This window comes from Melanostigma gelatinosum (genome assembly GCF_949748355.1).
Source record: "Melanostigma gelatinosum genome assembly, chromosome: 24".
Classification (NCBI taxonomy): domain Eukaryota; kingdom Metazoa; phylum Chordata; class Actinopteri; order Perciformes; family Zoarcidae; genus Melanostigma; species Melanostigma gelatinosum.
The window spans coordinates 386,999-458,694 of NC_136657.1; the positions used below are offsets into that span (position 1 = coordinate 386,999).

Consider the following 71,696-nt stretch of genomic DNA (forward strand, 5'->3'; position numbering starts at 1 on the left):
ACGTCATACACTGAAGTGTAATGATCTTACAGCCCTATGGAGCTAACACAGAGAATACATGGCGTGTCCTCACTAACTATAATGATTCTGTCATCATCTCCAACAATGGAAGCAATGAGACATCAAGATCATAAGAAAAGTCACATCTTTGACCTCCGTCTGGTCCATAAGCTTTCAGCTACAAATATCCCTGTTAATGGCATAAAATGACTTCTGAAACTATTAATTGTGTCTAGACTCATTCTGCTTTCAGTAAATCCTCAATTTAACATCAAAGCTTTTTAAAAAGGGCTTCAAATGAATAACCATGCAAGATGAGCCATGAATCCCAATAAACACGGAACAATCTGCTCTCTCATCCTCTAACTGACTGCAGCTCAGTTGGTGCAACATGTTGAACAAATCAATCAGAGCCCACTCCCGACCGCGGTTAAGTAACCAAAGAGGGGATCACCTGAAGGTGCGCTCGGCGGTCAGGGTCACCCTGCTCTCCCTGGGCTCCTGGGTGTCCTTCAGTCCGTCAGATTCCGTGGTCACCGTCCACGTCCCGGCAGATGTACCACAGGATCACGTAGAGGATGAGCAGGATGGCGAAGATGAAGAGAGCCACCAGGATCGCCTTGGACACGGGAGAGATGAGGGACTGCATGTCAGGGCTGAGGGGATCCTCCGTTCTGCACGCGCTGCCGGTGTCGGGGAGGCTGCGGGCACGCGCGCACACGGCGGCGAAGTCTGTCTGACGTCTGCAGAGGAGTTGGGGTCTTCCGCAATTTAACTGAATGAAAGATAAAGACCGACGACGAGTCAATGAAAACGGTCTTCTCCACGTTAGGATGAGAACAACAATATTATAAAAGCTGTCATCAACTCCAGGATATGGGCTTTGGGGTTTATTGGCAACATGTTTTTAAAATAGTTCTATTCTCATCAAACATGTCAATTTTCGAACAAAATAAAAGAAAGAAAAATAGATTTTAATAAAAAAAGACAGAACAGCTGTTAAATATGTGAAATGCAGGACGTATTCATGTGAAACTAATTGAATTATCAAGTAATATATAAGCACCTCTATGGAGCTAAATCCAGGTCAAAAGTTTCGTTCACTTGAAAAAAAATGTGAACCTGAAAGTGTTGTGAAAATAAAGCTATCTTTCACACTTAGAGCAGGTTTAAGAATGAAACAGAAGCTCTCAGAGGCGTATAGTAATATCAAAGCAATAGATTTATTTATCAACAGAGTTATTCAGCCACCACAATTAAACATGCATGGGCTCTAATGATTTCCCTCTCAGAGGTCCACCATAAGACACGCTTGAACACCTCAGCGTGACCCTTAATATAGGGGGTCCGCCCCCTTGATACACATTGGCCAAAGTCAAAGATGCAGGCGTGGCACGTTTTTACGTTATGACACCTGGTTGGAAGCCGTGAATGTCCATTCACCTTGGCCCCTCCCAATAGGCGTTGGTTTCCATCAGTGTGTAGTGAGATTTTGAGGCGAGAGGTTGTGTAAAGAGGGGAGTCTGCTGGGGCGATGTCCCTGTATCTCACTATCTATTGTTCCTCCCTTATCTATTTAAAGATGGCGGCCTATTCCTTGTGGCGCAGTTAAATCAGTAACCTTTCACCTGCTTCTCTCTGGCCTTGCTGTGTTGTGAGCACTGTATAAGTGATTAATAGAGCTGCATAAGCTAATGGTTATTAAAACTGCAAATAAGCTAGTGTTTAATTAAGCTGCATATAAACTAGTTGCCAATTAAAGCTATCTTATCCCTACTAATTGCAAACAGTAGAAGGTGTAACCTATTACACCTTAAAAGGAATATTTTCTCAACAAATGTCCAAAAATACAGCAATGTATTCAAAATAAAAATAAGTGAATGAAAAGTTTTTTTGGGTTGAATATAATTTTGATTCAGTTCTGGAATTTTTTCGAATACATTTTTTTTTTCAGTTTTCACGTTCATATATATTTTGATATTTGAGTTCTTATATTTTTCAGTTTCAGATTTTATATTTTCAGATTCAAATCTTTTTTTTTTGGGTTTCAAATCTTTTTTTCACGTTCAGGTTTTTTTTTCAGTTCAGGTCGTTTTTTTCAGTTCAGACTTTTGACCCAGATCTAACGTGGGGGGCGTGGTATCAACTGAGAGGGGCGTGTCATCATGAGTGACAGCATAACAACGAGGGCTGAGGAGTTCCTCAACCACGTTGCCTTCAGGTAACGTGGGCACCGCGAGAATTATGATTCAACACTTTCTATACACCATATTCACGTGATTGAAAGTTTAAAAAATGACGCTAGTGCCAAAATTCTGTTTAGCAAGCTGTTTTAGCCTCTACTTGGGACGAATCACAGTAAAAGAGCAATAAACTATGCCATATTGGGCCGTTCAACTACCACACTTAATATCTGACATTTCGCACTTCCACACATCACTGTGAACGCAGCGATGGCGTCCGCTCCACCTGGACCGCCTGCTGGCGCCAGCGCGCAGGTAAGAAATCGAATACATTTTTTTACAGATACTAGAAATTATCCTAAATATTACAATGATGATTGTAAGATAGCGTCATACATAAAGGGAGAAGATTTATTTAAGTGGGGATTTCGCCAAAGCTAGAAATGAAGCAACTAGCTGAATGCTGTTAGCTTGTGTTTGTGAATTGTTCCCTCCTTACACTGACCAGCTCAAGTCCTTCAATGTGTGTTGTCTTTCGTAACAGAATGTCGACTATAATTCGACAGTGGCTGCAGCTGCACAGTGCCAGTGAGCAAAATGCGACCAGTTCTGGAGTGATTCTTCCACCCATTGCATGTCCCCTATGTGAGGAGGATATGGCACGCCTTAGGGCCGCTATTGATGTTGCTAGACCATCTGAGTCCTACGGCGAGACATTTATTTAGCTGTATTGAACTGTGTACTAACTCATGTATCATAAATGCAAACGTTGTGTTTCAAGGGTTTTACCCCTTTAACAAGTATACAATGAATGTGTTTTAAATTTGTATTTGTTGTGACTGGCAACAGTGAAGCCACATGTAAAAAGAAAAAGAAGAATAAATCGTATAAAATCTTTTTTTTAATTCCAAACCTTAACATTTTGTTCTCTTTTATAAACAGTCAACACAATTTTTGTGTGTACGGAACTCATTTTTCAAAACAAGTATTTTTAAATATTACAATTAAATACATTTCTTTTCTCAGAACATGAGAGTATTAAAACAGCAGTTTTTGCTAAACATGAACGGAGGCAAAAAAAAAAAAAATGGAGGGTAGAGAGAGACAATTGTCTACACATTGTGAAATTCCTGCCCGAGATGAAAAGCCTCCATCATAACCTTTTTGAACTCGACATATGACCTCATATGTCGTACGGGTAGTGCAATTGTCTTTGTACATGCTGAGACGATAGGGTAACAGATGCTGTGATGCCCAAAGTCTGCACTGCAGTCGTGGTTAAATCTGAGCATCACAGCAAAATCCTTCTTCTCGGATGGGAGAAGTGGGATGTGACCTTGGCCCGTGATCCACTGCAGAAACCTTGCAGGTGTGATGGACCGTGGGCCGTCTTCGTCCTCTTCATGATCTTCAGCTATGAAGCAAAGAGAAGAAAAAAATAAAGTTATGCGACAGTTTAAAATGTAGTTTTCCTTTTTTACTGCAATGCAGGTCTTTAGATTTAAAGAAGTGAAATAAACAGAGGTACTCTCGGTCACAGAAGAACAGCTGATCCAAAACAAATGTAATCAAATGTGTGTGATTTCCTGAGGTTTAGAGATATTCGACTATTTCGGCCAACCACAATGGTTATAAATGGCATTCTGTGTTAACATTAAGTCTTTTTACATAGAATGGAGATATAGATTGGCCTTTGTAAAAGTTCTCATTAAGAACTAGAGGTTTAGGAAAAACAATTCTCATTTGTATGTATAATGTCTATGCAGTTGTGGAGTGTAACTAATTTCATTTACTAACTTCACTTAAGTACTATTTAAAAGTACTTTTACTTTACTTCAGTATTTGCATTCCATGCTACTTTATACTTCTACTCAACTATTTCAGAGGGAAATCTTGTACGTTTTACTCCACAACATTCATTGAGAGCTTTAGTTACTGGTTACTTTGCAGATTTAGATTATCAATACACATTACTAAAATGAACTAAACTAACTCTTGAACATGGAGGGCCAAAATCTGCAAAGGGAAACTCACTTTGCACGTTTGGCATTGTGCTTTTGGCATACTTTTGAATTCAATGGCATCTGGAGGTAATGGATTTACATCAAACTCATGTTGCAGAGGCACAATAAACAGGGCGTTTCTCCCTGACCCTGTAACACTGCGAATTAGGGTCCCAGTGTATCCATGAGAATCAGGAGGAATCATTATCAGTCTCCTTTTACCCTGCCCACCTGTAAATGCAACATTGTTTAGATCAGTTGTGTTTGTTTGGGTTACTTATTTGAATGGCAATGTATTACAATGGAATTTATATAACAAGTTTTCTCTACCTGCAGCCTTGTAGAGTAGCCATCCTCCTGTCAGCCCCTGCATCTTAGGATACTCATCTTGTAGTCGTCTGAAGAACTAAAAGAACAATAACATAGGGACTAAGTGATGTCTACATGCTTGAAGAAAAGCCAAACACGAGGATGAAGTTGCATGTTTCAAATATAAACAATTGTGCAATTTGTAACTAGTACGTTTTCTTTATGAAATACCTCTTCATGGCCCATATCCCTGTACATGTTGAGATGTCTTTTTCCAAGTCCTGCCTGGGCAAGGTCAAACTCTTCAGAGGAGGTTGGGGTTGTCTCTGCATTAATGTTCAACAGGTATGCATAGAAACTAAAAGGCCTCCAGGTCTTTGTGGATGCTGTGCCACAGGTCTTTAGACTCGGCATCATTCGCTTTCCACGGTTAACTTTTCTTGTGAAAAACCCAGGGAAAGATCTACATGATTTAAAAAAAACAATTTGATTAAAATATGATGAATATACATATGAACTTGTCAAACTACCATTAAATTAACATGAAAAATGAAATTCCATAAAAACTAAAACCTGGCCATGTCCTGTTCTACAGAAGATGATGGCTCTTGCTGCGTTCTTCCTTGCTCTTGCTGTCCCTGAGAGAGGTTCTGTGCGAGCACATTTATAAGGCTCTGTGCAGCTGCAGCCACTGTCGAATTATAGTCGACATTCTGTTACGAAAGACAACACACATTGAAGGACTTGAGCTGGTCAGTGTAAGGAGGGAACAATTCACAAACACAAGCTAACAGCATTCAGCTAGTTGCTTAATTTATAGCTTTGGCGAAATCCCCACTTAAATAAATCGTCTCCCTTTATGTATGACGCTATCTTACAATCATCATTGTAATATTTAGGATAATTTCTAGTATCTGTAAAAAAATGTATTCGATTTCTTCCCTGCGCGCTGGCGCCAGCAGGCGGTCCAGGTGGAGTGGACGCCATCACAAGGATACTACGCTGCGTTCACAGTGGTGTGTGGAAGTGCGAAACGTCAGACATTAAGTGTGGTAGTTGAACGGCCCAATATGGCATAGTTTATTGCTCTTTTACTGTGATTCGTCCCAAGTAGAGGCTAAAACAGCTTGCTAAACAGAATTTTGGCACTAGCGTCATTTTTTTAACTTTCAATCACGTGAATATGGTGAATAGAAAGTGTTTAATCATAATTCTCGCGGTGCCCACGTTACCTGAAGGCAACGTGGTTGAGGAACTCCTCAGCCCTCGTTGTTATGCTGTCACTCATGATGACACGCCCCTCTCAGTTGATACCACGCCCCCCACGTTAGATCTGGGTCAAAAGTCTGAACTGAAAAAAACGACCTGAACTGAAAAAAAAACCTGAACTGAAAAAAAAACCTGAACGTGAAAAAAAGATTTGAAACCCAAAAAAAAAAGATTTGAATCTGAAAATATAAAATCTGAAACTGAAAAATATAAGAACTCAAATATCAAAATATATATGAATGTGAAAACTGAAAAAAAAAATGTATTCGAAAAAATTCCAGAACTGAATCAAAATTATATTCAACCCAAAAAAACTTTTCATTCACTTATTTTTATTTTGAATACATTGCTGTATTTTTGGACTTTCAGGTTCACATTTTTTTTTCAAGTGAACGGAACTTTTGACCTGGATTTAGCTCCATACACCTCCCACCTTTTTTTTCTGTCATTCCTTTTCTGAAAAATCAGTGCCCCCCAAAATCACACTTGAAACCAAAGAATTCAATTATTTTTTATGATTACATGTTGGAAAAGTGAGCTGAGATGTATATATATATACCAGGTTAAAGGCCAATTCTGTCAAGAGGCATTTTCATCAGCTGAGACCAACACGCCCATTGCAATGGATGCTGGGTAAATATAGAAGTTAACAGTTAGCTGCTCCTGAAGGACATGGGATGTACTCAGTTAAGTGTTTTAGTTACATACTTTATTATTGTTTAGCTCATTTTTATTGATTTGGAAAAGTGCTATATGAATTTCAAAGAAATAAAGAATGAACAGATAAACTGGAAAAAGATGACACGCACATTACTGAATATTACATGATAATGATGAATCATAACACAAGAGGTGTAAAGTGACCACAGGGAGGCTGACAGAAGTCATTACTGATGGGAGTCATACCACTAATTATTCTGTTTTCGTCAGGTTCGTTAAGAAAAGTATTTTGCAATATATCTTTCGTAAGGTCTCCTTCAGAGCTCCACACCCATCTGCTCTTTAAAAGGCAGGAGTCTGGTGTGCAGGTACAGCTCGTCTACAGTGCTGTGCTGCTGCGAGAGGACAGATACAGTGAAAATGAAGTCTGGTTTGAGGCTCGCTGTCCTTCTACTTCTGGTTACTGGAACAGTGACTGCAAAAGGTAAGATACTGAACAAAATAACCATCAGTTAGGAGAGCTAAGCTGTGGTTTTCCAGACTGACACTTGTACTGGTTAATGGTCTTATCACGAGTGGGACGAGGTGGGCCAGAACCTGGGTTCTGGGTCAGAACCTCTCGTCCATGTTTCCGATAATCCTTTGACCGGATCTTCATTCCCTGAGAGAAGATAAGAACAAAGGAGGTGAAATCAAATCGGAATAAAACACAAGACATGAGGAGACATGTGGATGATAAGTGTTCGTTGGTGTTCAACTATGCTTGTTTGATCTTTAAAGCACATGTCAGGAGTTTGGAGTTTGACTCAAAGTGCATCATTGGATGACTTCTCCGCTGAAGACACATCATCTCACAAACAGTGCACACTTTGTTTTAGAGAAGAAGGCCGGAATCGACCGCTCGGCTACAAGGCGCTCCAATATTTCCAATATTTGAAGCTCAGTAATGACCAAAAGCAGCTGGTCACTGTAGCTTCTAACAAAGGTCACTAAAACATGGGGGAATTCTGTTGGAGACTGTTTTCCTGTCGCTCCGACTGGTGCTACTCATGATAACCTGATGTGTTCCTCATCTTACAGGATCGGACCTCTCCGAAGCCCCCAATGATAATGGTGAGTGGCCTGTTCAGAATCATACAAGTAGATCTTAATGAAACACTCAGTGGACAGAGGAAGTCGGGCCTGTCCATGTTAATGTGGGGAATATATGCATGATCTAAAACAGTGGTTCTCAACTGGTCTGGCTGCGGGACCCACCATCACCCCTTCATGACAAGCTGGGACCCATATGTATAAATATATAATTTGGGTATATCTATATTCAAGACGTCTAGTAGTAGTAACGTCTCTGTGTAGTAAACAACTGTCAAATCAATTAAAGAAAGTACACATCAATTATATTTTAACAAATATTATTCTCATTTTTCAAATGTAACTGGATGGATTATAAATAATACATCGAAATACATAAATAAATGTTCTTCTCATTTCAAGTAAAATAACAGCTTGATTAAAAAATTAATTACGTAACGAAATTCAATTCAGAAAAATTATTTTCACTGAATTGCCCTACAGCTTTGAACTCAGTTCATTCAGGGTGAAGTGAAAAAGCCACAATATTATATTTTTCTCATCTTCCAAAAAGAGAAATTAGTGTGAGTCTGTCCAGTCAGAGTCTAATGTCTCTGGTCTCTCTGGACTTTTTTCTCTTTTGGAGATCGTCCTATGATTTGACTTTCACATCTCACACTTCAACAGTCCTGCTCTGCTCTCTGTGTCCTCGTCTCTCCCCGTGTGTCACGGTGTGTGAACATCTCACTGAGTCAGGAAACTTGTCAGAATACTCGATTGGCTGAGCTGCATCACGTGATGTGATTCACAACGCATTGGTCGGTGTTTTTCCTGCACCGCTGAACAAGTGCCATAAATGCTGGAATAATTTCTGCTGCATAAAAAATGCCCTTCAAAATAAAATCACAACTTTTTTTTTTGTCAGGCAAAGGCCCACTGAAAAGAGGGTCCGCGACCCACTGAAAACGGGTCCCTGACCCACCAGTTGAGAATCACTGATCTAAAAGGCCCAACCGTGAGGTTGAGTCAGGTCTCTGTAATGAGGCGGAGGACTGGTGGCTTTCTGAGGCTGATACTGACAGATGAGCACATCAGACACCTCAGCATTGCACCATTTCTGCTGCCGCCCAAGTATTACACCTGTGGTGTAATACTGTGGTGTAATCCCAGCACCACTCCCTCACACAAAGCGTCCCAGGCTTTTATTACTGCCAACTAAAATATTCACTTTTTTATTTCCTGACAAAAAAAATGAGGGGGCAATAGTAACAACAATTACTTTTACACCTATGTATTCTAGACATTTACCACAGGTGACTTTGAAAAAATCTACAATAGTAGTTCGATTTGATCAAACATCTAATGGAACGACATTACATATAACAGTGGATGTTCATAGGTTTTGCTTTGGCATCATTACCTTTAGTAGTACATTACATTTACTTACTACTAAACATTAGTAGTATATATACAGTATATACACAGGGGCGGACTGAGGAGACTTCGTAAAGACACGGCGACATCTAGTGGATTCTTTGAACCGAACATACCTCCACTGGCCCAGTCAGGTTGAGTCCAGCTCAACAGGGACTCCACCACATTAGACCTGTTGCTGCTTCAGGCTTTACTTGTGTTTCAGTGGTGCGTCTAACACATCAGTAATGATGAAATCACCACAGACTCATTGCCACACAGACGGCCTGGGTCGGAGTTTATAATCCGGCCATGTGTCACAATTTTTGTGTCCCTGATGCAAGATATCTAAATCTTTAAATATCTGCTCATAAGGCAAATACAGAAATGAGTTGTTCATGTATGAATGCTTTATACATCAGCAATAATACATTCACAAGAAGACATTTCATGATCTTTCATATAAACTGTAGCCAGGATGGACATGATAAACTACACAACAAATGCAACAGTCAGCAAACAGGAACTTGTATTCTCAGTTGTTCTACTAATTGATGCACTTGATGTTTCTGTGCTCACAGATCTCCACCGTGAAGCAGCTGCTCAGCGACCGAAGCGTTTTAGTGGTGAGTGTTCAAAGGCCAGACGCACTGCTCACATCTTCTCTATTGTGGGGAATACATAGCTCACATATTGTCAACGTAGTAATTGTTTATCAGCACAGAAAAGAAAGCCAAAGTTACTTCATCACTGTATTTGTTCAATGTTGAATATTTGTTCTGCGCCTTTTATCCCAGACCAACATCACGTGCTTAAGCACACTCACCCTGAGTTTTCCAATAACAATGACATCATGACTAAATGTTGGCGGCTGTCACTGAAGCAGGGAGAGGATCTCTGAATGGTTGTTAATCTGGTGTTTGGTCGTGACTCTTCATGTCTTTCTCAATCAGGACTGAGTGGCTTTTTCAATCGCAAAGGTGAGCAGCGTCAGTGCAAGCTAACACTTAGCAGGATGTTCATATGGATAGCTGTAATATTTCATCAGGCCATATATGCTGGGGTTGCATTTGCTTTACCTTGTTCTCCAAACAAGGAGAACTAGTGAGGACAGTGAGTCCTTCTATTCATGCCTCTCTATCTTACAGGAGCAGCTGCTAAACCCACACCTGCTGTAGCAGGTGAAACAGCGTAACACCAATAATACGTATGAGTAAATACACTTTTTATTTTCATTTTTCTTCAATTTGACATTTTGCATTTTTTTTTAGATGGCTTCGGATTCGACCTGGCTGACGCTCTTCATCCAGGTACTGACTCTGTGATATTAAACTTTTAAAAGAGTTTCTCAGGTTCGACTAATATTGACCTAAGTAAACATAGCAATAATAAATACCAAATATTGATTATAATCAACCCTTATTGTTTCCCGTTTTTGCTTTAATTACTGCTTTTTCAATAGTAATTTCAACATTTTGCTATGACGGTTGTTTTTTAGTAGTTTATTCTTGTGTTGGAGGATGAGTGTTTGGCCACTTGGGGGCAGCAGAACAAGCTGTTCACACAGCACTGACACATCAACATATATCACGTTTGACCTCAATATTTACTAGAGGAACATCAAAACTGAGTAAACGTCAACATGTATGGAATAATCAAGAAGACGATTATCTGTGAATGTAAAATGTTCTTCGTTCCAGATGACTCTGGATTCAAGCTGGAAGATGCTCTGCGTCCAGGTAAAGGTCTCCGTCTGGTTTACGCTTTATATTTCCTTCCTGTTAAATTTGACATGACATATTGTACATTATGTGCTTTTACTTTACGTTTGAACTATTTTATAGTTTTTCAATTATTATTTGTATTAATAATACAAATAATATTTGAATATTTATTTGTATTAAAAATGAATTGTTTCATTTTGTTGACATATTTGAGTCAAAGGTATTTACTTTGGATATCTCTTTGCATAACTCCAAAAATCTGAAAATGCTGTCAACAGCCATGAAGAGAAATCAATTTTAATGTAAATATAAAATGTTGTAAATAGATCACATCAACCATGATCACATGTGTATATGGATGCAGCTCTACAGGCATCTGGCAAAATGCTTCCTGACCACTAATGTTTCGTCCGATGTTCTTGTTCCACAGCTGAGCAACCTGCTGACAGTGGAGGAAGTGAGTCCAAACCTCCTGTTACATGCCTGTTTATCTACACATTATTACATCATTATTAAAATCATATTTTATTTTGGTAACACTGTTTATGACGCCCGTGTACATATTATATACCACTGTATAATTATCATAAATGTTCATAATTCTTCACACCAATAACCATGCGCATAATGAAGCATTTATAAAAATGACTCATAAGGTCCAGGATCATAATTCTTTATAAATGCTGTTCACTCAAATTTAAAATTCAAAAAGTAAATGTACACTGTTGTAGAATTCATATTTTTTCACTTTAGATGAACACGTTATAGTAAATTATAACAATGATTATATGCATTATGAGAACATTATTACAACAATGGGCACTACGACCTTTGCAGTCAGTGCGTGACCAGCAGTTATGAAGAAGTATTGTGTATTTGACCATACTTGAGCTGTGTTATAGACATGTAATAAACCAGTATGCATTAAATGACATCTTTCTGAACTCTTCCTCAGTCTGCCAGCGATTTGTTGTTGAAAAACTGAACGAGATCCTTGAGAATCAAAAGCTGCTGCTGAAGCAGAGGGCTCCCTCTTCTCGCTTCTATAACGCGCGTTAAGCGTGAGACTCAGGACGACCTGTGCGAGTGCCATTCTCTTCCCCTCTGTGAACTGGAACCTTTCACGGGCTTCAACGGTCCACAGACTCACTCACTGAACCTCGCTTGTGTTTTCAGATGTGACTTGTTGGATGATCACACCTCCCTCAATACGCCTGCACCTCTTCATGCTTTTTACTGATCATTACACAACTGATGCCATTTATATGTTATATCATGAATGCCAACACTAACCTACTGCATTGTAAACGCACAACTGATGACTCAGCGTGCAGCGAGCTGTGAGACGGAGGTCTCCAGAACATCCGGGCACCGTGACGAGCTCGGTGGAGGATCAATAAAGAGGATCGTGAATGGCGGACTTGTGTGTTTGTTCATTTGTATAAGCGTGATATTATTTGGTTAACATGTGCCAATCATCGCTTCAAATGAGTGATTTGTAGACTGTAGATGGTGATGCAGACAGACTTGATGAATGAGGCCATTACACAAATACAAATACTGTATACATCACACGATTCAGAGGTTTTCAGATGATTTGTTGGAATAAATAAGTAGGATCAGCCAAAGTATTACAATCGGATGACTGAAAGAGAAAAATAATTCAAACGAACGTACGAAGTACAATGAATAAAGCAAAGGTAGGTCTACTGTACATGTGGGACATATATCATTTTCAATGGTTTCTTTCTGATTTTACTTAATTCACAGAAGGTACAATAACCATAACTGGACTATTCAGCCAACAACTGGACTGATATGACGCAGGAGACTGTGGGACATAAAGCATGCATGAGTGTGAGTTAAATGGTTTGGAATAACTTCCCTCCTATTTTCTGACCGTCACATGAACAAACACCTAAGTGCTCAAGACTGCAGTGTGAGTATTGGGACTGGTGCATTCATCAAGCATTTATTTTATTGTGCTTATTGAAGCTGTTTTGCCAAAAACAAGGAGCAAGTAATAACCTCTCCTTAGGAATAAAAAGGTGAAATATACCTTTCGAATAAAAAGTTAAGACAGCCACATACCCTGAAGTCCTGCTCATCACATCATGAGTAAATATTCATTTATTAGATATTTTCTCGATTCAAATATATGAGTTTTCATTTGAAATATCTCTTAAAAGAGCATAAAAAAGTGATAATGCCAGTAAAGTGCTGAACGCTGCAGATATTCATGAAAATGACATCAGACTGTGAAAGCAACTGTCCTGAGCCACTTTTCTGAAGAAAATCTTTGAAACTATGTTTACTTTCACAAAATCCACTTTTGGCCTCCTCTCTGCCTGAAACGTCGTTTAATTAGGACAGTAAAAATGTCACATTTTCAGCATGGGCGGAGTCAACGATGTCCTCAACACATACATTAAGATATTTTATGAAGCAAAAACTCTGAACTGAATTTGTATCTTCAAATGGCAAATTTTTCAATGTTTTCTCATTGTCTGGGTTTATTGAGAAAATACCTTTTATTACACTTCAAATATCCATTTATTAGATATTTTCTCAATTCAAATGTATGAGTTTTAATTTTAAATATCTCTTAATTAGGACAGTAAAAATGTCTAATTTTGAATATGGGTGGAGTCAACGATGTCCTCAACACATGTATGTCAGTAATTGTCTGGACTTATTGAGAAAATAGTTTTTATAGCACCTCAAATATTCATTTATTAGACGTTTCCTCAGTTAAAATGTCTGACTTTTACTATGAAATATATGCTTGGTACAGTATTAGTCATTGTGTGGAATTATTGAGAAAAAACATTTTTATAGCACCTGAGTTCTGACTTGACCGCAGTGGCGTGAAATGAACGCATTTGAGCGGAACCGAACTATTTCAGTAAAAAGTTGGAAGCCTTAAATAGTTTTTTTTTTTTATCTGTATCTATGTTTGTCTCATTAAATAAAGTCACATGTGTTTTTAAAAAATAAATATGAGCCGCCCTTCTGATGAGGTGGCCACACCCGGTCTGGAGAAGTTGACTCACACCGACAGACTGTAACAGGACACCGGGGGAGGGCTGCTGTTCAGTCCGGGACACAGTCCACAAATACCCGCTGAAGCGACGCACGGAGACCAAGTTCACAGCAATAAGCTAAGTTTGCTGATTACAGGAAAGTAACGTTACAGCCGCCATGGAGTTGTGTTTGAGGATTGCGTTACTCCTTCTACTCGTTACTGGAACGTTAACGGAAGAAGGTAAGAGCACTATTGGGATTATTACCAGCAACGGTAGCGCGTGTAATTATGCTTATGGCGTTATGTATTTTAGGGGTTTGTCTTCTAAAGTGACGCACGGAAACTCTTTTAATAGTATTCCTGCTGTTGGAGTGTGTTTCTAGCAGGACATTTGACATATTAGCCGGACAGAGGCTACAAAGTTGAACCTTTTTTACTTATTTATATAAGTTGCCACAAAAACAGCAGCCATGTGGTTATCAGTGGCACACCAAGATTACAAAAAGTATTTTTCATACTTTATTTATTCAGTTAACTGTGCGAATGTATTAACTGTAAATCTGCATGTTTACAAATGATTTTATTAGGATGAGATGATGAGATGAGGTCGTTCCAGGCGTTTGGTTTTCGACTTGACTGCTTTCTCATTTTACAGCTGAACGGTACACTGGAACATGGTTATTAATGGTTTGGACAAGGCTCCTCGTCCTTCTTCAGGGAAATCTTAATGTTACAGAATACAATTTTGTGTTTTTTTTCCAAATTTGTGGCAGTGGGTTTGGGCAGGCCTTTTCCTGTTTCAACATGACAACACCGGGCCGTAAATAAATAGTTCCCCTGATCTGACACTGACTGTGGGCCAGGCCCAGGTGGCAACCTCCGGTTCTGAAAAGTGAAGCCAATGTGGAAGTGTGTTAAAGCTGCATTCTCTCTAGTGTCCACCAGGGGGGACTCCTCTGGTCGTATAGAAGTCTATGAGAAAATGACTCTACTTCTCTCTTGATTTATTACCTCAGTAAACATTGTAAACATGAGTTTATGGTCTCAATCTCTAGTTTCAAGTCTTCTTCAACACAGCATGATGTTCATTTCGTACATTATGGTCCATTTAGAGTCAAACAGACCATAAAGCAGGGGATGCTTTAGGGCGGGGCCACCTTGTGATTGACAGCCCGCTTACACCGCATTGTCTGGGTGTTGTCCATGCTTTTGTCTTACAACTTTAACCCTTTCACTGTGTTTTCCATTCATAGAAGTTAATTGTAACATTTTGGTTTGGCTGTACTTAGCTCCACCCTCTTCTGGTTGCAAAAAAACAAGATGCCGACGGACAAAATGGTCCACTGCTTGTATACAGTCTATGTTTAGGCCTTGTTACGAGACATCAGTGTCCACGAATACGCTTGTGTCTAAAGAGCTGAATAGTGTTGATTAAGTCATTACCGTGAAGTAAGGATACATGTAGAAAAGTAAAACTGACAAAATAGCAGTGGGTCCACTGTAACTCATCTTACAGACTGAAACCACAGCAAAGCTTCTTCCAGATGAAGAACAAATGCTCAGAGCCTCTGCTTCCTGTTGAGGCAAGGACGAGGGCTGCTAGAGAACCACAGGCACGCACATGACAAGCAGTTGGCACGTTGGTCTGGTTGAAGGAGGTTCGACCCAGATTTTGTAGCTCAATCAAGATGGATGCTGATGTGTTGCAGAGATTCCACATCTGTAAAATCGGTGTAAGATTTATTTTTGGTAATTTGTTCTGGAATAGCACGTGGAACATGATAAACATAATGGTAGAAAGAAAAAGGAATATATTACATGTAAATGACTTCAACTGACCTGAAATAGTCTGCAGGCAAACTGGTGTTAGTCACAAAAAAATAATAAATACATATATTAAATATGAACTAGAAAATGCATTTCCTGCTGAAAATGCGTTGGAATGCTGAAAGCTGAAATGAATCTCAAAAACATTGCTGAAAATAGATATCCAATTTTAAAAAAATTGCAAAAAGCTGAATGATTCAAAAAGTTGAAAGATTACAAATGTGAAGTTATGTCACCCCTCTCCTGAAAGAGCTGAACATTTTGATATTCGAACGGTTTCTGTAGCTTAAAAGAATTCCAGCAGTAGTGATATTTGTTGCAGTAGTAGTAGAAGTATTATTCGCAGTATAAGTATGAGTAGCATTTGAATAAGTACTAGTTGTAGCAGTAGTGATATTTGTAGTAGTAGTAGAAGTTGTCGTCGAAGTATTTGTAATTAGAAGAAGTAGTAGAAGTAGTAGTATCAGCAGTCGTACTAATAGCTGTAGTAGTATTAGTACTGGTTATTAGTACTGGTAGTAGCAGGAATAGCAGTATTAGCAGTTGTGGTATCAGTAATAATAGTAGTGGTAGTGGTAGTAATAGCAGTAGTGGTAGTAATACTATTTATGGTAGCAGTAATAGCAGTAGCAGTAGTAGTAATAGTAGCAACAGCAAAAGTTGTAGTAGTAGTGGTAATAGTAGAAATATTAGCAGCAGTAGTAGTTGTCGCAGTATTAGTAAGAGCATTCATTATTTCAACAAAAAAGCCTAATTTTGAGCGAAACGTTTAAATACAGTTAATCCATGAGGCTTTTATTTTGAAAGGGTGGGACTGGGTGGGGGAGGGAGGGGGAGAGGAGACATAATCATCATGTTTGATACATAAACAGAGGTTATTAAATGACAGGCTTCATCACAAGCAGTTCAGTTAGAATTCACTCTCTGGGGCTTTTATTTTGAAATGGGGTGTGTGTGTGTGGGGGGGGGGGGGTAGAGGAGGGGGGAAAGACCTCTAAAGATCCCTAAGACCTGAATGACTGTATGAGACACAGAGAGAGAGAGGGAGAGGAGTGTATGTGCGCGTGTGTCTGTGAGTCTGTGTGTTTATCAACATCACTAATTGGCTCAATCGCAAACACCTGTGTGCCTGAAGCCATTTCATGGAGATAAAACAGGAAAACACCTCTTAAACAAATCATCAAAACTCCCATAACCGTAGCTCCTATTGCTCCGATATTAATAATTGAGGGGAAGAATGAGTTGAAGAACAGATCCTGTAAAAATTGTGTCTGTAGTGTAAAAAATGTGGCTTAACTGGCGATCTAGAAATGGGGTACCGTGTTCTGTGGAAGATGTTTTTGAAGCAAAATTTAATATTGGTCTCTATGGAGCAGAAAGTTGGTTTTCCTCTCAATTAACGGCTTCTGTGTCAAATGTGGAAATCTGTGGGATTCCACAGTAATTTTTCTCCGACAAGGACAATATTAGCTACTTCTACATCCAGAAATTATGCATGAAGAGTGAAGATTGTGGACACAGTGGCAAAATACAAATGTTTTTTCCACAAGAATCTCAAGCTGCTCTTCACTCTAGCGGTGACATCACGCACTCTAAGCTGCGCAATACACACCCATTATGAAGTCAGAAAATGGCTGAAAAATCATAAAAGTTAAATTGCTGCAGTTCAAAAAGTTTAAAAGATATCAAAAAGCTGAATCATGTTGGCAATAGTTGAGCGTTCTGTTCTGTGGGGAACGTTCTATGTTGTGTTCTTTGGTTGTATTTTGCTGTTTTGTTGGAAGCAATTACTTCCTTTGTTGTCTTTTTAGCCTAAAGTACGTAGAGACCACAATGAGTGAATTCATTCCATTCAATTTCACTTTTTCTTGCACAGCTGCTTCACCGTAGAAACACTTCATTTTAGCTGCTGCGAGCTGCTTCAAGAAGCGCTGATCACGTGTACATATCTGATGTTGGTGTAACTGCGTTTGAATGATCGTGTGAAGCTTGTATCAGGACACATGGAGTATGAGTGTGCATCAGAGATAAGCCATTGAAATACATCTTACATTGAATTACATCTTACCTCAGTGACAGAAGTTTCAATGTCTCTGTGGGTGCTTTTGTGTCTGTTACCTCTCCACTGTCTTGTGGTGTACCGCAGGGCTCGGTTCTGGGGCCTCTGTTATTTTCACTTTATCTGTTACCTTTGGGACCGATCATAAAAAGCTATAATGTGTCCTATCACTTATATGCAGACGACATCCAACTTCATCTGTCATTCAAACCCAGCGAGGCATTCACATTAACTAGGCTCCTGGACTGTGTCAATGCCATCAGAGACTGGACGGCAGAAAACTGCTTGCAACTCAACGACTCTAAGACGGAGGTCCTAGTTATTGCTCCAGAGGAGTTTGTCCCCATGATCAGGCAGATTATTAGTCCTCTCTCCTCTGCTTCCCATTGCAACCTGCGCAATCTTGGGATTTTCTTTGATCGCTCCATGTCATTTGACCCTCATGTTAAGCAGCTGTCCAGGTCATGTTTCTTCCATCTAAGAAATATCAGTAAACTGAGATCTGTATTATCAACGCCTGAATTAGAAATGATCATACACACATTTATCTCCTCTCGCATTGACTACTGCAACTCACTTTTTACATCACTCAGTGTATCTGCTCTTAACCGTCTGCAGGTCATCCAAAATGCTGCCGCCAGATTACTCACCAGGACAAACCGACGGTCTCACATCACCCCCGTACTCCGATCTCTCCACTGGCTTCCTGTAGCATCTCGGATACACTTCAAAATTCTCACCATCACTTACAGAGCACTTCATGGTCAGGCTCCGACTTATGTAGCTGATCTACTTCGCCCCTATTCACCCGCCCGCACTCTCAGGTCAAATGCTCTAGGTCTTCTGTCAGTCCCACGCACACGATTTAAGACCCGTGGTGACCGAGCCTTTGAGGCAGTGGCCCCGAGGCTCTGGAATGCTCTGCCTGCAACTCTACGCCTCGCAGATACTGTGGATACTTTTAAAAGCCAGCTAAAAACCCACCTGTTTAGGCTGGCGTTTGTGTAAAAGTAAACCCATGTCCTAGACCTGCTCTTAACATTTGTTTTACATTTTTATTTTATTTTTATTTTATTCTTTAACATTTTTTATTCACTCTGTGTATGTAATTTATTGACCGTAGGGTCACATTGTGTTTTTTATGCTTTTAAATGTCTGCTCTGTTAAGCACTTTGTGATAGTACTGTCTGTGAAAAGCGCTATATAAATAAAATTCATTCATTCATTCATTCATTGAAGTAAGACTTGTATGGGTGAGTATGTTTTTCTGCCACCTGGGCAAAAGTGTTATCTGCTTCTCTGTGGGGGAAACGACTCGCTAGTCTCAGTGACTCGTGTGTGTCAGTCAGCGTTGCCATAGGAGCCGACCAATACACTTCTTACAACACCCAACCACAGAACACATGTGCTTCCACTATGAAGGGGAAAACCCCAGAGTGTTGAGTAGGGCTGATCGGCCGCTGACCGTGGATCAGTTCAGAGTTCCACTGTTGGTTTGTAACAATGTTCCTCGTGTCTTCCTCACACAGGGTTTAACCTGTACGATGCTCTGGACAATCCAGGTGAGTGACTTTCTCTGTAGCAGGACATTTTACAATCAGTGGATACTCCAGATGTGTGAATGGGGTTTCATAAGGTTCTTATCCAGAGTCTGTCATTTGTATTTTCCTCATTAATGATGTATTGTTTGATCAAATACTCTGAGTACTCTCACAACCACATATACAAACAGTACATATAATGTTTTTACGGCCATCATTTTAATGTCCCTATTCCCACTGTGACTATATGATCTATGTATAGCCTTCACTGGTCCACGTGGTTGGTAACCTGACCCTGGACCTGGGTCAGACCAGGTGAATCTTATCGGGTAGGGGTTGCTGTGGGTCACATGGTACACTGTCGAGTGTTTATAGTGTTGAACAAATACACAGCAACTTCAATGAACAAATAGGAAAGTAAAGAAAACCCTCAGAATCCACTTTTTACCAGAGCTTTCATTCACATCTCATGGTTTTCTTCGGGGGGTGGATCAGTTGTCGTGACATGACCTAAGTATGAAGCTTCACTCATGTCCGAACAATCTCCATCACAACTGAGCAAACCCTTTCTACCGATGAAGACTGTGAATGCACTCGAAAAAGCTCGTAAGTGGACATTTAGTGGATGTATTTGGTCCATATGTACTTAAAGGGTAGAGGTACGAGGAACAGTGGGGCTGCTGGGTAGAAATGTTAACCGGCTGTCAGATAGTAACGCTTTGTGTTCCTCAGAGCCAACACCTGCAAAGCCCAAAGAGCAGCCGAAGGTCCCAGTGAAGCCTGACAGTGATGGTTTGTATCCTTCTACCTGTCCCAGAGTTCCATCTGTTACTATCAGACTATAAGTTAGCAAGCCGAGCAGGGGATCAGAGTTAAGGAGGGGACCCTGACTCTGACAAGCAACACGGTGCTACAGCCATGCTAGCAGCTCTCTGAGGCTGTACTTTGGCACAGTGGCGCTAAATGCTAACATCTGAACCTTTACATACCCATGATGACTGTGGGACGTGTCCCATGTTTGCACTGCACACAGCCAAGGCTGATGGGAATGTCTTTAGTTCTAAAGGTATTTGCACAAAAACCAAGGTATTGCACAATGTCCTTAAATCCAATAGTTAAGGAAGAAGTGTTATTGGACAAATATAATGTTTTGCAGGCACTTCCTATTTTATTAAAAGAATCCGTCAAACGGAACATCCGGACATATTTATACCCGGGGTTGTATTTCAGTTCACTCCTCACACAGCTTTACAATGGAATGCCCTAGGACACCACACAAGTGACCAGACAGGTTTGAGACGGGTCCACCTGGACCACATTACCTGGACCACATTACCTGAACCACAACACCTGGACCACATTACCTGGACCAAAACACCTGGACCACATTACCTGGACCACATTACCTGAACCACATTACCTGAACCACAACACCTGGACCACATTACCTGGACCAAAACACCTGGACCACATTACCTGGACCACATTACCTGAACCACAACACCTGGACCACATTACCTGGACCACATTACCTGAACCACAACACCTGGACCACATTACCTGGACCACAACACCTGGACCACATTACCTGGACCACAACACCTGGACCACATTACCTGAACCACATTACCTGGAAGTGAAAACAAAAGAGACAAACACTCATGAAATAACCACTTGATCTCGTGGAGCTACGTCCAGGTTGATAGTGTACTTCATGTGGTTGTAATTACAAAGAAGTAAAAGTAGTTTTGTAGCTCAGTTTGCATGAGACGGTTGGTCTGGACTAATTCACGTGTTCTACTTGCTTTCCCCTCCAGGTGGGCTGGACCTGTCGGTCGCTTTGGGAACAGGTAAATGACACTGAGCAGGTTAAAGCTGCCGTGTTTCTGTTCTGTTCTCTCTTGAACTTGAAAACGTGTCAGCTGCTGTTTGAGCCAGTGTGAGCTGTGAAGCAGTCATGCCAGTTTTATGGGTGTTTCCGACTGAATAGTTGTCATACAGATGTTTAGTTGTTCTAGTCTAAATGAATATACTTTTTTCCACAGAAAAGCCTCCGACTCCAAAACCCAAGAAACCAAGTTCTGGAGATTCTGGTAGGTTTAACGGCATCCCTCGTGCCCCTCGTGGTTTGGGCCGTGGAGATAGTTTTGGGTATGTGGGTGAGCTGATATCGATACTGTGTCACACCGATAGCATCTTATCCCACATTTCCTGTCTCTCTCTGCGCTGACTATCAAGATAAGAGCAAAAAAAGCCACAAAATCAACTTGATGAAAATCACATTGATATAGTTACGTAAACAAGCTTTTGCCTACAGATGCAACAGGATGATGAGTTATGATTTGATCAGTGAAAGCTGTGTGTTTGTGTATTCTAAGAGGCTTTGGACTGGATCTGGAGGATGCTCTCGGTCCCGACAATGAAGGTCTCCCCAGTGTGGAGTTTTAATGGCTGATGCTTTCCTGTTTGTATTATTATTGTCCAAGAATGAAAGCTAAGCAGCCAAATGTTCGAATTCAATGCGTCTGCACGGATCAACCGCTGAGCCTTAGTGTCTGCGACATGTAGCGTTGGCCTCTTTTAGCTCTTAGCCCAATATATCACATATGTAGCCATCAGCTGCATATTAGAGACCCTTTAGATATACATATATGACATTTCGATTCATTGGAATTCTTAATTTAGGCGGTGTTCCGTTTTAATGCACCTGCTCTACTTCTGTATTTACTAAATGATTGACGTCGATAACGTCTTTGTACCCACAGATCCCTACTCCAAACCTGATAAACCTGCCGTGAAGCCACCAAACAGTGGAGGAGGTGAGTCTGCTGTCATTTCAACCCTGAGGAAATATAGCAGCAGGTTTATCCATATCCTCATGAATGTCCTTGTGAAAGTGGTTCGTAGTGTAACTGGTAGAAGTCACTAATCTACAGTTTGTGATTTGTTTGAGATTTGTTTTACATCCTGTTGTTCATTTCTTGAAGGTGGAGGAAATTTTGATCTCTCCGACTTAGAAGATGTCAGCGGTGGAGACTACAAGCCTGATGGAGGCCGCCCAGGTGGAGGTAAGACATCAGCACCACCAGCTCTTTTTATCCCCGTCATGACTGTGGAGCCAGCAGCCTGATCAGCTGTCACAGAGTTTACTCCAACATGGCACGCCAGTGTACTTTTAACATGCTGATATATATATATATATATATATGTGTGTGTCTGTGCTAGATACATATGTTGATATGAAAACCCTTCTCCAGAGAACGGCACAACGTTTATTAAATGTCACCGTAATGCTGACAAAACGGAGACGTGACTCTCTCTCTGTGGGTCTCGTGCTACTTTTTGAACCATCGCCTCTGGTTGCTTGAAGGAGAGCGAGCACGGTTAGTGTGGTGAAGAGTTACAGAGAGATGTGGAGGGAGGAGGAGGAAACTGCTTCCACGGTATGTGCCTCAGTCCTACAAAGCACACATGCACACGCATGTTACACAGTCAGAGCTGTGCTGTTGTTTCATTTGTCGGTCGGAGGATTAACTGTGTATCCCAACACATCCAGAAGCTCACGGTTGAAAAGCAGGTTGTTCAACTGTAGCAGGTGGAGCCTCCATTTCTGTCCAACATTGGTTGGACAAGTGTCTCCTTGTGGACACTTGGAGACATGTTGAGTATATATTTTCCATTGTTTTGTCATAGAGGTGCAGGACTTGTATATGAGTCAAAATGAAGGCCACAGAGAGTAAAAGGTGGTCAGGCACACAGATTTCCATGTCAATATATGACTCAGAAGAATAGTAAGTAAATGATGAGTCATGGGTATTATAGGTACACAATGCAGCCCTATTGTTGATCCTTCTAAGATTCCGCATCGCTCAGACGACGATGGAAAGCGCTCTCTGTTTCTGTCCTGTACCGACGCTGTTGTTCTTTGTTTTGTGTCTCTGTGCTCTAGTTTAGTCAGAGCATGGAAGTAACTAGTTCCTCTACCAGGGAAAGGAAAAGGAAATCGAAACCCACAGGCTCTCCAGCCTAATTGGAGCCACATGGCTGCTTTTCAGATGAGATTCTGCTCCGTGGTGTTGGTGAAGGAGCAGCTATGCTAACCTGTTATTAACTGCAGCCAGCAATACTGATCTGTTGTGTCTATTTCTATTTATAGTCAGTGCAACACAGAGATACGTAGAGTTTCACTTCAGCCTGAGGTCTAACTGACTTTTCTCCTTCTGTCTTTTGAATCCAGGTGGAGCGTCAGACTCCGGCAATGATCAGGGTACGTTTCATCCTCATGTCTTTTATTCTACATATTACAGTTAATACTGAAGAGCAGAAAGGCCTCACTCACTACAATATCTGGCCGTCCTAGTCCTCATAGACTGACTTGCGTTGTGTCTTTCTCGCAGGTGGAGCCGATCAGCCTCAAGGTAAATCCCTGTCTGCTCTGGTTCTGTGCTCTTGTGGATCTACTTCCTGTCTTTGTGTCAGTGTGGGCATCATTACGTCTCCCTGCAGACCGATCTCTCCTGGAGTTCTTGTTGGGCATTTCCCCTTTCCCAGAGGAAGTTGTGTTCTCTGAACCAACAGTTGTTGTGTTGCTGTTTTATTAGTTTTACATGCCGCCGTCACATATTTGCTTGTGGCTCTGGAGGCAGCGGCCGCTCTTTACCTCGCTGTACATTTGTCAGACTCTTATTTGAATCGTGGGCATTGTCAGCTGGATCACTTCACTTATTGGATCAGCTGCATTCTGTTTCATTTCCCCTCACATAAGTGGTGTCTTTGAGGATGAACTGATAGCTGGCTCAGTGCTCTTCACATTAGCAGCCCCGGTCTGGTTCCTCTGGCTAAAACCCTGCTTCGATTGTGTGTCGTTGCAGATCCAGACCTTCTGTGGGGCCAAATCCTGAAGATGCTAAATGCTAACATGCCCGAGGAATTCTATATGTGGATGTCCAACTTAAAGCAGATGTTGACCCCTCTGTTAGAGAGGGCCATGGATCTGCTGCAGGCTGTGCAATGAGCCACTGTCCATTTAAAGGGAGCGCGTGACACCTTTTAAGTGCTGGTCCAGTCAGGGCTGATGGTAAATGTAGTCCTTTGAAGCTATGAAGCACTGAGGAATGAACTGCTTCCATACCATCAACACTGATGAGCCATTAACGGTGGTGAATGTTCCCTTTAAGTTGTGATTGGCTCTCGGGTCTGAGGGTTGTTCTCGGTCCTGGATGAAAAATACATAGCAGGGTGTTTGGAAAGTCAGGAATACTACCGGGATACTTCTTTTTCCTTCTCATTTCTCATCTTATTTTGAAACCCTGTACACACTTCCTGTGCCCTTTGACCTCTGGCTTCCTCCGTGTGATGGACACTCATGAACTGGAAAATGAAGACTCTAAGACTATAAACTATTGTCAGCGCTGTAGCGCTGTGAGAAATAAGATATAGTCGACTTTATCCCTGTTATTCCAGACTTAGACTGTAGCTAGACGTGTTCACACACTCATTGTTCTGTCACTCCCCACCCAGCAGAGCCATGACTCATACATATTCATATGGTGCATGGTTTCTGTTGACGTGTGAGTGGATCTGGTACTATCGGACGATAGAATATATTTGATTGATTGAAGCGTCTGAGTTGATGAGTCAGTGACTCTGATGCTCGGTTTTGCCTTCATGTGTAGAAGCTGTTATGGAGTTGACTTGAAGCTGTAGAATATATATTTCCGTTGACGTTATGTTTGCATCAAGTCTTTGTGCATGAGTGTTGTGGGCCGTGAGAACACGGCTGCTCTCCTCCAGTCAGCAGCAGTCAGCTCACATTCTTCACATTCTTCAGCATTGACATTTCCAGCATGTCGAGGTGTTTGTCCTCTCATTGTCTCAGATTAACTTCACTTTTAGATATTGGATCAGATGATGTTTCTCTCTTTAGCTCATGAGTAGTTCTCTGTCTTGTCTTTGGTAACGCTCAGCGTATTTATTTTGGCGGGTTCTTTGTAGTTGAATCTTTTTTTTTTACTTTTGCTTCGAGTCTTTATGGGATTTTGTAACAATGATTGCAATGTAAAGTCGAGATGTATAAAGCACAATGAATAAAAACCCATGTGGAAACGGTCAGCGCTCACTTCACAATGTGTTGGATTTGTGATCATCTGCAGAACCAACAGAGTAACGCACACACACACACACACACACACAGTCCCCAGACCTGAGGCCCTCGGGGGCCCCTGAGGAAGACTTCTTCTTACAGTGTGCAACATTAAGCCACAGGTTACATAACAGGATGCTTATAATCATCCTCTATCATTCATATGCAGATATGTGTGCTGTGTTGTAAACTTTCTTTTTCATAAAAACAAACGCATAAAGTACTGAAATGGGCGGTATGAGATCCATGTGGGGATCAAGATCCCCCTAAAGTGTGAGTGTGTGTGTACATGCTCAGCATTTACAAGCAGCTAGTCACACTGGAGGCCGGAGGCGTCCTGTGTTTCTTTTTTCTGTCCAGGCGACTCCCCGTTTTAACACACTGCACCACCACAAGGCACTCCTCTCCCTCATGACTCAATGTGTGTGTGTGTGTGTGTGTGTGTGTGTGCGCGTGCGTGCCACACCCTGCCCTGGAGCTTGGGTGTGTTCACTTTTAAACCCTCTTTTTATTCTCTGTGTTGGTTTTACTGCCGGTACAGTGTGTTCTGGGAGCTCTCTGCTGGTTACAAGCACATCTGGCATCTAAAGTCACTGACCGCCACCTTGTGGCAAACTGAGGTTATGACAGTTCACAGTTAGGAACGACGGTCCGACTAAAAGAATGAATGCTATGAGTTCACCATGAGGAGAGAACAATTCAAAAGTGATCAAGTGATCACGTGACTCATCACATGTCCGCTCTGAGCAGGAATAGCCAATCAGACACAAGGATATACCAACATCTGTATTCTTGTTTTTGAAAATGTTCTCAAAGAAAGCATATATGTCTTTTTTCCTCAAAAGTATAGTTTATACATGTGAATTATTTTATACCTCAGGAGCAATTAACCCGTGAAATTGACACGTGTGTGTGTGTGTGTGTGTGTTCTGTCCTGCAGAAGCTGGACCTGGAAAGATTGCTGGCATCGCCAGCGCCATCGGCGTCGCTCTGCTGGGAGCGGTGACCAGCTACGTAGCTTACCAGAAGAAAAAGCTCTGCTTCAAGCTGCAAGGAGGTCGCTATGTTTCTACAACGTCGTCTATAGAAAGAAACCGACAGATTCACAAATACAAGGACTCCGTTATCACACTGATGACACATTCTTTCTGCAGGTGCAGATCCAGAGAGCGGGAAAGGCCACCACGTTACTCAGTCTGATCCCCAAGGTGGGTTCTTGTGTATTCATTTTATTGTCGTATTCTATTATTTGTTTTGTTTTGTGAGGTTTTTTTCTCAGCATATTACTCAGAATCAGAATCAGCTTCATTGGCCATGTATGCGTATGCATACATGGAATTGAGGTGATAGTACTCCCATCCCACAGCTCCATATTTTAGTCTCAGATGAATGTAATGCAGTAAAAAGTACAATAGTACAAAGTATTATATCAAATAAAGTACAATCACCTCAATACTATAGTACGATACTAACGTAAGAATTGTGTTTTTAAAGACTGTCCTCAGGAGATCAGTTCAATGTCTCAGCACAGGATCTATGAGGGGAGCTTTATATTTGATATCATATCCAGTTATAGCTGCCTTAAAACAGATCTGTGAGCCGCCTGACATTAAGAGGTGCACAGCAGGAAGTGAACTCTCTTGAATTCGTTTTGTCGCTCTGTTCTCAGTTTTCAGCAACCTGCTCAGGACGTCCTAGACGTGAGAGACTCACGAGACAAGTCAGTGGACCGTCTCTCCGCGACGCGACTTCATCCAGCTGTCAATCGACCGCCATCGGTCACGTTTGGTCTGAAACATGAGACTCTGTCGACTTTCTAACTGGTCTGGAAGCTAAAAACGCACACACCACAAAACACATCTCCTCGGTCAACAAGTGGCTCTGCTCCTCTGCTGTTCTCTGCTCTCTGCCTGCATCTTTCACCATGACCCCAATGAGATCATTGACATCACATACAGACGGACCGAATGGCTCCACCGTGCTTCTTTATCCAGTGTGAACCCGGCTTAACTTCAAAGGGTTTGTTCATTCGAATCACGAGAGAAGACACATGTGTGTGGTATGTTTCATTGTTTCGTTTGCCCATGTGTTGACAAATCTGCGATTTCTGCCTCCCGACGTTTCTTTCTTTCTTTAGTTTGATTTTGTGAACCGATCCTTTTATTCTTCACCTCAGAGTCTGCCTAAACCGAATACCTTAAAGCCTCGAATAGAAGTAGCTGTTGAAATAAAAGGAGCGTGGCCAGCGTGAACAAATAGAAGCTGGCTGCTAATTCAGGCCATACAACAGTGAACCAGAGCGGCTCACTGATGACTAATGCTAAATGGACTTACTTGTATACCGCTTCTCTAGTCTTTCCGACCAGCGCACTAATTCAGCCCCATCATGCTCACCACTTTCTCCCTTTATCACACACCATCCTCATTCACTCATTAACACCAGCAGACTCTGACTGCAACATGAACTATGGCTCAGTTCCATTAAAGGCTAACTTCTGATTCTTTCAACGTGGGTTCTTTTTTCCCATGTTTGTGTGTCCAAGTGACTAAAACTCTTTCCAGTGTTAAAGGGAGAACGCTGCAGATGGGAGCCGCTAAACAGGCTTTAATGTAATCATATCTGGCAACTCGTCACTATTCATGTCGTGTGTTGCTACTGACAGGCTCCGGTTGTGATTATAAGTGTCTGACAACATTCTGTAAAGGAGTCCAAAGAGAAATAAAAGCTGTTTGTGAGAGTTGGAGAGAGAAGTGCCGGTGTTGTCAGTTTTGTCGTGTTGGAGTACAGAAAGCTTAGTGATTAAGTGAAAAGATGTTCAGTCTGAGCCTGTCGGTAGAAACAAGCACTTTCAGTGGAAATTGATTGACGGTGAGGAGTTGCCTGAGACGATTACATTACAGTTCGTTTAGCAACTGACTGTCGTGTTACTTGGACACCAGAAACATGAGCAAACAGGGACCAGGGTGGAAAGATGTAAGTTACCCTCAAAGGGTCCCAGCAAGCCAGCACGCACTCGAGCCAGAATACCAGACAACCAAACACGGACAACGTGTGACATCAACAGCAAATGAATTACTACGTTGGATCATAAAAGAGGCCAGGCGCTCTCTCTCTCTGCAGTAAAGACAGATTGTACAGTTATGATATCTGCAGCATCACACAACGATGCGTCAAGTCGTATCGCCACAGTCGTCATGTAGTTGGATCTAAATCCAGCAGAAGGAGCTTTTTAATATCAATATCGTCTGGGAACCGTAAGGTCAACTGTTCGATCCCCGACTGGGACGTGTCACGTGTCGAAGTGTACCTGAGCAATACACTGAACCCCCCGGCTCCCCGGGCGCCAATCAATGGCAGCCCACTGCTCCCTGTATACAGGGATGGGTCAAATGCAGAAGTCAAATTTCGTGTATATGACAATAGAATCCTAACTTCCACAGGCAGAAATGAGCTGATGAGATGGAGAGGTCTGTCTGTGTGTTGTATCTGTTTTATCACTCAGCTGTGCGCTGACATTAATCATGTTGATGTCCCTCATGAGTCATCACTTTATTGGAGGAGCATCATAAAATCAGAGGTATTGCATCCGGGGATTGTTGTTATGATGCTCGAATATTAAAAAGAGTTGCACCCTTGTGAGCTGTAAATACTTGATAATAATGCGTATAAATGCCTGCTGACCTTTGCTTTCGGCTGGATGTTGCAGTGTGCGTTTCGTTTCTCACCATCAACCTTGTGTTCTCAATCTGAAGTGCATTTTTGGAGATTGTTTTTGTTTACAAGCATAGATCCAGGTATATTACAACTGACGATTAGATGCATGTTACTTTTGTGTGTGTGTACATGTTTCCAATAAAGTGGTGTTGTACAGTTTGTCTGCGTTTTGTCATTTTGTCGTTGCCTGCTTTGTTAAGTTACGTCACATTGGACGTCTGCAGAGGTCTGTAGAGGTCGAGACTGTTGCTCAACACTTGGCAAAGCTCACTATCTACCAGTTGAATGACCAGTTGAACAAACAGATGGACACACACACACACACACACACACACACACACATAGCCGGGCCTCTGCTCCACTCTTTCCTCTGATGACAGAATGGAATGTGATATCCCTGTACGGCGCATCAGATGCTAATTCCTCTTCTCAGTATTTAAGGTTCCAGTAGCAGCCGGTGCAAAGATGTGACTGGCATCCTAGCAGCCTGTATGAGAGGCCTGCTGCATACAAGTCAAGACAATTCCTGATCTCCTTTGTGGATAAAGTTGTTGGATTTGCAGAACATTTAAAAAATGTCAGGTAGGTAACATCATTTAATATTAATGATCTAAATCAGGGGTGTCAAACTCATCTTCACTCTGGGCCACATCAGCATCACGGTCGCCCTCAAAGGGCCGGTTGTAACTGTAAGACTGTAGAACTGTAACTTCTCCTCACATATTGTTCAATAACTCTCTCTGCATTTGATGATTGTTTATTCAAGTGTAAAGATATTGTACATGCAGTTATATAAATGAAAAATGATATTTAAACACATTTCTGTTATTGTAACATAAATCATTTTAATTGAGGGTTAAGAAACCCACATTACTCTATCAAAGATCAAACTGTTAAAGAAAATATCAAAGACAAATATCAAACAAGTTATTACAATAACTAACAATAACTTCAAAGCTGTTTGTTCACCTCTCTGCATCACTAATGTTCCTCCCTGTCGTCGTCCTGTGCATGCAGCTACATCCAAGAGCTGCTCACTGAGAGTCAGGTCTGATGAACATGGATAGATGATGTATCCGTGTTGTCTGTGCTTTCATCAACAGTTCATTACAAACACAAGTACCTGCTCGTCTCTTAGCTGCTGTGTTGTTAGATTGCTGCTAGTTCATCAACTCGTCTGCGATGGTGTTTCTTCACAAACTGACATTTGTAAAAGTCTGTATCTGGTCGGAGCTCTGCTCACATACCTTCAGCATGCACTGGGCTGTAGCTGTGTGAATATATTCTGCTGTGATTGCAGTCTGCCTTTTAATTCTTGGACAGTTTGATGTTTTTCTTGGGGCTAAATTTAGCTCCGTGTTTGGTGTCAAAATGGCGACGTGAATTGTATCCTTCATCACCGACACGCCTCATAACACAGCAGACAGACCCGTTGTTCTCCTTGAAGCACAAACATGTATTCGCTTTCACATATTTCATTACATTTTCTTCCCTCTGCATCAATGTTTCTCTTCGTGGACATTTTGGGATTATTTGTCGATCTTTTTCAATCGTTGGAAAACCTCTTTACGGGCTGTTGCCTCTCCTCTGCTGCCTGTTGTGATCGTTTTAATGTCGGTACACAGACAACATGCTATCTCATAATTTCAACTTTCTATCTCATAATTTCGACCATGGGGATACTTTTATTATCAAGTCTAACTTTTAATTATTTTTCCAAAAACAAAAACAAATTTTTTTTTTTTTTTTTTTTTTGTTGCTGGCGGATTCGCGGGCCACATAAAATGACGTGGCGGGCCGGATTCGGCCTTGAGTTTGACACGTGTGATCTAGATTAAAAAAACAGAAAAGATCGAATTGTTCTTCTCATGTGTTGAGTTTAATTGGGTAATAAAGGTGATTCAGTGTGCTAGTTGACCATCAGTACACAGGTTAATTAAATTTAAAGAAACAAAGACAAACTTCCCAAAAATTGCGCTACAATTCTCAGCTTTGACCCTCGAGAACAGACTGTAATCCTCTCCGGTCCTTTTCTCCGAGTTCTTCAATGATATCGAGCACACTGCAGTGACCCAGTTTGACTTGAAATCAGAATAGACCTTGTGCTCATGCTCACTCTGCTCGGTGTGCCAATTGAAATTTGAGCCCAGAGATGGCTGCAGACAAAAGGTTACAAGACTCTGCATCTGACTACCGGCCAGGAAAATGAAACTCTGACACAACACTTCATTATTCGACCTGAAACTGGTTTTACACTGATGGTAAAACCCAGTAGAAGTAAAAGCTTCAGTGACAATGACCATCAGTCTTTTGTGTGGAAGTTCAATTCTATTCTATTTATTTTTGTATCGCCCAAATTCACAAATGACAAATTTGCCTCAGAGGGCTTTACAATCTGTACACATGCGACATCCTCTGTCCCGGGACCCTCACATCAGAACAGGACGAAAAAGAGGAAGAGACCTTCGGGAGGGGTCCTCTATCAGGATGGACAGAAGTGTGATACAGGTCATGTGTACAGAATGAACAACATAACAGAGTCACAACACATTCAAAGTTATCTATAGAGCTGCACCGGGAGCTTAAGTCATTTTTAGAAGCAGAATTGTAGAACACGACACTTGGTGTCATGTTGACACCTTCATGTGTTGAATGCTTTCTGATGGGATGGGAGTAAACATGACAGATAAGCAGTTCAAACTGAAGCACCATCTAATAAAAATGGTTTGAATGCATCAGAATTCAGCCACATCGATCCTGAATCGGTGTTCCAACATTCCAACAACATGAATCACTACAGTGTAGGTACAGTGTAGTTACACTGTAGTAACTACTAAGCAACCCTCATGTAGTAGTGGTTGTGTGCGTTCTAATCTGGAGAGTCACTGTCTGAAGAAAGAGAACACGGTACAACAGTTCTTGTTCATGCCACCGTGCTCCTCAGTCTGCTCCAGATTAAACTGACATAAAGATCTCTGAATATGTTTCTGTGCCTTTTTATTTACATCTCGCATTTCAACATTTGTAAATAAACACAAAAAGTTGCACAAATACAGTATTTCGATTTTTTATTAAAAATCTCCATAAAAATGTCCATAACGTAATAACATTCACAATCCTCATATTCATTTGTGAATCGTCGACGTAGCATTTTAAAATGGAAACGCGTCTCTTTTCTCACCGTTGTGTCTTTGAGCGCTCTCCAGTAGGTGGTGATGATGTAACATCTGTGGACGCCTCAGAGAAGAACTAATAGATGACAAATCAGAAACTGCGGAATTAATATTACAGCAAACTATGACACACAGACAAGTACTTTACCACTGACGTAAATTAGAGCCACAGCCACAGATTCACAGATATAAATCACTCCGCGTTGTGTTTTACGAGATACAAATGACGTGACATTCTACGAGTCACATGCTCCCTGTATTTGTGGATGTTATGTGAGACACCACAGTTAAACAGTTGGGTGGTGTATTAAATCAGTGATTTAAGGCTTAGGTACAACAGCGCTAATCATAACCATAACCCACAAGGACAGGTTCCTTGATTTGATAGCATTGTTGTGCATTTGTACTGTTGTCTAACTCGTTAACTATGCCGGTAACATTTGACTCCATTTGAAAGATGTATCTTTTGTAAAACCGTCATTTTGGGAACTTATTCTTACTTTTGACGCCAGAATTGACTTCCTGTTTACAAAGTTGATAGCTCTTGATTGGAGTGTGTCGTAGACGTTTCTAAGCGAGTGATTGAGACTTAGTCTTTGATAGCTGAAGACATTTCTTACGGTTTAATGGTGCACCAGTTTGAAACTCGCCAGTGCAGAACTTTATATTCAGACTCCGTAATCCAGATCAGAGGTTACATCACAAAGACAAAAACACATTCCACTTAACCCCGGGTGAGGTCGACAATGATTGATCAGCATCTAATCCTGTCATCTGACCATTCTGTAGCAGGTGAGGCCTTCGTCACCCTGGCCACCACAGACTCATACTGCAAGGGAGCTATAGTGGTGGCCAGAAGTTTACAACGCCACGGGACCACCCGCAGCACCGTCGTCATGGTCACACCAAACATTTCAGAACAGTCAAGGTGGGCGATAACAGTTTGTCTGACGCAGTTTAAAGTGAAGTGCTGGTATTAGCCCCTAACCATCCACATCTTTGTATGTCAGACTTGCCCTTAAGGACGTATTTGATGAGGTCATCACGGTGGATGTGATGGACAGTGATGACCGCCTCCACCTGTCCTGGCTGGGACGTCCTGATCTCGGCATCACCTTCACCAAGATCCACTGCTGGACTCTGACCCAGTACAGCAAATGTGTCTTCCTGGATGCTGACACACTTGTGAGTCCACCGGACATACAGCTACATGTGTTGACTGCGGCTATATGTGCAACATTTCTACCAGTGTTCCAGATTATTCTGACGCCATAGGTTTTTGTGATCATCCTGTTTTACACATTTGAAACCTCAGCTTTCATCACTCTTCAGAGGAATAATTTATAGAAACAAACACACAGGGCTCTGTGTAAATACATGCATATTATGTCAAAACACATATTGGACAAATCACTGCAGCATGTGGACATGCTCTCTTATTGACCTTCCTGTACATCACTATCTATCACTCCACATTCTGTGCTCGTCTCTTTTACGGGTCATGTTGTGAACTGTTGCCCAATGTCCCCACGTTGCTCTTGAGATCAATACCAGCATGCATGTCGGCGGACATATTGGAGCGTGTCCCTGTCTCTGTTTGCTCAGTGTCAACATGTTGCCATGGCAGCGTGAGCAGTCTCAGGGTTATACCTGCACTGACGCACACACACCTTGCGCACACATATTGCGTAACGGCTCGTCTGGATCAACCAAATGTCGCTGCTATAGCCTGTATGTTAAATAACTCGATGTTTTCATGTTATTGTTTTACAAATCAGGAAATAATTCTGAGTACTGAACTTCAGATTGTTTTACTCGTAAAATCCCCCCCACCTACACAATTCTCCTTTCCTTCAAATATTTTACTAATATTCTATGAATATTATAATGGCATTGAACTACAAGCAGTCAACTAGTTGCTAGATACTACTGCCTTGTTACCTGTATCATCTGGACTCAACACACCACCGTGTTGAGTAAAGAGTTTGTAGTAACGACAAGCAAGCGTCGTTACTACAAATTACAAATGATGTATTGAAGAAGAATTGAAACTCAAGTCGACCATGTTTACTGAGGTGATGAATCAATATGGACATGTATTAGTATGGGTAGATGTCAGAGTGATTGGGCTGCCACATAGTAGGCACTCCTTGCAGTAAGAGGCATGGTGACCTCTCACCTCTCTAGACACCAGTCCAAACTCCGTACTCACCATTAAAACAACAACATGTGGAACATAGTCTGTCTGTTGGCCTACAATAGCTATGTCACACACTTTACAGTATATGGTCACAGCCACGCATCACCGCTCCTGCTCGCTGACCGACCCCGCTCCCTCTCAGGTTCTGTGTAACGTGGACGAGCTGTTCCAGAGAGACGAGCTGTCGGCGGCTCCTGATCCCGGCTGGCCCGACTGCTTCAACTCTGGCGTGTTTGTCTTCAGACCGTCCCTCCACACCCACAGCAGGCTGCTGGAGCACGCGCTGCAGCACGGCAGCTTTGATGGTAACGGCGGGTAATGATGCCTGGGTTCACACTAACAGGCAGAGGTCCGCCGTGTGCTCTGAATACTGACAACTCAACTGAATGCATTCATACAACATTGAAAGGTGATGCAAGAGAATGTGTGTGTTCAAACTAAGATTCAGTTTTCAGCAGTTTCAGAAGGGGGAGAAAAAGCGGTGCATTCAGGACTTGTTTAGAGGAGACATCTACTCTACCCACATTCAATTCATAGCACTATTTACTTGTACACATTGCAGCTATTAATACCTTTCTGTTGCTGGCAGGAGGGGACCAGGGCCTGTTGAACTCTGTCTTCAGCAGCTGGGCAGCTGAAGACATCAGCAAACACCTGCCGTTTGTCTACAACCTCAGTGGCAGCTCTTTGTACAGCTACCTCCCTGCTTTCCAACAGTGAGTGTGTGTCGCTGTGTCCTACTCTCCTAACAACACATCTCCACTCTGTTCACACACTCTTCTATTTGTGAAAACCTCTTTTTTTTCAGGCTGACACAAATTTGTATGTTTGCATTTAAATATAAGGTATATTTTGGCTTATTACAACATATGTCTGATTTTGGGAATACTGCCCGACAGTTATATTTACACTGTACTTCACTGTATTTCAAAACATCCATGGCCTATCTATACACAAAATGCACATCTTTCTGTAACATTTGTGCAAACAGCTTTAATATTCTTACACAAAGGATGATTTCCCAAATTTGTGACAACCACAGAAATAATCTAAACTTTGAATTTGGCTCCATATTATGCACAGACCTTGTCCTATAGAAAGGTGTGCAGACACACTTTCTGCCTGCCTTGTGCTCGTGCCATCCTCTACCCACTCAACTGTTCAGATCGATAAACTGCAGCACATGCTGGAGTTACAGCTTTGTTCCTGCAGGTTTGGCCACAACGCAAAGATCGTCCATTTCTTAGGAGCAGTGAAACCCTGGAGCTCCAGCAGCCAGAGGGATGAGAGCTGCTCACACACCATGGAGCAGTTTGTGTCTCTGTGGTGGAAGGAATACCTCAGTTCCACACCAGCATCCGAAGCAGGGAAACAACAAGAGGTACGGACGTCTTTGTGATCTCACATCTTTATTTATCTTAAAGTCGGCTCCACACTGTCACAATGAAAGGTTATGAAGAAAATCAAAGGCCTCAGTTTCAGCACTTTGCTTACTTGCTGATGCACAAGTTACATAGAGCTGCAACGTAATTAATAATGACTAGCTTATGAACTTGATCTGGATATTCCACACTGTGATCTAACGCAATTCACGACATTGTAACCCCAGTTGTATGAGCTCAGCAACGTGTTAGTCAATATTCATTCATAATTCATTTATTATTGAAAACCTTTTCAGTTTCCAACAGTTATTTTTTCCTGTAGATTTATTTGATGTGTCTATTGTGACTAAATTGTTCACAGCATTAATGCATTTGAAGTGTATCAAATCTCCATCCTCCCTGTAGGTATACTACCACATCGTCATTTCCAGGAACCTTCAGAAATAAACAGTAGATTGATGGAAAAGATGGTATGGGGCCCGTGAAATAAAGTGTCACCAATAACATTCTGTGACTGTTGAACTGTAACTGTTGAGTCATATGTAATGGCTCTGATTGTAGCGTTCAGCAGTGTCACTCAATGTTGTTGTGGAGGAAGTCAGCTATGTGCCATGTGTCTGGCGGATGCTCCGCAGGTTTTCACCCCAAACACTCGAGCAGAACATTCCACTGATGACTTCCCCCTCTTTAGCTGAAGGTTTGTGAATCAGTCACAGAAGCTGCTGCAGAGCTTGGCTGCAAAACGCGGCACACGGCTGCCCGGCCCTTGGATTGGTTGTCGTTCCAACACTCCTCCCTTGTTTTGCAGATCCAAGAACGAGAAGTCGAAGCCAAGATGCCATTTAGAGAAAACTTGAAGAGTTCCAACTCACTGCCTGTACATCTCCCACCCCCTGCTGGGAGTCTTCATTCACCGTCGGAACCAGAGACAGTAAGCTGAGACACCAACATACCTTATTTCGTGCCACTGTTCGTTGGTGTCTTTAAATGTGAGTGTGTGTGTGTGTTTGTATGACATATGACATCAGACTGACAATAATGATATCGGTCTCATGCTTGTGAATCCAGAAGAGAGAGAGGTCTGGGACATGTTAGCCTAGCTCAGCACAAAGACTGGAAGCAGGGGGAAACTGCTAGCTCCATCAAAATGAAACAATAAATCCTTAAAACTACTTTAAACACAGAGTTCATTAAAAGTCACACATGTTCTGTGAAGTAGCCATTAAAAACACTGATCAATCCCTTAATTAGTCAAATGGATGACCTTATTAGCGTAGCCGCTTGTGTTTATAATATGTCATGTGGATTATTATGGAGGCTTATTAGGCAGTTCAAGTGCCTCTTGTTAGTTCCTGTTAATGCATGAGCATCTCTGCTTGGCTGCATTTGACTCCAGCAGAAAAACACAACACAGGGACACAGAGCTTATTATCTGCCACAGGCCTCTGAGCTCCTCATTGCATTTCTGTCATTTCTTTAATTCCTTTCAACTCGATGCATTGTGCTTAAACAGATTAGCCTGAACAGACCCGCGGCCTCCAGCGGGACAACAGCCGTGAACATGCATCAACAGTGGTATCGAGCGCTCCACAGCGACTGTTTGAACCTCACTCCTTCTGTATGTGTCCACACTTTGGCTGCTCCTATAGTAGTGTACAGCGCACACTGCAGTGCATTGATGGGTGACATGACTATGCTGTCTGTAGTGTTCCCGCACAGATAACACACCGCTGGAGGAGGAAGAGTCAAGAACATGTGAGAGGACGGAGATCCAGGACCCAGGATTTGGGAGAAATGGGTCGGAGAGCAGTGCTAGCGCCTCAAACACTGATACAGACCCTGTATGTAAACCTTTGAGTTCCCACTTCTATACTGTACCAACCACATTCCCATATTGGTCAAAATATAAGAGCGTGGTTTAAAGATCCTTTACTTTTAATGTCGTAATGTCTCCATAATTACAAGCGCTCACTATTGATATTTAAAATCTCCTTTTCCATCAATCAATCAAGTCTGCAGTTATGAATGTAATCATTTATAATGTAATCCAAAAGCTGCTCTTGTTAATTCCTAAGCATTCAAAAATGATTCACATGAATAAAAGATGAATTCATTCGAAAGTGTCTGTTGAGAGATGATATGGAATATCATTGAAGACACAGGTTAGTTGAAAGTGTTCATAAGATGAGCATGAAAGAAGCACGTCACTCTGCCCGTTCTGATGCTCAACCGCATTCTGTTTGTACACGCAGATGAAACTAGAAGCTGAAAGTCAGCCTGAATAGAGAGTCTGCTGTTTCTTGTGATGAACTTCCTTTGAAGACTGATTTGTTATTCTGCTACTTGATCACGGCAGAGGGCTGCAGAGACAGAGACAGAGACGGAGGCAGACAAAGAGACGGAGGCAGACAAAGAGACGGAGGCAGACAAAGAGACGGAGGCAGAGCGGCTGGAGCATCGACGGCTGTGGGAGGCTGGGCAGGCCGACTACCTGGGCAGAGACGCCTTCCAAAACATCCAGAAGATGCTGGACCGCTTTCTGGATTAACACACAGGAACAACTCCGTCACCCAAACACACCTGTGTCCTCGAGTTCATTTTTCATTTCCTCTGGGGTAGAGGTCAGTCTGAACCCGGTGGTGATAGCCAGACTGATTTCACAATCTTATATGACTTTAACCCAAACAAATATGTGTAGGACAGCTATGCCAGCCATCTTCACTACTACCAACCCTAACTATCCATACAGTGAAATAATTCGTAAGATGATCGGGCCTCAACGTCAGGTTCTAAAAATCCATTATTGCAAAAAATAATGCACCATCTGGTCATAATAAATACACGAATAAATCTGAATGGTAGAAACCACTGTTGAACCATGCAGCTGAACATTTGTTTCGGGATCACAGTGTGGCTCATTGATGTGTTGTTAATAGTTGGAGCTCTATGGTACAGAGGAAGAGGACATCTTAACTGCACAGTATGAAAACTAACATATTGAAAGTACTCCAGGTAAACGCTTGTCATGTCTTTGGCTCCATGTCAGGATGTCTTACCATCTACTTCTGTTGTTTACACTCTGATCAATTAAAGCAAACTGGTGGTCACTGATGCAATGTGAGGATTTAGACTTTATTCTTAAAATGCAAAATAAAACAAATCGTCCTTTCATTTTGTTCCCCTTATGCACGGCCATCCTATTCCTCCGCACGGACGGTCAATCAAACAAAGAATCATTTGTGCAGAGAAGCTTTCACATAATTGCACATAGAAACTCGACGGAACACAACCACGTGATAATCACGAGAAGATTATGGGACTCATAAATTAAAACATACAAAAGAAAAACAATGATTCAACATCTCCAAACTGTGAATGTTCCACTCTGCAACAATATATCCTTGTTTGCAATAAAAATATCATATTTTTTGATTTTTGTGGAACTAAATATTTCCTCAAGCCGTTTGAGTTGACATCGGTGAAGAGAAACCAATAAACACACACATGAACACAGGTTTCTGCTTGAGACTGCATTCATTCTCTTCCACCAGGGGGCACTGTGGCTCTGCTGTCACTCTCCATCATGGCAGCACATCAGAGGAACCCAGATGAATAGATATGTGACTGCAGTCGACAGTGTGCTGTGTGATCCTTATCCGCTGGGCACATGGTGCACGTCATTTTCATCGGCATCTCTTTCATAATGCCGGGGCACACTGAAGGAAGATAGTGTGCTGAATACAAAGCGAATGGCAGGAGGTGAGCTCGGGCCGGGGCTGCGCTGTCGGTGAAAAGGCCTTATGATGATTGCTTTGAAAGGCAACCTGGCACATCGCTGCTCTCGGATGAGTGGCTCCCGCTTGACTCCGATTCATCGAGATTAAAGTGCGAGCACCGATCTGGGGATAGGTTGCCGGTTTCTCTTGACCGCCTCATTCATTAAGCTCTGAAAAGGCAAAAGGAATCAGAAGGAGCATCCGTCCCTGCTGACGCCTCTTCAAATAACGCTGCTAGAGAAGCTTTTAAAGCAGGTTAAAGGTGCAACAAACAGGAATCAGTGCATTCATAAAAGCAGCACACAGCTATTATCTGTGTGCAACAGAAATGCTCCCCATCTCATATCTAGCACCTTAACAGCAGAGGAACAGCAGTGTCTTCATTGTGAAGCTCCAACAATCTGCAGGTTTCATCAAACAGACAACAGCTGAGTCGACTGCTGAGCTCTCTTCTCAGAAGAATGTGTATAAATCTGTGACATCAGCTCCTGTGACGATTAGCTGGCAGACTGGCGTCTCCTCCTGAGTTTGTGTTTTGAGAATTAGCATAAATATGACCTGTCAGCTGGGACGCGTCATTCATGTCAGCCTCCTGCTGGTAATTACAAGAGGGGATTGACGAGTGTGTCAACACTGGTATAGATTAATAACCGATGTGGCAGTCCAAGATAATAAAAGGCAAAATGATCATGACAGTAATACTCTTTAAAGTCTGCTGCAGTGGTTAAACTTGACTTATGTTATTAAACTTATCTTGACTTAAGTTCAGCTCCAAACATTTGCCATGATTCCACTCAGCAGCTTTGTTTGGCCGTCGTTCCTGGTAAACATTCTCTTCTTTCAAACTTTACATCGCAGGTTTAGAGCGCAGACCTTCTGTCATATATCTGTAGCCTCCACGCTCGAGATCAGATGGCCCTCATGACATCACGATGACATCATCTGGGTTATTTGTTTCTTCCCCTTCAGAGTCACAGAAGATATTGTACGACTGTATTCACAGAAACACACACGTGCTGTGTATTGTTACTAATCAGCTGTTGTATTGATGTTCTTGTGGTTGAAACATTGTGCAGAACAAACAAAAACAAAAGCGCATCTATTAGTAAAGAGACTTTCTATCAGCTTAAAACTTAAAAGACCATTTAGTCCGTTCAGACCTTTGTGAACGGAGATTTACAGCTTTTGAACTGCAGTGTACATATTCCTCATGACCCTTACACTAATATTCATGTCTAAAATTGGTGGAGTGACCCTTTAACAAAGCCCCTTTGACTCTCCCTCAGCTGTTTGACCCTGAGGGAGAATCTTCCACTACTTAGAAAACTCAACTACAGCGAGCCTTCAGAGGCTCATCCTTCATTCGTCCGCCAGAGGGTACGTTTGCTTTGAAACCCTCTGCTCTCGTGCTCGTTCGCCCTGCAACTGGTATGATGTACAGTTCCAAGAATTACCAACGGTCAACGAGCAGTAACATGCACCAGGAGTCAACGAGCAATGGGATATTAGATTGTAAAGCCGTGAGCCTTTGCCTCCATCTGAAAAGAAGCATGTTTGCTAGGCCTGCTGGTTAGCTGTCTTCCATTGCAGAGCAACTATTTCGACTTCGGCTCCGTGGTTCTTTGTCTGACATTGCTAACATGCTGATGTTGGGTCAGCTGGGTCAGGGTTAGGCACAATTTCTGCGATCATGTCATTTTAGCGAGTTAGGATGCTAATACTTAGCACTGAACCCGAAGTACAGCTGAGGCTGAAGGGAGTGGCATTCGCTTTGTCAGCCCAGTTGAATGGGAGTGGGAATCGGAGGGAGTGGTGGATGAGTGTGACAAACACAGGAGGGACACCTAGGAGACCAGTGTTCATGTCCGGAGTTGTTACGTCGTTTATACACAAACCATGATCTTTTTTCTAACTTTTGTTTTTGTGTTGTTGACCTGACGATGGCGCGAGGTGAAAGGTTATTGCATTTCACCCTGAGGGGAGCATGAATGTCTGACACACAGTCAGCAGGCTTCTTCCTCTGGGGACCACCAATGTCTCTTCAAAATGTACAATAGTTGTTGAGATATTTCAACTTCACGGCAAAGAAAAGAATCCGCTGTTTGTTTGATACATAACTCAGTGAGAGCCTTCAGCTTCACTTACGTAACCAGCACTGACACCACACTGACCCAGTCTATTTGCTCTGACAGCGTGGGACTGACACCCATATGTGCTTCCAATAAATGCCACCTTTGTGTGTGTGTGTGTGTGTGTGTGTGTGCAGGTGTAGGCTAGACGTCCATGCGACTCAGCACCAGCTGTTATTAAAGCCATGCTGTGTCTGCCTCCACATACACAGTGCGGACGAGAGCGGAATGTGAGCTGTCGGAGAATCCTGAACACCTCCGTATGTTTTGGGGTTAACGGCTTTGAACCGCCTCCTCCGCTCGTCTTGTGTGGGAGCTGTCGCATGACTGTTTTGATTCATGCTCAAAGTCGCTCAGCTAATTTGACCAGCGGTTCAACCGGCGGCTTCGAATTCTAATGAACCACCATTTCTGCGATCAGGCTAATTGGAGATTGCATGAGTAATGACAGTCAGCTGTGGAGGGGTTTCTGGTCTGTGCTCATTTCAAGGCCCCTGCTGGGGAGGAGCAGCTGGGTGGAGTTGGTCCTGGTTGAAACTGGGCCACAAACCAAACCAGTTCCCCACAATTAGACCAGTAAGCACTCTATTTAATGGACCGATGCATCATCTGGAACATTGAAGGGGTCCATTTCCTACCTCATGACTTGTTAAGATACATTTTTCAGAGAGCTCGTAAAAGAGGATTTCACAGTTGTTGTTTCTGCTGCTGTGGTCCAGAACTTGTAAATTACAAACTAATTCTGTGAATCCTTTCTTACCCAAGCAGAATAAATGAAACAGCCTGCAGACATGCTTACATCTGCCGTAGACTTACACACTAATTCCCTGAGTGGGAGATGATCCAAAGGTCCAAAAGTTAATGCACAGCTGCTGGAACCTCCGAGAATATTTGGGAAAGTATTTGTTAAACTGTTGAAACAAAACAGTAGAGTTTGTTGACCTTAACATTCAGGAAACAAACTATGTGGGGTTGGAATTCTAAGGGACTAATAAACATTATCTCGATGGGATTTGCAGTGGATCTCCCACCCAGGAGACCGCTGTTCATTCCCCACGTGAAACGAGAAAGGGACGTTGATATATTTGTCATGTAAGTTGTCAGCAACAACGTTGCTTCCTGTGAAGACTGTGTTGCTGGCTTTTGTAGGAAATCACATGAAAGATGAGAGTAACTCTTCGTAAGATATGAAGTGTTGTATGAGGACACGTGCCTCCTAGTCTTCTGACCACTCAAAGCGCTGTAGACCTCATGTCAACATTCACCCATTCACACACTGATGGCAGATGCTGCAATATGTGCCATACCATGTCAGGATCTAAAGCCAATGCTCATTCACACACACCGATGTCTTCAGAGGCAATTTGGGGTTCAGGGACGCTTCGACATACGGACTGGAGGAGCCGGGGAATCGAATCCTGATCTACGGAGGACGACCTGCTCCATCTCCTGAGCCACAGCCGCATGGTTTGGGTGTTGGCTATGTTTACATTCAGTAATTACATTCATATTTACTCATATGTAGTTACCTGTAGTTTGCTTGTTAGTGGCAGAGTCCGTCATTCCCGCACTGTATTCAGAAAAACACTTCTAGAATGTTAGTTGATTGAACTTTTAGCAGCCTGGCAGATTCATGCAGCCGACCACAAATTTCCATCAAGGCCACAAAATTCTGTGTCGCCTCTTTTCAATTTATCTTTTATTTGCTGACATTGATGATCCTATGATTTACTATGAACACGAGCACTCGTGAAGACAGCTCAGCGCGCGTGTCAAAAACAAGCAATAAATCACACATGCATACTTAAAGCGCTAAATCTGAGACTGATGAAAATGTCGTCAACATCACAGCAGCCAGCGAGGAAGAAAGGTGTTAGCTCAGTGCTGTGACTTTACCAAGGAGCCCACACCGTGTTCTCAGACACTGAAGAAAGAAGCCAATGCCCTCTGATGGAGCAGTCCTTTCAACCTTTCTTCAAATTCAGTGTCTCTGTTGCTCAGACATGAAGTGCCTCGATGTGCAGATGTATTGATGGTGCTGCTGTAGGACACACATTCTCCACAGCCAGAGCTCCCTCGTACTGTCTTTGATTGGTCAATCAGCTACAGCACCATGTGAAAAAAACAATCATTCACGGATTATAGTAGGTTCACTCACTGAAGCTTCTCTTCATTTTGTTGCATCTCAGCAACATGATTAATACTAATCCCTTAAATAGGGACTTCTTTTTCCATTTCCTATGATGTCAATTTCCTTAATAGACCATCTAAAGTCAGAGCAGATAAGCACAGGAAGGTAACTGTGCATGAGCATCCGTAAGCGTGGCATTACTCAACGGTGATGACCGTCTCCTTCAGTAATGAGAGCAAACTTAACACACGTAAAGGAAAACAGGTGGGCACAAGATGTGAGCTTTTCCAAACTGTATCCAAGCAGCTTCTGGGTCACAAACAGACAGCTTCATAACACAGAGACATCCCAGTGGAGCTACCTGGTTTAGCTGGAGGACAACATGCATCACTGCAGACTAAGTTCTCAGAGTGGAAAATGTTGATTTCATCAGCAAGAAGAAAACTAAAGAGGGTTTGGGTGGGAGTGAGCAGCACAATGCAGCACTGGTTAACCCCCTGACTGTGACGATCAATGGATACGGATAGATATGGATATGGAAGGAGCACTAGAATCATTTACTGAAGTAAAAGTAACGTTCATACTTCTCTGCTGGACTATTCTCAAAGCCCAATATAACCAGTCCACTTAGTCTGTCTGTTCTAATATAACCAGTCCACTTCGTCTGTCTGTCCTAATATAACCAGTCCACTGAGTCTGTCCTAATATAACCAGTCCACTTAGTCTGTCTGTCCTAACATAACCAGTCCACTTAGTCTGTCTGTCCTAACATAACCAGTCCACTTAGTCTGTCTGTCCTAATATAACCAGTCCACTTAGTTTGTCTGGGTTAATATAACCAATCCACTTAGTCCGTCTGTCCTAATATAACCGGTCCACTTAGTCCGTCTGTCCCAATATAACCGGTCCACTTAGTCCGTCTGTCCCAATATAACCAGTCCACTTAGTCCATCTGTCCCAATATAACCAGTCCACTTAGTCTGTTTGTCCTAATATAACCAGTCCACTTAGTCCGTCTGTCCTAATATAACCCTGTCCTAATATAACCTGTCCACTTAGTCTGTCTGTCCTAATATAACTAGTCCACTTAGTCCGTCTGTCCTAATATAACCAGTCCACTTAGTCCGTCTGTCCTAATATAACCAGTCCACTTAGTCCGTCTGTCCTAATATAACCAGTCCACTTAGTCTGTCTGTCCTAATATAACTAGTCCACTTAGTCCGTCTGTCCTAATATAACCAGTCCACTTAGTCCGTCTGTCCTAATATAACCAGTCCACTTAGTCTGTTTGTCCTAATATAACCAGTCCACTTAGTCTGTCTGTCCTAATATAACTAGTCCACTTAGTCCGTCTGTCCTAATATAACCAGTCCACTTAGTCCGTCTGTCCTAATATAACCAGTCCACTTAGTCTGTTTGTCCTAATATAACCAGTCCACTGAGTCTGTCCTAATATAATCAGTCCACTTAGTCTGTCTGTTCTAATATAACTAGTCCACTTAGTCTGTCTGTTCTAATATAACCAGTCCACTTCGTCTGTCTGTCCTAATATAACCAGTCCACTGAGTCTGTCCTAATATAACCAGTCCACTTAGTCTGTCTGTCCTAACATAACCAGTCCACTTAGTCTGTCTGTCCTAACATAACCAGTCCACTTAGTCTGTCTGTCCTAATATAACCAGTCCACTTAGTTTGTCTGGGTTAATATAACCAATCCACTTAGTCCGTCTGTCCTAATATAACCGGTCCACTTAGTCCGTCTGTCCCAATATAACCGGTCCACTTAGTCCATCTGTCCCAATATAACCAGTCCACTTAGTCCATCTGTCCCAATATAACCAGTCCACTTAGTCTGTTTGTCCTAATATAACCAGTCCACTTAGTCCGTCTGTCCTAATATAACCTGTCCACTTAGTCTGTCTGTCCTAATATAACTAGTCCACTTAGTCCGTCTGTCCTAATATAACCAGTCCACTTAGTCCGTCTGTCCTAATATAACCAGTCCACTTAGTCCGTCTGTCCTAATATAACCAGTCCACTTAGTCTGTCTGTCTGTCCTAATATAACTAGTCCACTTAGTCCGTCTGTCCTAATATAACCAGTCCACTTAGTCCGTCTGTCCTAATATAACCAGTCCACTTAGTCTGTCTGTCCTAATATAACTAGTCCACTTAGTCCGTCTGTCCTAATATAACCTGTCCACTTAGTCTGTCTGTCCTAATATAACTAGTCCACTTAGTCCATCTGTCCTAATATAACCAGTCCACTTAGTCCGTCTGTCCTAATATAACCAGTCCACTTAGTCTGTTTGTCCTAATATAACCAGTCCACTTAGTCCGTCTGTCCTAATATAACCTGTCCACTTAGTCTGTCTGTCCTAATATAACTAGTCCACTTAGTCCGTCTGTCCTAATATAACCAGTCCACTTAGTCCGTCTGTCCTAATATAACCAGTCCACTTAGTCCGTCTGTCCTAATATAACCAGTCCACTTAGTCTGTTTGTCCTAATATAACCAGTCCACTTAGTCCGTCTGTCCTAATATAACCAGTCCACTTAGTCCATCTGTCCTAATATAACCAGTCCACTTAGTCCGTCTGTCCTAATATAACTAGTCCACTTAGTCTGTCTGTCCTAATATAACCAGTCGACTTAGTCTGTTTGTCCTAATATAACCAGTTCACTTAGTCTGTCTGTCCTAATATAACCAGTCCACTTAGTCTGTTTGTCCCACTATGTGAAAGTCATTTCAACTTGTATTTTTGCTAATGCCAACTACTTAATTTATTACCTCAGTAAACATTGTAAACATGAGATTATGGTCTCAATCTCTAGTTTCAAGTCTTCCTCAATACAGCATGATGTTCATTTAGTAAATCATAATTCATATAAAGCGGAATATGCTTAAGGGTGTGGCTACCTTGTGATTGACAGGTCACTACCACGGCAAGCTGTCAACCATGATGAAGACGTGAGTTTGTTTTACCAGTCCTGATGAAGTTTTCGTCTTTGAACTAAAACTTAGCAAATAGATGTTGGACCCTCCCTCCCCTGTTCCCTTGCATTCACTTCACAGGTGGTTGCCAGTTCTGTCAAAGATGTATGCAGCAGTGTACATCTTTACTTACAGTACAAGTATGTTGTGTATTCAGGCTTTGACAGGATTCACGGTGACTCATGAAGTAAACAGAGACATCAAGAGAGTCAAATGTGGTCTGTTAGCTCACCCCTTGTTCTGCAGTTACTGCACATACACTCAGTCATGTCTCGAGAATCTTTCGCTGTAGAGTAATGAAGTCATTTTGCACCATGCATCTATAGGCCTACATTCACTCTAGATTTAGGTTAGGCCTACTTTGTGCTGTGATGTTTCAAGATGCCTGCAACATAATCAATGGTAAACTTTGGATATGGCTATCTAGTTTTAGGTAACATTTAGCCTGTCATCCAAGCAGTGGTGTCGTGCAGGGTATACGCAGGTATACGTCGGACTTATTCCTACTTATGTCAGTCGCTGCAACTACTTCTAAATCCCCCTCTGATGCACATCTGTGTTGTCCATTGTACATACACCTGTCACCACAACAGTGATTGCAGCTGTTATATTCCTCATTTTGACAATCTAACTGGTGGCAACACATTAGTTTATTTTATGGATTATTGTTGTTGGGAAAATGACGCTATGATAGCCAATATGTTGTCCCAAATGCCAAATTCAAGGCTTTAAAAAGGTAGTACGCAGACCAATTGTCCCCTTCTTTCTTACAGTCTATGATGTTAACATGTAAGCCAGACCCAGTATGCACTAGATGGGTTTGTTTGAGTTGGATCTAGCATGCTCACTGGATGGTGCAATAAACCAGTGATTAATTAGGCTGCACACACCGTCTTTTCCTGAGAGCCTTCTCTCTGGAGCTCTGCCCTCCTGCAGCCACAGACACACCAGAAGTTTTTTTCTGCTGCTGCAGCTGCTGATTTATCTTCTTGCTTTTGTTCCATTCTCACATTTTATCAGGACATTTTGGCGTAAAAATACTTTGTTACAGTAAAGAGTAATTTGTTTTTTTCACCCTGTAAATTTCTCAAAGTGCGACTCTTTTAGGCCGAATCTGCTGAACTCATGGGGGATTTCCTCTTGGCTCCAGAGGTTTCTTCCTTCTGGAAGATGAGACTGCAGCTATATTCCCTGAGCCATTATTGCAAGTTTCTAGTCTTCGAGAATAATGGTGACCTACTTCCTTTATCCAACATGCTAAATGAGTATTCTCTCAGATCTGTGCTCTGCTTTCTAAGGACAGCTGAACAAAAACTACATTCAACTTTTGAATAATTTTGTTACAAAAAAGTATATAAAGTCACACACGTCTGTATGTTTCCTGAAACATTTGTGGTCAATGCTGCTATTTCAAAGTTAAATAACAAAATACTCTGTTATTGATGTAATTTAGTACAGTGGCAAACATTCTTGAGTCATCATTTTCTGATCTTTTGCTTTCCCTGCCTCACTAATACAAAGTTTATATTTTTGACTCGGCGCTTCGTAGAAACAGGAGATGTTTTAATAAAATATGGGAAATGTGACGGTTCATGGTTTACCGTGTGGGTTTAGGAGTGGAGCAGAGACTCAGGGCGCAGACTCAGACACAGGACACAAGGGGAGGTAAAAACAAGGCTTTACTGGGCATTTTTTTTGCCGGCAGCTGAGTGGAGATGAGTGGGGTTTACAGAGGGAAAAGCCAGGGGCAGGTAATTTGGCACAGGTGGAGAGAATGAGCATGATCAGGAGACACACACACACTCACCCACACACGCACGCACACACACACACACACACACATGCACACACGCACACACACACACACAAAAACCCAACGGTGACAGAAAAATGATTATGCACCACAGTCTGTCAAAGAAGAATAATTTACAAATGAGGACATATTACCTTGATCAGCATTTTTCAGAAGCTGATTCAAAGATGGTGCACACTGCTGAGAGCAGAAACAATCAGTTATTGCAATATGTGCAGTTATGAAAACACAGAAACGAAGATAGACATTTATGAAAAGCATTGGATACCAACTGATGTCTTTGGAGTAAAAAATACAAATCATCCACCTGAAGAAATCTTATTAGCAACATTCAATTCTGTAATTAAGTTAAACAATATTTCTTCGTTAGAAAATTTGTTGTATAAATGATGCAATTCTTCTGTTAATCTCAGAAGCAACTATAACATGTAGAGCTGAGGATGCTTCTGAGTCTTTGTTCACTGGTCATACAGGATCAATGGATCAATTGCTTTAATGTGAAATACTTAGAGTGAAGCTTATAGAGGCAGATTCTGATGTCATTATGCAGTTTGTTCCGTCAGTCTAAAATTACTCATTTGTTCAATATTATGCAGTGTTTTCCCATTCAGTAACTGTTAGACAAATAAGCATTAGCTCTGTGACCTATGTATATTTCACAGAGTAGTCGTAGGACTACTGTCTTATTATTGGTATTTTTTGTCCTAGTATGGTAGGAATATAGAGACACTTGTTTTTTACTCTTCATCCCATTTCCCTGAGTGATTTGAAATATACAGAAGTTAAGGAATGTGTCAACATATTTTAATTAATTTTGGTTTTATTATGGTGTTTGGCCTGTTTAGAACCAATCAGTTAACTACAAATATTCATCTGTGCCATCCCCTTATAGAATGAATATGAATTATTACTCATAAAAGGTAAATCATTCCGTGAAGGGCAATAGACTGCACAAAGTGACTGTACAAGTCATTAGCCTGAAGCTAAACTGCAAAGCACAACAACTGGTATCCAAAAGAAATGAGAACAACAACTGTCCATGAGCAGTAACTGTAAAGATGATGCAATGCAAAAAACACAGCCAAACTGGCATTATCGTCGTCTGCTTCCCCACATGATTAACATTTCTTTAGCAAACATTGCTCATAATTCTCAGTGATGGGGATTATACAAAAAAATATGTAAACGGTAAACTGTGGTGCTGCAAAATACCATCAACGTTTCGCCTCTAAACAGCACAACTGCAGGTTTTAATCAACTCAATATTTCACCATTGTGGCTGCAGTTTTTACAACATTATGATCATAAAAAACGTTTATCTAGGCAGTTGCTTTGGCATACAGTATGGCAATGGACCATTATGAAGTGAAATTCTTCAAAACACTTGGAGAACGGTAGCTTTAGAGTCGATGCCGATGGCATTCCTAGCTGTGCATCGATAGACGCCAGCATCTCTTTGTGTCGGGTTCTGGATGATGAGGGAACCTTGTGGATGGAGGTACTTATTCCCAAAAAGGCGTGGCTGCGCACTGACAGCCAAGCGGGTTTTATCAGGGGTTTCCCATGCTACCTCCACTCTTGGGATCCCAGTTGCTACACAGTTTAACTGAACAGCAACTCCATGTTTAGCGTAAACCACAGGGGGAGGGCCATTTGTAATTCGAGGTGGGTATGCAATCACAATTACTGATGCAGAAAGCTGAGTGCTGCCGTACTCATTTGCCGCTCTGCACACATAGGAACCCCGATCATAGACTGATACTTGTTGGATGGCAAGTGTTCCATTAGGTAGAACAGCGTATCGTCCAGCTCTCTGTGGCCTGTTGAGGACCACCCCACTGGGTATCGTCCATGTTAGTCTGAGAGGTTCGCCACTGGTTAGACAATGAAGCAAAAGTCTTTCCCCATTCACAATGCTGACAGGAGAGTTATAGCTGTTGTTGATCTCAGGCTTTCTCCCCGGGGACAATGTGATCGTACGCTCCACACGCCCTCGAGAATTACGCCCCAGACAGCGGTACATACCAGTTTCAGCAACAGAGGGGTTGCTGATGATCAAAGAGCCGTCGGGCTTGTGGAAAAACTTAGAAAACCGAGCACCGCTATGCAATGGTGTGCCGTTGGGTAAGATCCAAGTAAGGTGAGGAAGTGTTGAGCCCTCAAAAGAGCAATTGAAAGTCATTGTATTCCCCACAGTCAGTGAAAGGCTATCTGTTTTGGAACCTCTAATTTGTGGACTCTCAACAACCTCTTTCACATCCAAGTTGACCACAAGCTTGACCTCTCCTCCTTCATTACGAGCGATACAAGCCAGTTGTCCCGAGTCTGTCCTCTTGGCTGACCGGATTTCCAAGGTACCATTTCGGTGAACTGTCATTCTGTTGCTGTGGTATGGTGCAGGTAGGATCACATTTCCTGGTAGTACCCACATGATGCGAGGGGTGGGAGTTCCCTTTGCAACACAGTCCACCAGCTTCCGCTGATCCTGGACTGCGGCCACCTTGATGGCGTTGGCAGTTCCTCTTATACCGTTGATCATTGGAGATGTTACTTGGACCTCCAGCCTAATGACTTTATGGTCTTGTCCTGCATTGTTCCTGGACATACAGGTGTAGTTACCTCCATCAAAACGCTGAACCTTTTGAACCACCAATGTCCCATCATCCAGGACCTGGTATTTGTCTATTGCAGGGGAGATCACTCTATTTGTAGGGGATATCCATGTGATGCTTGGCGTTGGTTCCCCTTTGGCATTGCATCTCAGTGTGACTGTCTCACCGTAGAAAACTCTGACGAACTTTTGGTCTTTATCCTGGATTTGTGGCGGGGAAGTTGCAGCCTTGACTTTGACTCTAACCTTCATCTCATCCTTGCCAAGTTGGTTCTCAGCGTAGCAGGTATAATCACCTTCCTCTGGAATGCCGACATGGTTGAAGTACAGCGTTCCATTGTCAAACACCACATACCTACATACAGTTGAGAGAGGATAGGGGAGAAGGGACATACTGATGTTTACACTTTGATGACTGTATCTATCAGTTGAGAGTTAAATGCATTCATGTATATTTAGAAGAACATTTATGAATTAATGCAATTATGAAGATTTGGACATCACACATTGTAACTTACTTTTTTCATATACAGCCCCTTTCTGACTGAAGAAATACTCAGCATAAGTAATACAACTAAATCCCTTGTCAAGAACTGTATATCCACGTAATGAAAGCTGGTAGTGAAGTTCTTTGCATACTGTATCAGGAACGCAGGTTCTGTATTTATTTCCAAGGCTTTTTTTAACAGTTGACAACAAAGATACTATTTGATACTCTGTGAGCCTTTTTCTGTGATCAGTCAGCGATTATCTGTCAGAAAACAATGTGTTTGGTTGCCCAGCCTTGATAGAGTGAAAATAAGTATTTACAGTATGCTGCATGTATCATGGCAGGAAACAATAAATCCAGTTGAACTACAAAGGAGTGTTTGTATCGTAACAGCACATGGCAAAATTGGTTCTTGAAGTAATTTTCTGCGGAAGTGTAAAGAGTCATCAATCTTAGGTGGTGAGCTGCCACAGTAGCAGAGTCTGGGAATATTTTCCAATTAGTTATATGGACATTATGTACATTTCTATTGCATGCATTTCTCTCCTGGGAGAAGGAACCCTGCTCTGAAACGCTTCCTGATGTTTCTTGCATTTTTTTTCCCCATTAAAGCTTTTTCGGAAAGTTTTTCCTAACCCAAAGCGAGGGTCAAAGGGCATGAGGTTTGATATGCTGGACAGATTGTAAATGACCTTGAAGCTAATTTGAGATATTGGGCTAAATGAATTGATTTGAAATTATGTAATTTAAGAGCGCAGCTTAAACTGGTTTTCTAACAGAAATCTTTATTACGTCAAATCTGTTCATGCTTACATTTAGACAATACTATATTAAGTGCTGAATGAAGAGGTGGATGTAATAACCAACTTACAACTAATTCAGAACTTCTGAATGGACCAATGGAGGTATATTTAAAAAGTGAAAGTTAATTCTGAGAGTCACTATGAAGCAGCTCATACCTGTGACTGCGTCCCCCGCTGACACCATCTCTTTGTTTGACCGGGTTGACCATGCTGCCATCCGGCAGTGCCCAGCTGATCTCTGGGTTGGGGACACCAGATGCCACACAGTCCACCTTCAGGTCCCCACCATACACCACCTCCTGATTGGATCTCTGCTGCTTCTGCTCGATCTTGGCCGGTCTGGTCAACACGTCGACCCGCAGCAGAACGTAGTCATCACCCATCTTGTTACGTGCCACACACAGGTAGTCACCACTGTCCTTGTCAGTCACAGAATGAATGGTGATAGTGCCATTGGGGTACACCTTTATCCTGGGGTCAAAACTGCAAAAATAATAGAAACAATAGCATTCAGAGGACATTAAATGTATGCATATTTAAACATGTATGGCTTTAGAAAAAGGATTAATATGCATGTACATTTGTTACCTGTACTGAGCATCCACCAGCTTCTTAGAGGGTGTCCTCCAGATGATCCGGGGCTCCGGCCCTCCTGTTGCCACACAGTTGAGCATCAGCCTGCCCCCATAGATCATATCTGTTCTCTGGGGGGACGACAAGGTGATACTGGCCTTGGCAGAGTTCGGATTCCTCCTTGTGCTCAAGATCACCGATCTCTTGCTGGATGCCACCCCATTACTGGCTGAACACTCATATCTCCCAGCATTTCCCTGGCCCAATCCCCGTATGTACAGGGTCCCATTGGGAAAGACAATGAGGTTGCGTCCAGTAACAAACTGGGAAGCAGTAAGCTGCACTCCATCAGGTCTGATCCAGGTGATGACTGGCTGAGGGGCCCCTGTTGCAGTGCAGTGGATGTAGGCGGGGCTGCCCTCTGGGAGGGTGATGTTCTCATGTTGTGCCTGCTGAATCACAGGTGGCAACATGGAGACATAAAGGCGGACTGAGACTGAGTCAGCCCCAGCTGCACTGCTGCCAATGCACTTATAAATCCCTCTGTCTGTGTAAGTGGCCTGGCTGATCTGGAGTGTTCCGTTACTGAAGACGGCCACATGCTGCTGAGGGGCAACACCAAGTGGGCCAGCAGCTACGTGGACATGGTTAGGGAGCACCCATGTGACTCGAGGCATAGGGTGACCCTCCACTTTACACTCCAACTTGACTTTGTCACCGAGGTGCACAGGGATGTCTCTGTGCCGAGGCTGGAGGATCCGCGGATGCTGAGACAGGACCACGAGGTCGACCACCAACTTGTCTGTGCCGTACTGGTTCTGGACTGTGCAAAGGTACTGGCCCCTGTCCAAGGGATGTGTGTTCCTGATGATTAATGTACCATTTGGATGGACCTCAAACCTCTGGACCCTGGTGTTCTGAGAAATAGTCGCCCCTGCATGAATGGAAAGACAGCAATTGTACCGAAACCGAAACCAAAGGTTGCACAGACATTGTAGAAAACAAATCCTACAGATCTCCTGAAATGCACTGAACTTAATTTGGGGTTTGTCAGCATTAAAGCAATGTCAATATTCTGGCCATAGGTTTGATCACAACCTTTTTCTTTTACCTTTTTAAAAAATAATATTGGAACTTATCTTTTTCCAGATCAAAAACAAACATGGCACAAAGAGGCAGCCTCTGGTGCTGAGAAATGAAGCCTACACGGCAATGCCAAAAACTGCAGTTCCTCAAATGGCCACATAAAACTGGCGCGAAGAACAAGTTTATCCCCGTACACATCTGCATAAAGTAGCCCGGCTTCCTCCAATTTCTAACTAAGCTTGGAACAAAAAAAATGAGAAGTTGTTCATGTGTGAACATTGTGTTGTACTGTACATATTAAAAACACATCTTCACTGATGATGAATGTCTAACCATATTGAAAAACAACAAGGTGTCTGCACTTTTATCAAATTTGACCTTGTATTATTATTATAATTATTACTATTACTACAAACAATAATGATGGTTAATAATTTACATTACTTCTGCATATTCTGGGCTCTTACAAACTATGTGATTACACTGATTTTATCTTTATTTTTTCCATTTCCCATAGTGTTTGTAAAGAAGCTTGACCTCGTGTACATAAAATACAGAGTTGCTTGGAGGTTAAGTAATACATACCACTAGCAACTTTAGTCCATGACAGGAAGGGCATTGGCTCACCCTCGGCCCCACAGGGAAGCCGAGCATCTGTTTCAGCATCCACAGTGAAAGTCTGGAAATTGCTGTTAGTTATTCTTGGCTTCCCTCTTGGAATAGATCCTTTTCCAGGGAGCTGGTGCCTTTTGGACACATCCTGAGTGCTTGTTGGAAGTCCCTCTCTGAATGGATCAGTTTGAATTGCAGAAATTGTTGGGGCTGGGGTGGCAGTCGGTTTGATTGGCTGCCTGCTGGTCAATTTTAGGGCTGGGGAAGTTGGATTTGTACTCATAAATAGAGCCAGCTTGTTGTCAGTTGACTGGGTTGCAAGACGAAAGTCTGATGTTCTCCTAGACTCTGATGTGATGGGTTGTGTTCGTTGGTCTTGACCGTAATTGTCTGGAATTATGTTGATCTTGGGAGCCTCCTGAGTGATGGCCTTCAATGAAGAGCCCATTTTGGCTTCTGTGGAAGACGTTTTGGGTAACGTGACATGTGACACCACTCTAGATGGGATCACAGCATCAGGCCTTGATGAAGTAGCAGAGACAGTTGTTGTTCTGACGATACTTGTCAAATGAGCATCAAAGTTATTTCCTGTGTTCGCAGGTCTTTCAGGTAGTGTAGGTTGTTTTGTGGTAACCTCTTCTGTGTCCAAATCACCCCCAAGAGGCGCCCTCAGTGTCGTAATCAAGCCACTTGAAGTGTAACCAGAGGTTGTCTTGATTTCATGCTCGATCAAGGAAGCAGCTGAGGCAAATGGGGATGGCAGCAGTGAAAAATGAATGTCTGTCTCTTTCAAAAGCATTCTGTCACCTTTTTCCGTGGGTGTGTATTGATAGTCTGATTCATTCTGCCCGACATCTGTTAGCAATTGCGTTAGAGTGTGAAAATCCCCAGAGTGTGGCAGAGGTCGAAGGTCTCCCTTGGCGCTAACCTGTTGTGTCTCCTCTAAGGGTTTAACAGGTGGAAGAGGGCTGCCCGTAAACCTCTGCTGAGTGACTGATGCGATTTTATCCAAGAGCTCAGGAGGAGACGCACTTTCTGAGATTTTCAGGGTTGTTTGAGAACTTGTCTTTCCGTGACCTACTTCTGGAGAGGCTCTTGGAAATGATGGTGATGTGGTTTTGAATAGTGGTCTGGCTGTGGGTTGATGGCTGTCGTTTGTTTCGGAGGGAGAAGCTGGAAGTGAGGAGAGTTTTCTGGCTGCCTCAACGTCATGCCTTAAGACTGTGCTTTCTTCATGACTCAGTATGCCTGATGACGCTGCTTGGCTGCCGCTGAATGGAACAGTGGTATTGAAATTGGCTGTTTTAACTTCTAATGGGTCTATTTTTAGCTGTGTGGAGGCAGTGGTCCTGAGAGTTGCTAAGAGAGCATTTGCAGTCGTGGTGGCAATAAACTGGGTGGGTTTAATCAGCTTTTGTCTCCCTTTGTTTGGCTTTCTCCGACGACCCCCATTCCTTCTCCTGGAGTTAGGTTGTCGAATGCGCGGGGGGAATCGTCCTTCAGACCCCTTCCTTCTTGTAGTGGTGGGTACTAGTGTAGTTGTTGGAGGTACTTGTGTGAGCATTGCTTGAGATTGCAAATCATCAAGTGTTGTATCCTTTGGATGAGTAAGCAACTGTGATGTTGTGGCAGTCACACTAAGATATTTTCCATTTTCCTCTTGGCTTGTTTCTGATTCAATGAGGTCGACCGAAGGGATAATTTGACTTCCCCTTGAAGATAGTTCTCTTTCATTAATAGAGTTGGCACCAACATTCGGTCTGTCCATATTCTCTCTTCTCCCCGAGGCCTTGGATGCATCAGCTGTTTTGACTACATTAACATCTGTATTTGTGCTTTGGCTTTCTTTTAGAGAAAATGTACTGCTGCTGCTTACAGTGTTTGTGTTGGCCTGCCAGAAAGTGACATCGTGTAGGGGAACAGATGTGGTCTGCTGTGGGAGGAAAAATACACTGTTTGAAGTTGTGTGTATATCCAAATTTGTATCTTGGACTGTGTGCTGTGCATTGTATGGAGTCTGTGTTGTGTGTGGATCTGCTGCAACATCTAGGCTTTGTGTGTGCTGACTGTTTGATGTCATATCGCGTGCATTATGTGTGGTGTAGCTGTTAGATGTCAAGTCTGTGCCTTGACCTTCTGTATTGTGTTCATTCGTTTTCATTTGTCTATATTGTGTTGGAGTGAGTGGTGTTGTAAAGTAATCGTGGCCCTGCACAGTCATGCCATCTGAAGATCCCTCAATAGTAACTTGTGACTGTGTTGCTTTCTCTGTCTGTTTCCTCTCTGTTGTATGCTGAACTGGGAGTGGTGTCACGGTATTGTGAGCATTTCGATCCCTAATCTTAGCTAAAATATCAGCCCATTTCTCTGGGTCTATTTTACTCTTTGACATATTAATCTTCCTCCTGCTGTCAACTGTGTTCTTCCTGTCTTCAACATGTGATCCCGTTGGTTTTTGAAGCACCGGAGGCCTCCGCCACCTACTCCTCGATGGATGGACGCCCCTCCTGCCAGGGGCCACACTTCCTGGAATTCTCTTCCTCACAGGATCCAAGCGGCTCATTGGAGCCCCCACATGAGTAACCTCAATGTCCCCTGATGCCTCCTCTGCATCCTCTATGGGGACTTTAATCTGAGTGTTCACCCCTGACACTGACTGAGGTCTTGTTGGCAACTTCCTCAAAGGCCTTATGAGCCCTTTGCGCCGAATAAAAGTGATTTTTGTAGCCAGTGTATCCACACCATGAGGATTAATGGCGACGCATTTATAATAACCACTGTCCAATAGCTGAGTCTGTGGGATATGTAGTGTGCCATTGGAATAGACCAAAGCTCTGGAGGAGTTAGCTTGGAAACTAACTATGTTGCTGTTCGGTAGAATCCAGTTAATTTCAGCATCAGGAGAACCAGATGCTGTGCAAGGCAGGGAAATAGGGTTGCCAGCAAATCCCTCGATAGGTGTAATTGAGGCGTCCTCCCCTGGGGGAGGGCTAGAGGATTCCTGCACTGTCAGATGGAATGGCATGACAGCAAGGTCTCCATCAACCTTTGCAATACAGTAGTAAATTCCAGTATCTGCGTGGCTGACAGCTTTAATGACCAGCCGTCCATCGCTGGACAGACACACCCTGTTGTCTGGACTGTTGTATGGTGCCGCCACCGTAGAGCCGTCTGGCAAAATCCAGTGTATGACTGGTTGGCCAGAACTGTGCACGTTGCAGTACATTTGACTCAGATTTCCCAGGATAGCACTCAACACTGTGCTGGATGTGTTTATTGACTCAATCATGACCCATGTCCTCCTCTCTCTGCGCACAAGCTCTGTCTCAACTGTCTCTGAGAAGTCCGTGCTCAGGATCAATTTTACCATCTTGGCTGATGATTGAAGTCTGTTCAGCTGAAGGTTTGCAGATGTCTGCATCAGCCATGCCGGCTGGGCCACCATAGTAACTTTAACACCTGTGTAGTACTGGGCATCCTTCTCAGAGTCCTGTCTGTACACATAGATTGGATTAGGCTGACTTCTGAGCATAATCCCCCTTTGCAAGTGGGCTGGCACATTACTGTAGTATGCAATAAGCCTCCACAGTTGCTCATACTTTTCTCTGTCGACAGGGCATTCAAGATCCACAGACACAGTGATGTTGGAGGCCAGCTGAGGCTGGTTGACCTGCTCCCAGTTGATCTTGGTAAGCACTCTTGGCTCGCCAATACCACACTCCAGATCCACCTCATTCCCATGTTCGTCGGACAGGCCCAGGGAGATGTTCCCAAATGGTTCCCTGAAGTCCTCTATGGTCATGACCTCACTCTCGACGTCAACAGGGGGGGAAGTCCTGTGAGGAGAACTGATGACGGGGCTACTGCACACCAGGTTCTCCAGAGCCTGAAGCTCTTTCCTCTGGAGGTGCCTGGGAGAGGAGCACATGGGACACAGCTGGCCACCGGGAAGGGCCCTGTCCTTTTTACATTTCAAGACACCTGGAGACAAAAACCACAAAGCTGTCAAATAAAACCTTGACGTATTCTTGGATTAACATATTTGAATGTTCCAATTTATAAAAAATGTAGATAATGTATCAGGTCACTAGTCTTTAAAGGCTCAACAATAAGGACTTCATGCTGAAAGAGTGTGGAAACGAAAAATGCCACTTTTTGCCCAATCAGGCTTTACTCTGTAAAGAAAGGTCTAAATCAAATTGCAGTGTGGAAATTAAAAGTCTGACCTGGAGAAGTTTTATCCCATTCATGGAGCCACCTCATGTTGCAGTCACATATCCACGAGTTCCCATGGAGGTGCAGGTTCTCCAGCTGTGGCATGGTCTCTACCAGCCTGGAGGGCAGTGATGTCAGCATGTTGTCTGACAGATAGAGGTGCCTCAGAGTGGAGATGTGGAAGTGGCCCATCAGGGTGAAGGTGGTGAAGGTGGCTGGGTGCAGCTGCTGAAGCCGGTTGCCTTCCAGCTGCAGCAGCCGCAGGGAGGTGAGGCCCTGGAAGGCATCTGGGTGGATGAACTCCAGTCGGTTGTGGTCCAGGTGTAACCTGGCCAAGGCCCAGACACCCTGAAGGGTGTGTCTGTTGATCTCCTTCAGCTTGTTGTAGCTCATCTTCAACATCTAAACCAACGAGCACGAGGAGAAATAAAATCATCATGAGTAATGATGACATTATGATCCCACATTTTCCTCAGATGAGACACGTTATGCTGAACGGATGACAGATCTTCAACCACACATTTGGATATTTAATGTGCTGATGCAGACATATTTTTATGAATTTAATATGATCCATCATTGTGGTTCAGTGTCTTGGTCAAGGGCAGCCACTATTCATGCATTCTTTCTTTCCCAGGTAATATTTTCATTGTGTGTTCAGTGTACCTGCAGTGAAGTAAGATCCTTGAACACTCCGTGGGGTAGACTGTGGATGTCGTTCCCATGGACCATCAGAAGCTCCAGCTTCCTCAGGCCAGCCAGCGATTTGTCTGTAATCGTATTAATACTGTTGAACCTGAAACAACAACACCAAGGCGGGCGGTAAAATACACATTAAACCCATTCATGAGAAACAATACATGAGCCTGGGCACTGACATGACAAAACGTTAAATCCCTTTATTATACTGCATTGAGAGTGTAATCCAATCACGGACAGTGGAGCAAAATAACAGCCATGCCAAGTCAATGCTGAGGATGCAAAAAGGACTGACCCCAGATTCATGCGTTCCACGTCTCTGGATACAGCAGCTGGGATGGTGATGAGGGAGCGGAAGGTGCAGTGGAGCTCAGCTGGCTGGGGGCAGGAGCAGGGTCGGGGGCAGGGGGCCGAGGCAACAGGGGGCAAGATCATCAGCACCAGCAGAGTGTGGAGGACGCACACGGTGGGGGGGTCCATCTTCATTCAACAGAGGAGCAGCTGCCCGTGTAATAACTACAGTAACAATATTTTGTTATCAACACATGACACATGTTATTATCATATTCTTCTTCTTCTTCTTCTTCATTATTATTGTTATTTTAGCGTTTTTAAAATACTTTTCAAAGAAAGAAATGCGACAGAAAATATAAAAACTGGTTCACATTCATGATTCTTGTGAAAATAAAACTTTAACTTGAATAAAACAATCCCAGATGACAGTCAGAATCCGTCAGAGGTAAAACGTCATTTGCTGGCGCACTGATCCGAGTTTGGCTCAAGTTTCGTGGGTGACTCTCTGCCTCCATCACCGCATGGATGGATGAACTGCAGCGGGAGACGCACTCTGCTGCAGCGGTGGTTTCAGCCAAAGTGCTCCCGAAATATTTAATAACTTAAGCTCAAATCATTGCAAGGAAATATAAATGCTTTTACCTCAAAGTCTTGATAGCCTCTCTCTAAGGAACTCCTCATATTCCATTTCAACGTGGTTGAAGTCCAGAAACCGCAGAGTCGAATTAAAACTGGAAAAAAACCGGAAACCTCTAAGAGGCAATAACCAAAGTTTGTGTTTTAAATTGTGAAAATCTGCACAGAACAGAAGCTGAGCACAGACTGTGATATAAAATCCTTGGGGGGGGGGGGGGGGGGGGGGGAGTTTTTTGTCTTTCTCCTGCTCTGTGGAACTCCAGTAAGGAATGAGTGAAGGAGCGTCTCCGGCGCGCACGGCGGAGACGCAACGGGAGGAGCCAGAAGTTTTTCGGGAGGACAGAAGAGGTTGGAAAGAGTTATATGATACTGCTATACAGCCAAACGTATGATGCTGGCAGTGAGAATGATTGGTTAGCGGTGCTATGACATATTGCATGAGTCATACCGAAACAATAATACATTTGATTGATCTGAAAAGCTGACCGTTTTTTAACCAGAAATCTAAAACAAACTGGACAGATAGTGGCATCAGAGCTGCAGCTGACAGACCAGTGATGAGGTCCACGACCTGAACTAGGCCGTAGCATCAACGTGAAGGTGATCTGATCACGAGTGGACAGCTGTGAACAGGTGTGAATGCACCCAAGACGCACTGCGGATGTTTTGAGATTTGTTCGCTCGGACCACATTCAGAGGTGGTCTGGACCGCATGGCCACATTCTCTTAGTATGTCTCCTTCAATGTGTCCTGCGCCACATTGAAGGACCGCCTCCTCCATCTGACGTGTGTGTTGTGTATGTGTGTTTGCGAGCTAAGGTAGCGATGCTCCGACACTTTTGTTCTGCATCCTCATGAAAACATCCACATCTGGGTTGAAATCTTTAACCTTTCAAGCTTTCACCAATCGTATTCATCAGCAGTAAAGTTTACAAATTCTGCAAAGTAGGCGACGAATGTAAGCCAATCAATGTTGAAATAATGACATCATTATGCTTCATCAGAGATTGATGCACATGCTTTTATTTAGTTACCTAGAGTTAAAGATGTTACATCTATCTTCGCTGTAGAACTGGGCCATGAATCACCCATAAACTGTCATGTCAGAGTAATAAGTGTTAAACTGCTGTTTGGCCTTCTCTCCGTCTCGTGATGAGGGCGGGGGGGGGGGGGGGGGGGGGCGGACTTCAAAGCCCTTTCATTCACACTGACTAGCATATTCACAGCAGGCAGTCTAGACACACAGCCAGTGGAAAATAACCCATGCACATACAACACAGGACATAAGAACAATGGGCCACATATCAAAAACTGAAGTTGAGAGGACGGCCTGAGGGAAAGTGTGCGTCATCAGGAACGTGAATATCTCTGATATCAGCTCATATCTGATCCCAAAGCTGAGCCAACAGGACTTTAGATGCTGCTGTGATACACTGTGCTGATGTCTGGGCTCAGTAAGGTTGCATTTCTGCTCGTCCTTGAAACTCTACCCGTGGTGTTAGCTTTGGCCCCTGAGCTTCTCCTCCTCTCTAGAAACCTCCGTCACCTAAGTGCTGCAGTCCAGAGGCGGCTGAGTCCAGGCTGTGTGACGGTGTTTTAAGTCGGAGGAGAGCGTTGGTCAAAGGTGACGGAGTGACGGTTAGCGGATGGGCCTCGTGCTCCCGCTGCTGGAGCGAGAGCCTCCATCCATCACGCTGTCACCGCCGTCCCGTAGCACACCTGCACCAAAAGCACATGGAAGTCAGGTCACTGCAGCTATGTGGCCTCCATGCATCATCGGAGCACCGCGCGTCACTTGATTTGAAGTATGAACTTTTCATGGAGCCACTGAAACAATCTGCACATAGATGTTAAGCTTACAGGCGGCTGTGACTCGGGGGCTGAAGCGGGCCGTCCACTAATCTGATGACCGGCAGTTTGATCCCCGGCTCCTCTAGTCCAGGGGTTCTTAACCTTTTTGACCTCGGGGCCCAACTTTTCAAGTCCAAAGTGTCCCGGGGCCCATTCAAATATTAACACTATTAGTTGAACTAATTGATCTCACTCTTGGTTTGATTTGTATTCAATAACTATATTGTTACCTGTTCAACTCCACCCCTATTTTGTAGCAAAACTGCCTGAAATGACATACCCAAATTGAAATGGCTGTAGCTTCTGAACCACTCTGACTATATGCATCACAAGTGTCAGTAAACCTGTAGGTCATACAGAAACAGAGCAGTGGGCCTTTGGATCAGTACAAATGGAAGATTTTTGTCTGCATAAAATAAAAAAGTATCTTTCAGTATAAATAACTGCCGGTGGCTGTATCTGTACAGGTAAAGGACAGTATAGGGCTGTAACTACACTATCAGTGAACAACTGCCTCAAATTTGAAGAAGATTGGACAAAGTATGACCATTCTACAGAGTTTCTTCCATGAAGAGATCCAGGCGGAGCTCTAAAAGGACATTTGGAGATCCAAATGGACACATGGTAACCACATGATGTTCTGACACACTAAAGGTGTTTCTCCCTTAATATTTTGATATTATATGCCACCACTGTCGTCTTCATTTTTTCTTTTTAATAACTTTCGCTACAGGCTAGCGGCTAGCTGAGTGTCTTCTTCTGCTTATTGGAGCTTGTTAAACAACTGACTGACGCATTACCGCCACCAGGTGGTGGGAAGCTATATTGTAACTGAGCGTCTCATGGATAACAGTAATATCTCTGGTGTCTTCAATTGATAACCTATGCGGTCCTGCGGGCCTCGCGGCCCACAGGTGCAAAACTGAAAGTGGCCCACGATTGGGCCGCGGCCCGATGGTTAAGAATCACTGCTCTAGTCCACACGTCCAAATGTGCTCGAGTGAGACACTGAACCCAAGTTGCTCCCCGGGCGCTTTACAGCAGCCCACTGCTGCGGGTATGAATACTTTGTATGGGACAATTAAATCTAGAACTATGACCTCGTGCTCGTTTGCCTCCATCAACCAGTCATGTAGTATTTCTCTTTTTCTCTTTTCAAGGCAACATTTCCAACAGATTCTTCCTCAGGCAAGTGTGAAAGAGAACACAGTGGTACAAATGCTTTCTGGGAATTACAGGATATAGGATCATAAGGTTTGCGTTGCACAAGTCTAAGTGACTGAAACCAATCAGATGAAACGTGATTGAAGAAGCCTCCCGCAGTTGCTTTAAGCCGGGTTTCTTCTCGCCGTTGTGTCCCAGGTGTGCCAGCCAAACATCATTACATTTTGGGGTAAAACACGAAGGCTCTGCAAGGTGTCGCAACACTTGGTTCTGCATCTCTGAATTTTTGAAACAGGTGTCACAATAAGATGAAAGCAAATAACTGAAATTAAGAAATCAAATCATGAAAAAGAGAGACGACCAGTTCTTATTTTAAATGCTTTAGAAGCAGGAGATCTTTTGTCGTTCGTTTACTGGATAATAAACCTTTCAACCTCCTTCTTTCTTTACAGGGATTGTATAAATACTGGTTCAGTCCATTATACTAGGGTTGATGTGGAATGGTCCACCTCATGGCAGAAACAGGTCAGCAGTGCAAATGTGAAAGTTTGGACTTCTCTCTTTAGGTCTCTTTTTTCATTCGTTGTACAACGTTCTGTCATTTTATTGTGTTAACAACTGAGTGAAAAACTGATGAATGTCTTCCAGGAGGCCAGGATGTTATGGTTGTCTCCTCAAGGGATGCAGCTGTTGTCTGATGGTGTTTTATTTGTAAGAGAAGGGCTTAAATGACAGCTTAAGATAGCAGAAGCAGAATTCTGTGCCATTCCTTGCTATATTTTTTGAAAATAGTCTTATTAGTCTTTTTATATTAACAAAGGATCAAATGACTGTGTGTAGTGTGAAAGGGGTCATTAGCAGTGACTAACCCACTCGCCTCAGCTCAGAGATGTTTAGCTCATTGTCTTGGTTTGATGACCTGAAGATTGACTGCTTGGTTCAGTCTCAACACTCTCGTCAACATTGTTTGTTAGCAGCAGGCAGCTGTTTCCAGGGAAAAAGCTCTGTTGAAGCCACTGTACTCTACCTACCCAGCAGCAAACAGCAGACTGGAGAACACTGGAGCTAAAGAGACACATATCTCCCTTCAGGGCTGGTGGAGACCAAAAACAGAGCTAAAAGAGAGCGAGAGTATTCGTCCAACTTTCATCAGGTGAACACAAACCCGCACGCACGCACGCTGTTGTGGAATATTTCTATGAATAGTCGGGAGAAGAGTGTCAAAGTGTTATCAAATCAATGTCAAATGAAACAGAGTCTGGATGAACGATCAAAGTTGTAATAGTCAATTTATTTGCTTGCAAGCAAAGAGAACACAGTCTCACAGATACATCACCGTCATCTGCAGGAGGTGCTCTGACAACAGTCAGATACATGGACATTCATACTCAGCCAGGTGCTTCCTTTGATTAGGTCACTGTGACCCAATCAAAGAGTTAAGTCACAAGAAATACAGAGTCTGAATCAGCCTGTTTTACCATCACACATCACATATACATGCTCTTCAGCTGATGCTCATCAGGAAGTACCGTAATCTAGACCTCTGTGTGTCGCCGTCTTTGAAGACAGAAACAATGCACAGGAGAACAGATAACAAGATGACAGATAACAAATAACAAGACACCTGGATGCAAAACTGATAGAATCATCTACTCAAATAGGTTTGGTGCCTGCACTTTTAAAGACTTACATTCTTCAATCCTAAAGCATAAGACGATGACATATTTTCCCATAACAACGCACACACACACACACACACACACACACACACACACACACACACACACACACACACACACACACACACACACACGCACACACACAGTGTTGGTATGTCAGATTGATTTATTATTATAATACCAAAGCACGGCATTAACAGCAGTATCTAAAGGGACCTGACTCTGTCAAAAGAAAAGCTTTTCTGAACTGAGAGTTCAACTGTGTTACAACAGTCAGTGACAGAGAGCAGCGAATGCATATTTAATTCTCTTAGAATGTCTTGATGATTGTCCTGCTGTCAATCACACAGCAGAGCCTGCAGAGCTGATTGACGTGTTGAGTGTTTCTGTCACGTTGCATCGTCCCCGCAGTGGAAGGACCGCGATGACATCTGGACTAAGACTGAATATGCAAATTACAGCTGGGCAGACGCAATAGACTACTGTCTGTGAATAACTAAGGGGGGATATCCTTCCTGCTTTTTTGCCAGAATGAAATTCAAATTGAAAGCATAATTCAGGCGTGTCATTCCCTCAGAAACACAATATCCACACGAATAAACTGAAAGGCTTTTGTTGGAGAGTCAGGACATGATGTGAGTGGAGCTTTTTCATCAAAACACGATTCGTTTTGCCGAGTTCATCTTTACAACGAGGGATTCCTGCCGTGAGGTTTGGTCGGAGAAGAGAGGGTCATGGACCACAGGAATGTGCTTCAATTGCTAAAAGCACACTCAGACCCAATCTACAAAAACGCTGCAGTTGGAAAATTCTGTCAACAGTGAATTTATTTGATCAGAGGAAGAGAGGTCGCTTTGATGGAAGAAAATGAGCCAGAACAGAGTTTCTCTCATCTCGTCTGATGCTGTGGAACGTTTCACATTTATGACGGAATTATAATGTAGTAATGACTCTGTGTTTCGTTTACCAATGATGAATCCAAGCTGTTTTCAACATACAATCCCATTATTCTAACATTAGAATAAATGCTTCTGTTCAAGGAGTTAAAAATAACACTTCCTGTTTCTGTCATAGTGGCCTGGATTCCAAAATGTCCTCCACGCTTTCTGCTTATGTTTTAAAACTTAACTGTAAAAGGAGGAATTTGGTATCAGTCCAATCACAACACATGTTCACACAATCATAGGTTCATGCAGTATGTGGCTGGGCAATAATCTGTAGAAATGAGGGTCCCCTAACCTTAACATATTGGTCATTGTAACCCAAACCACAATGTTTCCGTGAGCCTCTCCACGGTGTTCTTGTGCCGCAAGATGAAGATTTATTTGTTCATTCTTCAACAGTGATGTGTAACAGTTTTGAAAGGCAAGAACAAACCAGCGGTGGAAATGAATCACCCATGAATCCCTCTGCTTATTGAAACTGTAGACCTTGACTATGTGGTTTGTTCAGAAGAGAAACGGCCTCATCAGCGTTCAAAGGAACCTCAGTCTGTACATCAGTGACGATGCATCTAAAAATAAGCGCTGACTTTACGCTGGTTACATTAAATAAGAACGATATCGTTAGTTTGTAAGTTACGTGACGTTTATTATGTCAAGTTGTTATGTTATGTTGTTACGATCCCACAGTTGATCATACACTCACTGTATAGGCCTCCTTCATCACTCCAGTGTTGGAGTGACTGTGACCTATGACCTGTGGATGAGTAGACCCTATGTTTGCTCCCAGCCACCGTAACACACCTGAAACTAAACAGAGTTTAAGGGAACGGCTGAGTGTATAAATGAGTCTGAGACAGACCCAATGAAAAAATCAATAAAAGAGAGCGTAGTGAAACGAATCAGCGAGAGTATTCCTGCCTTCACACACTCTATACATTTCTCTCAGTCAGACATATGGCTTCCGTATGTTCTCAGTGCGACTTTCTGCCATCTAATGACAATTTGCTTGGAAAATAGCCCACGGAGGCCGCGCCAGAGAGCTCTTGGATACAGTTCGGACATTACGTCAACACCAAGGGAAGCCTAATGCCTGGGAAGTTAGGAGGTGAAATCCTCAACATCTGCAGATGCATCCCGGGCGGCGGTGTTCGAGGGTGACGAGGCAGCAGAAGGTAAAGGGATTAGCACTTCATCCTTCTTCCCTCCAGACTGTATGCAGTGAGAGAGGCAGCGCAAGGTGAAGCGGGATCCCTGAAGATTTATTCACACACCCACGCCATTTCAGCCTCCGAGCACTGAGGCTGAAATTGGGAAAAAGGTACAGATATAAGAGCCTCACTGAACTTTTAGTTATTATCGAGTAAAGGCAGCTTTACAGTCCGCGGAGAGGAGGGGAAAAAGTAACTCATTGCCGGATGGAAAATCCTCCATGACTTTGTCAGCCGTGGACATATTTGTGAACGTTAATAAATAATAATAATAATAATAAAATGTATTTGTCGAGCGCTTTTCACAGACATAAAATCACAAAGTGCTTAACAGAGCAGAAATGTAAAAGCATAAAAAACACAATGTGACCATAGGGTCAATAAATGACATACACAGAGAAAAAATTAAAAATTAAAATTAAAACATATTTTAAGAGCAGGTCTAGGACATGGGATTTTTACTCAAACGCCAGCCTAAAAAGGTGGGTTTTGAGCTGGTTCTTAAAAGTATCCACAGTATCTGCGAGGCGCAGAGTTGCAGGCAGAGCATTCCAGAGCCTCGGGGCCACTGCCTCAAAGGCTCGGACACCACGGGTCTTAAATCGTGTGCGTGGGACTGACAGAAGACCTAGAGCGTTTGACCTGAGAGTGCGGGCGGGTGAATATGGGTGAAGTAGATCAGCTACATAAGTAGGGGCCTGACCGTGAAGTGCTCTGTAAGTGATGGTGAGAATTTTGAAGGGTATCCGAGATGCTACAGGGAGCCAGTGGAGAGATCAGAGTACGGAGGTGATGTGAGACCGTCGGTTTGTCCTGGTGAGTAATCTGGCGGCAGCATTTTGGATGACCTGCAGACGGTTAAGAGCAGATACACTGAGTGATGTGAAAAGTGAGTTACAGTAGTCAATGCGAGAGGAGATAAATGTGAGATCATCCCTAAATCAGGTGTTGATACTACAGATCTCAGTTTACTGATATTTCTTAGATGGAAGAAACATGATCTGGACAGCTGCTTAACATGGCGGTCAAACGACATGGATCGATCAAAGAAAATCCCTAGATTGCGCAGGTTGCAATGGGCAGCAGAGGAGAGTGGACTAATAATCTGCCTGATCATGGGGACAAACTCCTCTGGAGCAATAACTAGGTGACCTCCGTCTTAGTGTCGTTGAGTTGTAAGCAGTTTTCTGCCATCCAGTCTCTGATGGCATTGACACAGTCCAGGAGCCTAGTTAATGTGAAGGCCTCGCTGGGTTTGAATGACAGATGGAGTTGGACATCATCTGCATATAAATGATAGGACACATTATAACTTTTTATAATCGGTCCCAAAGGTAACAGATGAAGGGAAAATAATAGAGGCCCCAGAACCGAGCCCTGCGGTACACCACAAGACAGTGGAGAGGTGACAGACACAAAGTCACCGACAGAGACATTGAAACTTCTGTCATTGAGATAAGATGGAAACCAGTAACCAGAAACGCTATGCCAGATATGCCAACCCAATCACGAAGCCTCTTAAATCAGGATTTTATGGTCTACAGTGTCAAATGCAGAACTGAGGTCCAGAAGAACTAACACAGAGCAGGCACCTGCATCAGCACACATGAGAACGTCATTTGAAACCCTCAGGAGAGCGGTTTCAGTCGAGTGTTGTCTGCGAAACCCAGACTGGAACTTGTCATACATGTTGTGCCTCTCCAGTGCAGCAGTAAGTTGTTTGGCCACCACTTTCTCTAAAATTTTGGACAGGAAAGGCAGTTTAGATATGGGCCTGTAGTTCATGGGCAAAGCTGGATCTAAGTTTGGTTTCTTTAATATGGGCTGGATAGTGGCATGTTTGAAATAAGAAGGGACATTCCTGTAGACAATGAGGAATTGACAATAGATGTTACTGCAGGGCCAATAGTTAGCAGAACTTTCTTAAATATAGAGGATGGTATTATATCCAGAGGGCAAGATGATGGCTTTGTTCTGTTAATTCAGTCCATCAGGTCTTGAAGGCTGATAGGCTGGAAAGAGTCCAGAACAGCAGGAGATTGCGAGGAGCTACATGTAGATGAACAGATCCTAGGCTGAATGCCAGACCTAATACCTGTTACCTTATCAATAAAATAGATAAGGAATTTGTTGCAATCGTCAACAGAATAGCATGGTAATGTAGAGACAGACGGTGAAACAATTCTCTTAATTGTGTCAAACAGAATCTTCGGATTTCTGTTTGAGGAAAAGATTAGGTTGGCAAAATAAGCAGTTCTAGCTTCCTTTACTCCAGTATTAAAATAAACTCTGAGGTATTTGAGATATGAGCGATGCACTTCTAGCCCAGTGGCTTTCCTGCGACACTTCTGTCTCAGGCTGCACACAGCATCTGACATCCACGGAGTAGTGTTATAGGCAGCCCTGGTCCTTTCCTTAAGAGGTGCCAGTTTATCCAGCAAAGTGGTGCAATGTTCATTAAATGACTGTAGCAAGAGTTCAACATCATTGAGGTTTGTGTTAATATCACAGCAGAAGTGCATAGAGAACTGATCAGCTGTACTCTGAGTAATAATGCGGGAGTGGAATGTTTGTTTCAGACACAAGGGGTCAGCATTGACAGAAAGATCAAAGAAAATACATTCATGGTCACTGATCAATAGGTCCTCACAACGGGTATTATCAATATCAAGACCCAGAGAGAACACAAGGTCCAAGGTGTGACCACCCCTGTGAGTGGCGCCAGAAACATGTTGCGTGAAATTAAAAGATTCAGTAATATTGAGAAACTCAGTGGCACTGCAGTCTGTGGTATCATTGATATGCAGATTAAAATCACCAACCAGAAGCACTTTGTCTAGCTTGATAATAGAGGTCAGAAAGTCTGTGAACTCTGATAAAAACTGATCTGCAGGACGTGGAGGTCGGTAAATTAAAAAACAGAAAAACGGCTTTAGTCGGCCCACTTTAGTCAGCTGTAGTTCAAAAGTAGCATAGGATTCTGTGCTCCCCAAGTGGCAAGAAAACTGATTCTTCCAGACCACGGCGAGACCTCCACCGCTGCCTGTCAGACGCGGTGTCCCAACATAAGAGCAGTCCACAGGGCAGAGTTCATTGGAATGGATGCATTCCATATTCCGTTGCCAGGTCTCAGTCAGAAATAAAAAAAGCCAAATTATGACTTGTGAACAAGTCATTTAAAATGTGAGCCTTGTTTGTTATAGAGCGTGCATTGAACAGCATGCTGTAAATTAGCCGCTAGCAGGCGGCTACCCAGCTTGTTAAAATGAATACCATCCCTCTTAAAAGCGGAAGAGCGGTCTCAAAACAGATTCAAATTGTCAATGAAGCTCACGTTGTTGGTCCTGCAGGCGGCCTGGAGCCAAGTGTGGAGGCTGAGGACTCTGCTGAACCGCTGTGATCCACGGCCGAGTGTTGGACTTGGACCACTGATAAAAACAGACAGTCCACAGCTGTTTAAAAAGCTTAAAAGATTTGTAAAATCCATCTTGGTCAACTCGGACTGGTGGAGGGCTGTATCGTTGATTCCAACATGAACGATAATTCGCCGAATGGAAGACGGGAGGGCGCGCAGCAGGCCAGGCAGTGTCAGCAGGATGTCTTGAGCCGTTGCTCCGGGGAAACAGTGTGTCTCCGCGTTGAAGAAACGGGTGTTCCTGATTATTGAGTCCCCGACTATCAGCGTCGTCGGGGCGAAGAGGGGACGAGGCGGCAACACTGCGCGTAATACGCGTGGATGGAGGCGAGGATTCAACCAGTGGTGGCGGAGTGGACGAGCAAGGACTGAGAGAACGGGCGACCGAAGCTCGCCGCGGTGCTGGTGTAAAGCACGGTATGGAGCGGCGTGTCCTGGGGCGAGAGGAGGGCTCAGGAATGACTGGCGTAGGGATGTCGGGGGACCCGGGGCTGTGGGTCCCCCGAGGCGCCAGCTGGGATGGTGTAGGAAGCTGGGAGTCCGTAGTCAGAGGAGGGAAGTCGCGCAGGGCAAGGGGGTCATATCCATTCTTCAGCTGGACATCGAAGTTATGGGGTGTAGGAAAGTGATGTCTCCCTCTCTGGCTGCTGCGAGCACAGACCAGGGACCAGGGCTCATGATGTGATGGAGTAGAGCTGACTCAGCCTTTAGGCTTAGCTCCGAGCCGTAGCCAGGAGGCCTCAGGAGCTGCGACCGGAGGAGGTGCCGCGGCAGCAGGACTGGAAGCGATGGAATCATGCACACGGTCGCTGGCTGTGTCAGTTTGTGATGGACCGAAGATGATGGTGTCCATGAGGTTCTCGGCATACTGGATCCT

At 43.0% G+C, this 71,696-nt stretch overlaps 3 protein-coding genes across 6 annotated transcripts; 2 read left to right on the forward strand and 1 right to left on the reverse strand.

Annotated features, from left to right (window-relative positions):
• The first annotated feature begins 13,716 nt into the window (after window positions 1–13,716).
• Window positions 13,717–29,100, forward strand: cd99 (CD99 molecule). Of its 2 annotated transcripts, XM_079296549.1 has the most exons (12): window positions 13,717–13,897; window positions 19,073–19,105; window positions 19,817–19,876; window positions 20,902–20,934; window positions 21,130–21,177; window positions 21,850–21,903; window positions 22,072–22,152; window positions 23,322–23,351; window positions 23,482–23,502; window positions 26,167–26,283; window positions 26,381–26,434; window positions 26,896–29,100. In XM_079296549.1, exons 1-12 carry the CDS (start codon window positions 13,834–13,836, stop codon window positions 26,922–26,924), a joined length of 624 nt encoding a protein of 207 aa, XP_079152675.1. In that variant the 5' UTR covers window positions 13,717–13,833; the 3' UTR covers window positions 26,925–29,100. The 2 variants fall into 2 exon arrangements, with proteins under 2 accessions (XP_079152675.1, XP_079152676.1); XM_079296550.1 differs by lacking the exons at window positions 26,167–26,283; window positions 26,381–26,434; window positions 26,896–29,100 and adding an exon at window positions 23,956–26,100.
• Window positions 29,101–29,213: 113 nt separating this feature from the next.
• gyg2 (glycogenin 2) lies at window positions 29,214–39,210 on the forward strand. Of its 3 annotated transcripts, none has more exons than XM_079296546.1 (10): window positions 29,214–29,523; window positions 32,904–33,042; window positions 33,125–33,299; window positions 34,457–34,619; window positions 34,904–35,030; window positions 35,527–35,695; window positions 36,505–36,627; window positions 37,210–37,314; window positions 37,403–37,537; window positions 38,053–39,210. In XM_079296546.1, the coding sequence occupies exons 1-10, from the start codon at window positions 29,517–29,519 to the stop codon at window positions 38,242–38,244; spliced, it is 1,335 nt and encodes a 444-aa protein (XP_079152672.1). In that variant the 5' UTR covers window positions 29,214–29,516; the 3' UTR covers window positions 38,245–39,210. The 3 variants fall into 3 exon arrangements, with proteins under 3 accessions (XP_079152672.1, XP_079152673.1, XP_079152674.1); XM_079296547.1 differs by having other exon boundaries at window positions 32,907–33,042; XM_079296548.1 differs by lacking the exon at window positions 37,210–37,314.
• Window positions 39,211–48,415: 9,205 nt separating this feature from the next.
• Window positions 48,416–60,615, reverse strand: mxra5a (matrix-remodelling associated 5a). Its single transcript, XM_079296652.1, has 8 exons — window positions 60,565–60,615; window positions 59,924–60,144; window positions 59,596–59,725; window positions 58,941–59,331; window positions 54,688–58,695; window positions 53,032–53,950; window positions 52,600–52,926; window positions 48,416–51,505 (listed from the first exon to the last, which is right to left on the reverse strand). Exons 2-8 carry the CDS (start codon window positions 60,112–60,114, stop codon window positions 49,915–49,917), a joined length of 7,557 nt encoding a protein of 2,518 aa, XP_079152778.1. The 5' UTR covers window positions 60,115–60,144; window positions 60,565–60,615; the 3' UTR covers window positions 48,416–49,914.
• Between the last annotated feature and the right edge of the window lie 11,081 nt (window positions 60,616–71,696).

What these genes read in the sequence shown, in the direction of transcription:
- cd99 (XM_079296549.1), top strand. Translation starts at nt 13,834, where the DNA reads ATGGAGTTGTGTTTGAGGATTGCGTTACTCCTTCTACTCGTTACTGGA. An exon ending in ACCAAGTTCTGGAGATTCTG is followed by an intron (nt 21,178 to 21,849) that starts GTAGGTTTAACG and finishes TTGTACCCACAG; the next exon opens with ATCCCTACTCCAAACCTGAT. An exon ending in CTGCTTCAAGCTGCAAGGAG is followed by an intron (nt 26,284 to 26,380) that starts GTCGCTATGTTT and finishes TTCTTTCTGCAG; the next exon opens with GTGCAGATCCAGAGAGCGGG.
- mxra5a (XM_079296652.1), bottom strand. Translation starts at nt 60,114, where the DNA reads ATGAAGATGGACCCCCCCACCGTGTGCGTCCTCCACACTCTGCTGGTG. An exon ending in GTGGAACGCATGAATCTGGG is followed by an intron (nt 59,726 to 59,923) that starts GTCAGTCCTTTT and finishes TTGTTGTTTCAG; the next exon opens with GTTCAACAGTATTAATACGA. An exon ending in AGGATCTTACTTCACTGCAG is followed by an intron (nt 59,332 to 59,595) that starts GTACACTGAACA and finishes TCGTTGGTTTAG; the next exon opens with ATGTTGAAGATGAGCTACAA.
- gyg2 (XM_079296546.1), top strand. An exon ending in TACCTCCCTGCTTTCCAACA is followed by an intron (nt 35,031 to 35,526) that starts GTGAGTGTGTGT and finishes TTGTTCCTGCAG; the next exon opens with GTTTGGCCACAACGCAAAGA. An exon ending in CACCGTCGGAACCAGAGACA is followed by an intron (nt 36,628 to 37,209) that starts GTAAGCTGAGAC and finishes GTGCTTAAACAG; the next exon opens with ATTAGCCTGAACAGACCCGC.